This window comes from Gymnoscopelus microlampas (genome assembly GCF_963454915.1).
Source record: "Gymnoscopelus microlampas genome assembly, chromosome: 22".
Classification (NCBI taxonomy): domain Eukaryota; kingdom Metazoa; phylum Chordata; class Actinopteri; order Myctophiformes; family Myctophidae; genus Gymnoscopelus; species Gymnoscopelus microlampas.
In genome coordinates, this window is record NC_139959.1 from 14,808,848 (window position 1) to 14,880,936 (window position 72,089).

The 72,089-nt window shown below is 41.2% G+C and overlaps 2 protein-coding genes across 3 annotated transcripts; both read right to left on the bottom strand.

Moving 5' to 3' along the window:
- Positions 1–17,642: 17,642 nt before the first annotated feature.
- On the bottom strand, positions 17,643–19,891 carry msc (musculin (activated B-cell factor-1)). The gene is made up of 2 exons (XM_084049313.1): positions 19,253–19,891; positions 17,643–19,000 (listed from the first exon to the last, which is right to left on the bottom strand). The coding sequence occupies exons 1-2, from the start codon at positions 19,673–19,675 to the stop codon at positions 18,917–18,919; spliced, it is 507 nt and encodes a 168-aa protein (XP_083905439.1). The 5' UTR covers positions 19,676–19,891; the 3' UTR covers positions 17,643–18,916.
- A 4,788-nt stretch (positions 19,892–24,679) lies between these two features.
- Positions 24,680–57,755, bottom strand: trpa1b (transient receptor potential cation channel, subfamily A, member 1b). Of its 2 annotated transcripts, none has more exons than XM_084049185.1 (29): positions 57,683–57,755; positions 54,661–54,898; positions 54,257–54,354; positions 53,362–53,524; positions 52,711–52,886; positions 51,448–51,555; positions 50,893–51,001; positions 50,180–50,325; positions 47,575–47,711; positions 44,935–44,983; positions 42,128–42,227; positions 41,506–41,606; positions 39,549–39,724; positions 37,893–38,057; positions 37,314–37,428; positions 35,685–35,851; positions 35,144–35,234; positions 34,996–35,055; positions 34,776–34,874; positions 34,389–34,459; positions 34,065–34,206; positions 31,980–32,069; positions 29,914–30,083; positions 29,565–29,694; positions 28,346–28,528; positions 28,129–28,197; positions 26,255–26,356; positions 25,968–26,083; positions 24,680–25,414 (listed from the first exon to the last, which is right to left on the bottom strand). In XM_084049185.1, the coding sequence occupies exons 3-29, from the start codon at positions 54,299–54,301 to the stop codon at positions 25,180–25,182; spliced, it is 3,315 nt and encodes a 1,104-aa protein (XP_083905311.1). In that variant the 5' UTR covers positions 54,302–54,354; positions 54,661–54,898; positions 57,683–57,755; the 3' UTR covers positions 24,680–25,179. The 2 variants fall into 2 exon arrangements, with proteins under 2 accessions (XP_083905311.1, XP_083905312.1); XM_084049186.1 differs by having other exon boundaries at positions 25,237–25,451.
- Between the last annotated feature and the right edge of the window lie 14,334 nt (positions 57,756–72,089).

Sequence of the window (72,089 nt, forward strand, 5' to 3'; positions counted from 1 at the left end):
ATACTTTATTTACAGCAAAACCTGAGGGCTTGTTTCCATTGTGTGCTCAGCCCTACGAGTGATGTTGAAAAGAGAGACAATGCGAGAGAGACAGCAAGGAAGAGAAAGTGTAGGCTATACCTGTATTATATGTGTGATAGAATGTGACAGATGTGACTGTGTGTCTCTGATAAAGGAGAGAGAGCTCTGTGTCTTTGTGTGTGTGTGTGTGTGTGTGTGTGTGTGTGTGTGTGTGTGTGTGTGTGTGTGTCAGAGTGTGTGTGTGTGTGTGTGTGTGTGTGTGTGTGTGTGTGTGTGTGTGTGTGTGCTTGCGTGCGTGACTGCGTGTGTGCATGTGCATGCGCGTGTGTGCGTGAGTGTCTATGTTGACAGAACAAACGACCTACTCTGTCATGCATGGCCTTGAGAAACCTCCATGGATTTAGGACCCGTCGGCCCAGGGGCTCTCGGGGCGTCCTTGGAGCTGCCCGTTTGTCTCTTTCCACACCGCCGACTGGCCAAACAGCGGGGTCCTTCGCCTCTCCCACGGGTCACGTCCCCCTCAACCCCCGGCAAGCTTTGATCTGATGGACGGGAGAAAGAAGGACTTTGGGAACTTTGAGCTGCGTGTGTGTGTGTGTGTGTGTGTGTGTGTGTGTGTGTGTGTGTGTGTGTGTGTGTGTTCAGTTGAAGGATGGATGCAGTAGGCTGAAAGGGGGGGATGGTCAGGGTCAGGTGGGGTCAAAGGCCTGCGTCCATCCCTCCTGTTCACTGTTTACGCGAGAGCTGCTACCGCACGCACGCACACACGCACAAATATACTATGATATACACAAAGACACATTCCACCATTTAAATTGATTAAGATATGATATTAATTATACTATTATAATTATTATACCTCAACATGCCTCTACAAATAATCAAAACAGATTTAACCGCATGCATTAACCCTGGTGTCCCCATTTTGGACATGTCATCATTAATAGGCTAACATTTTCAGAAAATTGAAAAAAATAATAATATAATGACAGCCATTGTTCTCGCATTAATACAAATCATTAATCAAAATTAGAAAATCAAAATATTGAAGAAAAAAATGAACCTTCCTAACGATGATGTCACTGGTAGATGGGTTTCTGAAGTGTCCACAGCCCTCCTATGAGACACAGACTAAGTAGAAAATAATTACACAATTTTATCAGGACCATTAGTGAGGATCTATTATATGAAGATAGGTTGAAAATGGGTGAAGTCGTACTTTAAGATCTTATTTTTGAAAAACATCAAAACATTTGGTAATTTCTTGAAAAGAACTGAACATTTTAGAAAAATGTTGCCACCCCAGTGTGAAAAGTGGTTAATCACTCCAGCAATATGTCGCAATCAACCACATAATACTATACTCAACAACACAGATCAAGATCATGTGTTGCATCTCTTATTCTTGAATCCCCTCCACCCCCGCATCAGAAAATGAAATGTATTACTATTATTATCATTTTGTTTGTTCAAATGATTGAAGAGCATCACCCAGGGGCAAATTAATATTTGTGTGTGTGTGTAATAATTAGTATACTCTTGATGTTGTGTGTGTGTGACTGTGTTGACGTGTGTGTGTGTGTGTGTGTGTGTGCACGTGCACGCCGTGCGTGTGTGTGTGCATGTACTAGACCTCCACGTGGGTCTCTGCTCTCCACGCCTCTTCCCCACAGACGGCCTCTCTCTGACCACCATAGAGCCATCAGCTCTCTCTCAGTCTTACCCAGGACAGCCCATCTTTTGAAGGCTGAGTAATTAACGTGCCATCTGATACGCCATCCGGCCAAAGAGGCTCTCCACAGGGACATATACGCACATACATGCACACTCACACAAATGCACGCACGCACACATGTCCATGTACCCACCCACGCACACACCCACGGTCTAACACGCGCACAGACACACAGGTGATCCATCAAGCGGCGTTAACTGGCCCAGCATCGCTGTCAGCTGTCTCTCTGTGTATGGTGGTGACCCCAAGGCTTGCCCAAAGAGACCATAATGTGCCATAATGACAATCCCCACTTCAGCTAAGCTAAAGTAGAGGGATCTACTGTGGAATTTGGATACTGTATATGTCAAGGTTTTCTCTATAAACGTGATGTCTGATCATACACGCAAAGTCTCACACATACCTTAATTACCCTGAAGCACCTTTGGTCCTGAGGTACAAATAAAAGAATAGAAAAACATTAGTAGCATATGGGAATCTAATTTTAAATTATCATCCTTACTTAATACGTAATTTACAACACACTGAGATACCGTATTTAATACAAGATTAAAACTGATGAACATATTTTTTTACTGTCATCTGATTTAATATGGTTAGGCGTGGTTTCTCATATTCTACTATGCCTGACTCAGACTGCCGGTGTTTAGTTATTCATGACAGAGTGTAAATTAGACATGAGGGTTCACCTGAGTAACAAAAGCCCGCCGTGACTCAGAGACCAACGTTCGTCAGTAAAAAAGAAATGAGTAACTGGGGTGACTGTGTTTTTTTTGTTCTCGAAGCTGTTTGATATGGGCTTACAGGAAGCATTCAACTGAAGTTACCATAAAGAATAAATTATTAAAGATTAAAGAAGAAATCATTATTGATACATGAAGACATTGTTGTTGTGTTAAATGTATATTGTACAATATTTTGACTCTCTTTTCCAAAGGCCAAGACTTTCTTGTTGCACCTGTACAGACCCGGCAGTCTTCAGAAGCAATAAACAAGAAAAGAGACCACATCTCAATAAATTTCTCCTTTCCACCAACATTTTTAAGACATCACGTTCTGCGTGATAGGCATGAAATCGCTCAGCTTTCTGATGTGGTCATGAGGAGTTCAAGCCTCTTAGAAAAACACCAGAGCTGGATTTCGGTTTTAGTTCTTTGTACGTGGCCATCAGAACCCCCTGGCAGACCATTTTTTTCCACAAGGTTAAAGGTGATGCGGGCCTGTCAAAATAAGACCGATGTTTTGCAAAGAAACACTTTCTGACATTTAGTTAGGCTTACTGTGGTTCCAACATCCACAACATGAAATTGGATTGATTGAAATGAAGGATCTCTGTAAAATAGAATTAGCAGTTTAAATACTGGTATAAAACAATTTGTTATTCCTCATGAATTTGTTCCTTAACCACACAAACTTTATTCTGGGTTGAATATTTGGCGAAAATAGACGATCTACAGCTCACAACATTTTGCAACGCGACACATTGGCACTTTGTAGATTGGCTATTTTCAGCAAAAACATTTCGTGTAGAGTGGGTAAAAACTGCAGACCAAGTATAGAGCCCTGGAGGACCATGGTCAACAAGGTATATACTGTTGGGTTTAAGTGGTTAAAAGGAATATATTTTTGTCTTTATCGCTTCAGATTTTGGGTAGAACAGTAGCCTACTACACTATCACAGGTAAACCTCTCTCCACACACACACACACACACACACACACACACACACACACACACACACACACACACACACACACACACACACACACACATACACACACACACACACACACACACACACACACACATCTTAAGGTAAAACCACAACAGTGGTCTAAATGTATTCCTCACATTTCTCATTATACCATGGCTCTGGGTGTTGGCCAGGAGAATCTAGCTTTTTTTCTTTTTTTTAAAGAACACTCCTTTTGATGTGGTGGACACTGCCATGGGCCATGTGTCAGAAAGAAACAAAGACGTAGACAGAAAGGGAAAAAAAATAAAGAAAAAAACAGGTAAAAAAGAAAAAAAGGTTCTAATCCATAGTTGCAGGTGTGTTACACCTTTCTTACCCCAGAAGAAGTTCACAACAGAGTTGATGACAAAGGGCCGGGCCCCATGCAAGCCCATTGTGGCCTGGAGAACAATACGCAAGCCATGAATGGCTAATCCCTCTGGACTGCTGACAGGTTGGGCCTTTAAGCAACGTGGGGACTCATTTCTCCACTGGGCCGGGCCCACTGGCTGACAGGGCTGGGAAAACCCAGGCGACTTACAGCGACTGAGCCCTTCGCCCAGAGCGGGGGACTGGGAGCCATTGTGAAAGGGGAAAATATTATCTCCATTGTCAGGCTGTGGCCATCTTTGTAACGTCAGATGATGATGAATTAGGGAAGAATATGCCACTGTGGAGGGGGGGGGGGGGGGAATGAAAGTGACTCAGACTGTGTGAAAGCTCAACTGACAGGGTCAGAAGTATTCACTTTGAACACTTTTTAGCTAAACAAATTCTTCTGACCCCACTGGTAGAGGGACGGTGTCCGACATCACCCTACTTTAGCCTAATTTATGCATCAGCAAAAAGGTGTGTGCCACATCACTCTACATCACTCTCTTTTTCGTTGAAAATAACATTTGTTTTTTCCTCCACTTTTTCTCTGAAGCATGCATTCAAATTAATGCTTTAATGCTAGGTAAAAAATAAGGACTTTGTCACAGCATGTGCTGCAACGACAATAATATATATATATATAACAATTAACAATGTAAATCATTTTAGACATTTAAGCTCATTTCAATCTCACAAAATTGCTATGATGTATTTCCTCCAACACCAATCATCATGATTGTCAGAGAAATGACAACAATATATTACACAAACAAAAACGGCACTTATTAACTGTCACCTGGCTTTTGCAGGTGTCCATAAATGAATAAGATGTTTGGCGTGCGTTGTGTGTTTGCAGGTACGTGTGTTTGTGTGTGTGTGTGTGTGTGTGTGTGTGTGTGTGTGTGTGTGTGTGTGTGTGTGTCCATGAACACACCTTTCCCCAGAAACTAGGGAGACAATAGAGAAATATGCAGTCAGCGTGGAGGAAAGACAAGCCTATTGAGAGAGGCTGTTGGTGTAAATCCCTTTGTTGCGGGAGACGGAATGGTTAGGGGAGGATAATGGGCCAGAGGCCGACGCCCATTCCTTGTAAACAGGGCGAGGATACCTCCGCAATGCCCCGAGAGCAAAAACAAATATCTGTTTCTCCCAGGTTCTCTCGTTGGCAGCGTCTGAACCGGGACACCACCCAGGCAGCGGCAGAGTGGCTGCTCAAGCAGCCAGCCAGCAGTGAAGCACCGATATTCACCTCCTGTTCTGTTCCAACGCCTGGCTGGGGAAACAATGGGGGGGGGGGGGGGGGGGGGAAGAGAGAGAGAGAGAGAGAGAGAGAGAGAGAGAGAGAGAGAGAGAGAGAGAGAGAGAGAGAGAGAGAGAGAGAGAGAGAGAGAGAGAGAGAGAGAGAGAGAGAGAGAGAGAGAGAGAGAGAGAGAGAGAGAGAGAGAGAGAGAGAGAGAGAGAGAGAGAGAGAGAGAGAGGAGAGAGAGAGAGAGGACTGCAGGGCTTGGGATGGATGTTGTTTTGTCAACCTCTGACCCCCACCCTCCATATCTTCTACCACCCATCGCATCCTCACCCAACACAGAGCCCTCCTCAACAATTTGTGCACACCACCCTCTTCTGCCTTTCTCTCTTCCTCTCTCTCCCACCCCACTCTCTCTCTCTCTCTCCTCTCTCTCTCTCTCCCCCCGTTTGGCTCGACCTTCCCCTTCAGAGCTTCCAGCTCATCCCGCCACAAAGAGGCTCCATTCTCTCCTGAGAGGAGGCTGCCACTCCCGCGCTGTAACCCAATCACCTGCCTAACAGAGGAGTGTGTCATCTCCACAGAGTAACAGGAAGTCTCACATACAAGTCAGATCTCTCTCTCTCTCTCTCTCTCTCTCCCCCTCTCTCTCACACACTCTTTATTCATTTACAGTACACAACAGTGCGAAAGTCACCCAACTTATCGATTAGTCACCCCATGGAGACTTGAATTCATATATATTTTTTAGTTTTTGTTGCATTCCTACGCCAATAATTTGATGACCGGCAGCGGTTCCGGTAGCCACCACTTAAACCCAACAGGACTGCCTACCAGTCCGCTGGTCATCAAATTATTGGCTTATTGGCTACAAAAACAAAAAAATATGGCTTGTTAAGTTGCACACAAACCCACCTCACACACTCATGTGTGAGGTGTAAGTGACTTCAGGTAGACACAAACACTCTCCTAAACTTTCCTCCGGCCAAAGCCCGGCTATGGGTCTGTCACAATTGGCTAAATTCTGCGGTTCCTTACTTCATAGGGCACATTCTTGGAGATGTTACATATGGACGTACGCATCAGCAAGTTGACCAAGTGTGTGTGACTAGAGCCAGTTTCCAAGAGAACACCACAAACATCCATACTATACTCCAACACCACAGCAATAATGATAATAATAATAACTGCAATTCTTGATAAGGGGAAAGGCACAACTTTTAGACATGATTTCTATTTTAGGATGACAGCCTCAGGTTCAAAGGTCAGAATTTTCATACCTGGAAAGAATGTACTTGATAAACAAAGCCTGAGTACAGGAGGGGAACTAATCTCCCCAGGGGGACGTGTATACATTAGCCAAACGTGATTGAAATAGTTTGGGATTTACATATCCCTTTTCTCATTAGTGCTATTGAGTGACTGGATATTGAATAACAAACATGCTGAAAGTGGGTTTGGAAAGCTCAAAGAATCCAGGCTGGACTCCTGCCGGCAGTAATGCCTAAAGTTAGTGCTTTTGGGGAAGCAACAAAGACAGCCTCAGTGAACCCCAATGTTGGCTTTGGACCTGTAGTTCCTTCCTGTTCATGGAAATTCTTCTACAAACGAAATATGTTTCAGTTGTAACAAAAATGTTGGATTGTGCTGAGCCTTGATGGCTGAGAGAATGCTCTTTCATAAAAGGAAATTTATTCCACCTGAATAAAGTTACACTTGGGAGTATCTCAAACTGTAATTAAAAAGTATTAAAAACAATAAAAAACTATAAAAATAAAATCCCCAACATTTCTGAAAGCCAAACAAAGGGCACAAAAGGTCCAGTTCATGGTTTATTTAGATACAATTTAAATGTGAGATGGAACATAATCAGATCTATTAATAGCTGGTCACCAAATTAGGTAAGAAGACTGAGGATTACAAAATGTAAGACTCAGACCTCCAAAATGACCTGGGCAGAGAGTAGTTTGCCCTGGATACGCTTCACCATTTTTTAAATACAAACCTATGCTGACCTCTGCTGGACAGACTCATTCATAGCTACTGAAAAACCCAGCGGTCGAGTCAGAGTCAGATCAGTCTCAGAATTAAAGATTCAGAATAGACTGAAGACAGAAACAGAATAGACTGAATTTGAGAGAAAAAAAGCCCATGCAATTAACAAATGACCGCGGAGCACAAAGTGATTGTGGATATTGAATTGAATGGATTGCCGGAACTGGAACAATAATTCAGGCAGGGAGTCATTATTCTATTCCACGTGGGCGGCCAAGTAATCACCAATGACCAATATTATGTATGGCAGTCACACAGCAATCTATTATACCAAAGATGGTTAATTTAGGAAGATACACCATCCCAATTGGAGCCACTAGAGGCGACATGGTACACAAATCCATATTAAAAATACATATTAAATGGTGCTTAACCGGTTGCCCCAAATGTTAGCTCAGCCTTCGGAGTCTTTGTGCAATGTATTAGTTCGTATTTTTCAATAAAGAAGTGTTTTAATCCCGTCTGTGTCGGATTCTGTCGGAATTCGTTCCCTGTATTCCTCAACGGATGGTAGTGACGGGCGCATCCGGTGAAAGCCGGAATTACACTCAACGTACACAGGAAGTAAACGAGGGGGAGAAAAATGGCGTTCAGGCACAGACGGGATTAAAACACATATCTATTGAAAAATACGGACTAATACATTGCACAAAGACTCCGAAGGGCGAGTTAACATCCGGGGCTACCGGGTAAGTCCCTTATATTTTGCATTTGTACATGTTCGGAGAAACACGGGATTTACTGGTGAAAGTCCAGGACGCACTCTGTGGGGTGCAGCCCAAGACTATCATAGATATACAAAATCGATAAAATACATAATGATAGTCTTTATCCAAGGCTAATAAGAACCAGTGTTTTGTAACTTACTTGCACAGACGGCAGCATCATGAGTTATTTTACTGGTGGAACTTCTGGATATATCAGTGTGAAACAAGCACTGCGGTCACGCTGGCCGCTCTTCAGAGAGAGTCCTCCATGCCCATTTCTTTTCCTTTCAGCTCCACCTCTCTTTTTCTTACTGAAAATGAGGTTTTGGTTTAGATTTGATAAAGACAACATGCCATTATTACTAATAATTAATCTCTGCTTTACATGACAGTTTAGCTCTGGTCGAAGTTCTCCTTCCATTGACCAGATCTGTAGGGGGCGCAGTGGAGTAACTAAAACATTTTTTCCATCCGGTGAAATATTTAATTTTCTGGCCAAAAACTTTAAGTGTATTTTAGATGTGAGGTGGGGGGCTCCGAGTGTTCCCACTAAGGAAAGTAGGCTTTCAACATGAACATCTTAAAACCGTCTTTGTTTTGGTGAGTAGCGAAAGTGTATTTTGTATTTGTTTTACTACAGACGAGAGGCTGTGCAGCCTGCGCTACGTCCTCGTTAGAAAGTAACATAGACTTCTAACGCTATGGATAGCTAGTGACAGCTTAGCTTCGACGGAACCTCTCCATCCGCTGCTCCGAGGTGAGGTTCTCGTTTCCCTCTGCCGTTTGAGCAGGACATTGTCGCACATTTTCCACTTTACATGTTTCTTACCCCTTTCTGCACATCGTATCCAAAAAGTAAAGCTTTTCCGCCATTCTCTCAGATGTTTTAAGTTCCACCGCACCATAAAAGCTATCCAACGAGTTGAAGAAAGTATTATTTGCCTCGGTTCTCATGTCAGGTTGCTTCTGTTTACAAGTGTGCTGCTGGTCTTGGGGGCGGGGTGCGAGCTGTGTTCCGTCAGCAACTATAACGGAGCAACTATAAGACTTCCGGTGGACGATCTCTTCAGAATAAGAGTATCCTCTAAAAATAAAAATAAAATAGAAAAACGGTTAACTTGCACATTAAAACTACAAATTAAGCATTTAAACGAAGCTATACAACACATATTATGTTTCTGTGTAACAAAAACGTTTTTTTAAACATTAATAATTTATCTAAATGGATAAATGGTCAGAAAAGGTCAGAAAAGTGCCGTTCTCAGACAAAAGTGGACACTGGACAGGCGCCGGCGGACACTGCCGACACTTCTGACATACGCACGCGTGCGGGGACACCTCCCCTACAACGCCACACTCTCGGATAAGCCCGAGAGGTGTAAAAAAAAAGTGTGGCGGACCGTCCAGTGAGGTCAGAGGTCAGAAAAGTGCCGTTCTCAGACAAAAGTGGACACTGGACAGGCGCCGGCGGACACTGTCGACACTTCTGACACACGCACGCGTGTGGGGACACCTCCCCTACAACGCCACACTCTCGGATAAGCCCGAGAGGTGTAAAAAAAAGGGTGGCGGACTGTCCAGTGAGGTCAGAGGTCAGAAAAAGGCCATTTTCAGTGCATAGCCTTTACAAATTGGACGCTGGACACGAGACAGCTATTTGCCGTGGCACTTGTGACATACGCACAAGGTTTATCATACCTGCCATTCCATCTGTACTTTAATTTTATTTGTGTTATCTTTATTTTTATTTCTACTTCATTACATCAGTATTGTTACTTGTTACTGATGTATTTTGTTTGGTTGTGTTAGCACAGTCTCTGTAGAAACAGGTCTCAACATTTCACTGCTACTTGAGTAAGTGACAAATAAATCCCTCTTGATTCTTGTTCAGATTAGTTCCAGAGTTCTCTTTGAAAATGTCTCACATTTTGAAATGGCTCCACATCCATTGCCTGATATTAAGCTGGTACTGTAGGTACACACAGGGGTGCAATGCTCAGTGGACGGGGTTGCACGCCGAGCAACTTATTTGGCCAGGGGGACGCGCAGGCACACGCATAGATTTAAAACTACTTTAAATTCACACTTCATCAAAGTTTACAAAGGCTCCCGACTCATGCCAGGTACATTAACATAGGAATTAGCCTATATGCATATCAATTGTCCATTGTGTGACCTGTACTGTAGGTGTTAAGCGACGTGCGCGTCACGTCATTAAAATAGAGAGCAACCACTTCTCAAATGAGCATAGCATCACTGGGTACACATGATGTAATAGACATGCCACTAAAAGTATGCACTTAAACGTTTATTTTCATTCATTATTTATATTCTTTATAATTGTGAATGTTAAAAATTGTGGGGTTCTGCTATAGTCACTTACAAAACGTATACTCTTATTTCAACGTGAAATGATAGTGTTGTATACTGGAGTCAAACTGGGTTTGTGTCAAATATACTGCAGTTCTCACATTAGTTTATATATAGTAGGCCTAATACCTATCACCGTCCTTTGACTTTATTTGACTCTTAGTGAGAAAGACTGTTACTTGAGTCAGCGTTTAATAGCCTACAGCCAGCAATTGTTTCTAATTATGACAAGCACAATAACACAAATAATAATAATACTCCTGTGTGCGAGTCTGTTGAGAAGAAAATAACTCCAGAAGAGAGTGGCAGATTTTCATGGAACTTGGTAGAAATGATCTCCAGGCTGCCCTAGATAAATGGCACAATCATGGTCACAGTCAATGTTACATACGTCTTATCTCAGGAACGGAGAGAGACACAGAACGAGATGTTGGTGTGTGCCTTTATTAATGGTCTTGAAATTTTATACTGATGTCAAACTGGGAAACTGAAATAGAAGCAAGGCTTGTCCATAGCCATGTCTGTTGGGTGGGAGTATCAACACATATCCATCAATAACTGGTCAACGCAACAGGACTGTATACACAGAAGATGCTTTAAAACTTCCTGATTCTGTGGCACTTCCTGGGACTTGCGTCCTCTTCCAAAAAGCCAATGGGTAGGTTTGATGTCAGAAGTGTTGGCAGCGTCCGCCTGTACAAGTATAAACATCCTCCAACCAGCAAATGCATTGCAAGTGGCAAAAACACATGGGTACATTTATTTCTATGTGAAATGTAATGATGCGTCACTTAATGCTGGCATCACAATAGAGGACAATTTGGAAGATATTGACCATGGTGTGGATGTGTTTTTTTGTTTGCAATTTTTTTTACGCCTCTCGGGCGAGAGTGTGGCGTTGTAGGGGAGGTGTCCCCGCACGTGTGCGTGTATCAGAAGTGTCGGCAGTGTCCGCTGGCGCCTGTCCAGTGTCCATTTTTGTCTGAAAACGGCACTTTTCTGACCTCTGACCTCACTGGACAGTCCGCCACACTTTTTTTTACACCTCTCGGGCTTATCCGAGAGTGTGGCGTTGTAGGGGAGGTGTCCCCGCACGCGTGCGTATGTCAGAAGTGTCGGCAGTGTCCGCCGGCGCCTGTCCAGTGTCCATTTTGTCTGAGAACGGCACTTTTCTGACCTCTGACCTCACTGGACGGTCCGCCACACTTTTTTTTACACCTCTCCCGCTTAGCGGAGAGTGTGGCGTTGTAGGGGAGGTGTCCCCGCACGTGTGCGTGTATCAGAAGTGTCGGCAGTGTCCGCCGGCGCCTGTCCAGTGTCCACTTTTGTCTGAGAACGGCACTTTTCTGACCTCTGACCTCACTGGACGGTCCGCCACACTTTTTTTTACACCTCTCCCGCTTAGCGGAGAGTGTGGCGTTGTAGGGGAGGTGTCCCCGCATGTGTGCGTATGTCAGAAGTGTCGGCAGTGTCCGCCGGCGCCTGTCCAGTGTCCACTTTTGTGTGAAAACGGCACTTTTCTGACCTCTGACCTCACTGGACGGTCCGCCACACTTTTTTTTACACCTCTCGGGCATATCCGAGAGTGTGGCGTTGTAGGGCAGGTGTCCCCGCACGCGTGCGTATGTCAGAAGTGTTGGCAGCGTCCGCCGGCGCCTTTCCAGTGTCCACTGTTGTCTGAAAACGGCACTTTCTTTTCTTACATCTGGCCGCACTGGACGGCCTGCCAGTTTTTTTTTTTTTTTACAAATTATCTCTCAATTTTCACCAACATTCTGTCCTACTGGTCTGTATCAATTTTCTATCAAGTTCAGGGGCGCTCAGTTATGGAACAGTTCTCACGAACACACACACACACACACACACACACACACACACACACACACACACACACACACACACACACACACTTTTATTTTTCTGATTACATTCTTATTTGTATTGTATTTTAGTTTTTAAATAGGTGAGATCAACTTTATAAACCCCCGTTGCTTTATTTTTTTAAATCGCACCTGCACTGATTATTATTTGTAGCATATTTTGTTGTTACTTTTATCACTGTTTATTTGCTTCTGCAATAAACAATATTATATCATGATCATTTTCCAAGAGTGACCTGGCCTAGAGGCAGCATTATTACAATAATGGACAAACAGTTCAAAAACAATACATATGTAACAAACACAAATGAATATCCAGTTAAAGTAAATGTATTTTTAAAATACATTTGTGTCTATAAAAATAAAATTGGCAATTAGAAGTGTTCTAGTATGCACCATTTAAAAGACGTACATCATAAATGTATTTTTAAAATACATTTGTGTCTTTTAAAAAACATTACACATTCGTGATCTTATTTTGAAGGCAACCGGAAAGCTTATAGCTGCTAGCTCCAAAACCGGATGTCGTATAGTTGCTGACGGGACGGAGCTCGGGGTGCGAATCAAAACAAACAGTGGTGGAAGAAAGCCTACTCAGATATTTTTCTTAAGTAAAAGTAGCAATACCACAATATAAAAATACTCTGTTACAAGTAAAAGGTCTACACGTGTTCAAGATGTTATTTGAGTAAAAGTACAAACATTTGTAAATGTAAAATGTTTGAAAATAGCCGATACAAGCTCACAACACATCACTGCAAACACACAAGCTACACAGGTGCTTCCTATTAATTGAGGACCATCAAGCCGGTTAGGAGGTGACTGCAATGATTTTAAACATGTTTATGTGTATTTATTGAAACTGTGTAATGTTAAATTCATTCTCTGCAGTGCTGGCCTGGTAAGGTGCCCCTGTTAAATGGGAAGGTGCCAAGTACTGTGGAGGAGGCAGGAGGGGTGTTTGGTTTGATGGGTTAAGATAAATATGTTTTTTTATTGTCTTGTGAATGTATGGGTGCACATAAAGAGATTTGAATTTTATTGTAAAAGATTAGGTAATTGTGTAGAATAACTCATGGGCCTTGGCTAGCAGCAAGGCCCCAAATATTCTTCTCTAGAGTAGCATATTTAAGTTAATTGAGTGGTTTGTCCCACCCATTATAAATTGGAGGTTCCAGGTGAAAAGTGGCACACAGTTCGGCTTCAGCTAGTAGGCTAAAAAGCAGTGCTGCCAGGGCCTTCATGGAAGGCATAGCCTGTTCATAGTCAGTTTCTTGAGTTCTTGCTTTGTTGTGTTTCCTTGGCTTATAAGTGTTAATTTCTTATTTCCTATATTTTTGTAAACTTATTTTTGGCCAGCTTAAGTTTTTGTCAAGGTGTTTTGTCTCGTCTCTGCCTGGGCGCACTGTGAAATATAGCACTGACTTTTTTTTGGGTGTTTGTGAAGGTAAATAAACAAAAAACCTGCGTTCCTGGACTGGATATTTGGAGCCTAGGCCAATCGGTCAACTTTACAGTCTCGATAGGGCCCCTAGGCTTTTTGTGTTACAGTGTAGGTATGACACAAGCTCCATTGTATTTGTAAGTAAAAGAGTGAAATAAACAACTAGTAATGTAACATTCTACCACATGGAAATTGAGCGAAAACAAAAGACATTAATTATCGTCATGATAAACTGCCTTATTTATTGTTTTTTAGTTTTTCCCAAGCTGATTGGATGATTTTAATTGTGTGTAATAATTTCACTTTTAACATTTGCTAAAACAAACTACTCAGTAGGCGTATTTCTGTATGAGGTGAAGAGAAGAGGTGTTTGTATTATGTAGAATTGAGCTGTGTTTGATTACGATGCTGGCACGATGCAGGCCTGTGTGTGTGTGTGTGTGTGTGTGTGTGTGTGTTTTTAGTTGTGTTTTGTATATATTTTTGGTTTAGAAGCAATTGAAAATATGAAATACTAATTTCAATAAACATAATGTTGAGCACATTGTTGACGGCCCCTAAGTAGATCTGCAGTTGAATTTTCTTTCTTTTCTTCCAGATACTCAAGATTTATGGTGTCCCTCCCACCCTATTCTGGGCTATAGGAGCCATGTACATGGGTACAAGAGATAAGGGGACGACCGCAGACAACAACATGGCATAGTTTGACATCCTGGCAAGGATGTTGCTGAAGGGCGCCCTCGCCCCCTTCGTCTTCATAATAGTCCTGGACTATGCACTTACAGTATGCAGGCTATCAGTAGAGGGGAGCAAGAACTTGGCTTCACTACTTTTATTAGACCTCTAGACTATGCATATGACATCTGCCTGCTATCTGAACATGTAGAGAAGGCACAGGTGCTTCTGACCAGAGTTGTGTCAGAGTCTGCCAAGGTTGGTCTTGCAATAAATGACAAGAAAACCAAATCACCTATAACTCCCTCACAGACCATCCACCTCTAATGACATCAGGAGGAAAGAAGTAATTGACTTTAAATACCTGGGCTCATGGGTCAACTCAATACAACCTTAAAGTTAGGAAATCTCTTGCATGGAGGGCTCTGAAGGGCATGTCTAGTGTGTGGAAGTCCAACCTCCCCCACCATATCAAGCTAATACTAACCATCAACCAGGATGAACATGTTACCAACAAGCATCTGCATGGGGGGCTACCAGGCGTGAGTGAGAAGATGACAGCCAGGAGAATGAGGCTGGCCGGTCACTGCCATTTACACCGGGAGCTCACAGCAGGGGAAAGTACTGGTGAAGCTAGCCAGATATGGAGGATGGAGATGACTAGAGATGCCGCTGGAGGGCTCATCCAAGGATGAACTACTAGAGAGAGGGGGGTTCTATCTCGGAGACGGCTCAAGGTAGGAACCTTGTTTTTTTTTGGGCTGCTGCTGCTTGTGTCGTATGCTGTTGCTGTTGTTTGTATACATGTTTAGTGGCTGTTTCTAGCTCTGGAATTGAATGCTGATGCGAATCTACAGTTTGTATGTTGTGTCTTGCTGTTGAAAGTAGTGAGTTGTAACAGGGAACAGAAGTGTATTTGAATGTGGCTCTTGGTCACTTCAATTATCCTATGTGTGAGTTTGCTATATCCTTTTAAGTTCAAGCTAGAGGATTTGGGCTGTGACATTACTGACATACCAGCCATCATTCCAAATGTTCATTTGGAATTGAGGACTGATGTGGAACTACAGTTGCGTGGCTGCTGTTGGAAGTTGTCACTTGTGACAGTGTGGCTGTATTGGTTCATGACTGGCTTTGTTGCAAAACCTATGTCTATGTAGGCAGGCCTGGCGCTAGCCGACAAAGGTGGGTGGGGCGCTGCGTAAGTACGGGGTTATTATTTTCACCGACAGCAGCTGTCCAAGTCCTTGTCATGTCTGTCTGTCATGTCTATCAGTCCCTCCTGGTACACACAACACCACTGACCACTTTCTTAACACACTGAGGAAGGCTTGACGAAGGAGGGGGCGAGAGGGTCTGGTTGAGGGGGCGTCGCCCCCTCACGCCCCCCCCCCCCCCCCCCCGTGATGCTGGGCCTGGCCTGTTATAGCGCCACCAGGTACACACATTATCTCTATAGTCATGTGATCAAGACACATCTGTCATATCTTTCATATTCCACCCTGATTGGCTAAGATTGGCTTCTATACCTGGCCTGGCGGAGACCTGTGCTCCAAGGAGCAAACGTTTCTAGTGTATTTCTTTGCTCAGCTGCTGCTTGTGTTGTATGATGTGTACACTATAAATACCTATCTATATCTATCTATCTATCTATCTATCTATTTATCGATCTAAACCAATGAACCCCCCAAAATAAATATAAATATATGTATGTATGTATGTATGTATGTATGTATGTATGTATGTATGTATGTATGTATGTATGTATGTATGTATGTATGTATGTATGTGTATATATATATATATATACATACATACATACATACATACATACATATATATATATATGTGTGATCTACAACAATTCCTTATTTAGAAGCACACAATCATAAATATTGTGTTTTTTCTGACCATCTCTTTCTTTGCCACTAGATGTCAGTGATGGCACAAAAAAACAACAAAAAAAAACATGCTGATACCACCAAATAAAACCTGCCACCAAATGCAGTTACGTACTTTGATTCTTCAGTCATCATTGCTGTGGTTTGGCATTGGTTACATGATGGTTCATCTCTCTAGCTAAGCGTAATCAATAAACAAATACCTTGTTAGGCTACCTTTTGAAGTCGGTGGTGCAAGAATCAGAGTTGAACTAGTGTGAGAAGTTGGCTCATTAGCTGGTCAGGACCAATACAGTGGCTTGTTTCTCCCAAGAGAGCTTTTGAGAGTCCTGGGAAACTCACCAACAACCCAACAGCTGCAACTCTCCAGGAACCTGATGAAAAGTCTTCCTTAAATTCCTTCCCTCTGTTCTCCTCTTCCTCCGGCTACTCTATCAGTCTGTCCCACTCAACTTCCCAGACCAGGGGCTCTATCCATCTGTACTCACATCATTTTGGGGATTACTATGAATAAAAGTATTCACACATGAAGAGATCACTGCCATTGATTCTAGCTTTCTTGGTTCATGTACTGCACTTTCATTAATTCCTGAACTTTTGACCCATGCTTTGTGAAAAGCCAATGTATTGTCTCAAATGTACTGTAGGACAAGCAGCATTCTGTGTGGTAATGCCTGCAGGAATCCTTACAGTTCTTGCCAGCAGATTAGATCTGTCACAATTCTGATGTTTTGTGAAGAGGTTTCACTAGCTCCTTCACATTTTGAACTTTTGCCTAGTTTATGACACAAAACACTATGTTTATACTTCACTTAAACCAAAATGATCTACAGTATTTCCAACAAGTGGAAACACTTTTCTTTTTGTATCATACATTCAACTTTGTGGGTACTATGAAGAGGTTTGAGGACCCTGTAAATCAGATATAGAGAGCCTTACCATATAAAAATACTCAACATAGAGAACATGATGTATTTGCATTTGTCACCCATTCCTTAGTTGGCCAGTCATTTTTAAATGCAAAGATAACGTTTTCAAAACAGCTGATTACAAATTCTACCAAGGGAAATGATCAGATGCCATGTGACCCATAAAAACCTGGGCACAAGTTCTCTTAATTAAAACTTAATTACAAAAGTTACACACTCAGCAAATCAATATTGGAAATATGAAAGGCTTATTCTTTTGCTTAAGTCAATGACTATTAGTTCTATACTTTAACTCTGAATCTCTGCATTTGATTTCAGCATTTAAGGGACTGCTAGTGATATTTTCCTTTGTTAAAACATGTTTAGGTCAACATGACAATTATAGAGAGATGACTCATAAAGAATACAAGATAAACGCTTGAAATGGTTGGAAGTGATGAAACAAAGAAATGAGCAGACACAATTATTTGGAATTGGAATATTTCTATAACAGTCAAACACAATTGAAGCTGATAAATGGGCTCTCTTTCCTGATTGGATGAAATTGGTGACCCACTTGAAAATGAAACTGCTGGAGAGACAGAGAGACCCCTGTTACTAAACAAACACACTATAGCAATAATTACTCTCAGAATATAGAGCTTTAACATTTTAACGAAAAAAAATGTTTTTAACAAAGAAAATATCACTTACAGCATCGTTGATATTTTAAGAAGACCGTTACAGGCCCAAATGCCTCACTTTACTTGTAAAACACCTTGCTATGGAGAGCTGATACCAGTTTCAGTTCTAGCCCCCAAATACATAATCATGTTGCAAACAATAAAATTAAATGTGTCTTGCAATTGCATATCCATATACAAAACTGTATGTATTGGAATATTAAATAAATGAAAGTCAAAACATATATAGCAACTAGCTGTTTGATAATTGTATACTATTGACACAAATGTATCCAGTCCATAAAAAGTCATCTATACTAACAGACTTGCAGGAATTACAAAACACAAAGATAGTTATCACACAGAAAATAAATAATTGTACAAAATGTAGGCTAGTTACACATAAGGGCTGGGTGATATGGTATAGCCTATGTCCGGGTTACATTAGATAACATTACTGCTGTGAGGTGATTTGGTACACTCTAACATCACAGCATTACAAGGGCATTCAAGGGAAACAGTATTTTTTTCTTTAAGATAATAAAACAAACCTATTGATGGTCATAATTCTGTCATTGCATAAGAATCTACTACAGACAACAAAATTGCCTAATTCTTCTCTCCCCACATCTCACCTGATTTGTGTCAGGATGGGACACAATGTTAGTTTTCATCATACATTGTCAAATAATGGCACACAAAACTGGTAGTACACAATGCTCAAGACAAAAAGGGTTAAACCGAAGAACCACAAATAGCCAAAGACAAGGCATTGCTTCCAGTGTAAAAATTGTAATAGCATAAAAGTTGCACAAATACAAAAGGAGAGTGGTTCAATAGCTACAACTCAAACTTTAAAAACGTCTCTTATTTAACGTTTAATGTCTCTCTGCTCCTTATAACTTGGAGTAGCCTAGTCAATTTATTGCTCAGCTCTTTGCAGAAGACAAGAAAGATGCCTATCAATTGATAATTTTAAAACTGGCAATGAATAGCTTACACAGCAGGAGGATAAGAGATCATGTTAGACATTTAGAGGGAGAGATGGGGCCAGAGCAAGTCGGGGCGGGGGTAATGTTCTGGACAGGGATTTCAAGGTCAACATCGACAGACCTTTTGTCTGCACCAAACTTCAGAGAACAAATGCTGGTAATTGTCTACAATGTGGATCCATGATTGCAGTCCTATGCTGTTGCTCCACAAAGTCTGGCCGTTGAGGAGATGTCTTGGTTGTCCTCTGATCGCCCTGACATCACAAATGGCCACGTCTGGAATGAAAGAGCGACATGGTTTATGATTAACAGATTTCAAATTCGACATAACATGGAAGTAGCCTAATAATGTGAATTGTTCGTTGAACATTTTGAAAACGCACAATCACTTAAGATGAGTAATTGTGCATTTTCCATTTTAATGCATTAAACACCCTTTCCATGCATCACTGACCCATTTGAAACACAATTTTACTTACCGTGGCACAACATAGTTATTACATGACAAGCTAAAATTGAGATTCCTACCAGATTGACAGGGTGAACGAAGCTGTTCTCGAGTCTGTCATCCTGTAGGAGTTGCCTGAGGTGAGAGATGTAGCTTGAGGCGAGTCTCAGCGTGTCCAGTTTAGATAGTTTGGTGTCCGCTGGTACCCACGGCAGGGTGGTTTTGAGTCTGGAGAAAGCTTTGCTCAGCACTCTCATCCGCGCCCTCTCCCGTGCGTTGGCCGCGTTCCTTTGCGTCTGACGCGCGTCCTTCTGATGCGACCTGCTGGACATTTTGCGCTCTTGTTTGCTCTTCCCTTCGACCCCATCGCAGAACTCCTCATCTGAATACTCGTTTGAACGGTAAGAGGCAATACTCCGCCTGGTCTTCTCCAAAGGGGCAGATGTCCTCCTGTGATAGATCTCAAAGTCTTCCGCGTCGCTTGCTACTGAACCAGTGGACATAACTGCTGCTGAGCAGCACTCGGATGGCGTATCCTTTCTGGAAGCCTGTTACCACAAAAACTCTTATCTTTTAATCACAAATTACACCCAAGGCCTACTACATAAATTACTTAAATTGATCCCCCAAGTACCACTAAAACTATACAAGAACTGCAAGAATATATTCCAGTCCACTGCCTTAAGATTTCAGCCCTTGAATAATGGAATTAAGACAAATACTTGAGGCTGACATTAGGCTGCTGCTCCTTCTGAAACCTGCCCTCATGCTTACCCGCCTAATTTAAGTGTTCTGGGCTTGCCACGACTACTGCTCCCCACCCCCCCCAGAACTTTCCCCACCCCCTTTTCTGTAGCCCACCATGACCTCAGAACACGACCTCAACACACTGCCTCTGTTTGGACTTTGTTAATAACTCTGACAGGCAGATAATCTGCCGCTTGATCATGGCCACATTCAACATATGAGAGATTGTTTAGAAGGGCTAAGCCATGGGATGTTAGTTCAAAACTAATAGGTGGACACTGACTCTAGTCCTTCCATGAAATTGAAATATTGGGATAATTATCAGCATGCACTGCTCCAGTAACTTGACCACAGTTGGCCTATATGGCATACACTTCTGAAGTGTGTCTCTCTCACAGATGTGTCTTGGTAATAGAAATGTCTTGAGGACCTTATCAAAAGTGGCTAATCCTCTGCCAGTTTCACAGAGGGATAGGGTTTCTGCAGATGTAGCCGCCTTTCACACGCAGCCTGTGTGCATCAGCCCCAGCTGTTATCGTTTCCCACGACATCTGGAGGGCTGGCATGGGCGTGGTGGGGCAGGGGGTGGGGGGGGGGGCGCATCATCTTTATTCCCAGGGTGCCACAGTACTACCCTTTCCTTCCTCTATCCTTTCCTTGTTTAATTTCCTCCCTCCTCGCTTACTGATTTGAGAGCATCCCTTCCATGGCTGGTTTTGCTCTTATACCATGATAAGTTGTAGGTGTCAATACAGTGTCAAACTTAACAGATGACATGACATGACATGACATGACATGACATGACATGACATGACATGACATGACATGACATGACAGTAGCTCTCATTCTGTAGAGCTCTTTCTTCATGTTTCATTTACACAATAAAGCCGACCAATAATGGGGAAAAATGTATTTAATGACTTGCCTGTTCACATCATAGACTGTAAAAAAGAAATGGACGAAGCGACGCCATTGGTTTCTATAGACCGTAAATGAAGCCGATTGTTCAGGAATTTCAAATCCGCCAGCTTTCAATATCGCGTCATATCGTAGTATGAAAATAAGTAAGAAAATCAAGTTCTTTCTGACACCAGCAGGGGTAAAACAGCGAAACTACAGGCCATTCATATGAACTGTCACTTGAACTCTCTTCCTTATTCGAGTCAATTTCAAAACGGGAAGCTGGGCCCTTGGTTCACATACAGTATCATATATGTTTGTGAGCACACACACACACACACACACGCGCGCACGCACGCACACACACACGTGTCATGTTTATATTTCATACTATATAGTTTTGACCTAGACTCATTATTCATGTAACTGCAAATTAAGGTAGCTTGTGCAAAACATAGTTTCAAACTCTTCTTCATAGCTGTAAACTTGTGAAGTGACAAATAAAGGGAAGCTGAAGTTGACAGGCTCCTCCCAGGGTCAGAGGGCAGGATATTTCTCTTCGGGGCGAGGATCTAAAGAGCCAGGAAAATTAAGTTGGCCAGGGACGGAAACGGCTTCAGGTTGTTTGAAAGCTTCTTACTGTCTCTGCCACTGGGTGAAGTGTGTTTGCTGAGATACAAGCATTCCTGGCACCTTTCACAGAGGAGGTTGACGCTTCTCATCCAGACAGAGTCTGCTGCTGCTTGTGAAGCCTGAATTATACTTAGTTGCACGCCAGTGTTGCACACCAAATATAGCTGATCTACAAGCTCACAATGCGTTGCAGCATGGTGTGCTATGAACTTGTAGATCAGCTTTTTTCGGTGTGTGACACTGGCATGCAACAAAGTATAAATTGGGTCTGAAATTTTTCAGCATTACAAAGGAATTGCAAATGCAGGTGTAGTTTAGGGGAAACTGGAATGAGCTTAGTGGAGTGGGAGTCTTCAGAGAAAAGAAGATGCCTAGCACTACAGTACATTCTTTGAATAAATATAAACTGCCCCTGTTTGTGGAACCCTCACTTATTTCCCGTACCCTATATTTTCCCGAAAATCTGATAACCACATAACCACAGTGAAATTTAAATATACTGTATCTTATTTTATTTTATTACAATAGTAATACTCAGCCAAGGATTGTCTAACTGCACAGCTGAGGGGCATGGTTGATTTTGTTCTTAGACCACGCTAGGCAGGTTGTAGGCTAACAGGCTTCCACACCGTTCAAGCAGCTGTCATGTCACCTATACAGTAGCCCTCATTTTAGATCTCTTTCCTCATGCTTCATATGCTGCCAATAATGGGGCAAAATTGATTTGATAACACGTCACTGTTCACATACAGTATCTGAATCTAAACTCGTCAAGATCGTTCGCTTAGTTAGTGTCTGTTGGAGCCAGTTGCCAGCTTTCTTTTTCCTCATCCCTCTCTTTGCAGCTTGCTGTGAGGGGTACGCACCCTGCAGTCTTCCTCAGCTCCGTATTTCTCAGATTTCCCTCTGTCATGGACCAGGAATGCTCCCTAATCCAAGGGCACATTCCCATGTGTCCCATAATCCTGTTCTTCCAAGTCCATTTTCACAAGAAAATCTGGCATCAGCTGGGCTGTGGAGGGACCTCTCTGTTCCCAACTCATCCTCGGAAGTGTCATCAGGCTGAGGTATTGAGCCTTCAGGCACAATGCTGTCTCATCCGTTGTCAGTGCATCTGTCAGCTCAGTCTATGGGGATGACTGACAGTCTGAAAGGTGCGAGCTCTGGTGTTCTATTGTTGGCTTTACAGTATGCTTTATTTGAAAAGCTGTCATATTTTTCTTGTAACATTTAACAGCATTGGCTTTTGACACAATTCACCCTGGTGCAACATTTGCTGTCAGAAAGAAGTGGTCTGAGAAAAACAAGTATGTGTACATAATTCATTTTGTACATGTAGAAGTTGATTGATCAAGTATAAACTGAGAGTGCTGTCCAAAACATCAGTCTAATGGATGGTTACATGCTTATTGTATTTGCCACGGCAGTAATTACATTTGGGGCCGACGGTAATAAATATCAATTAAACCTTGACTTGAAGGAAGAACTTAGCATTTGTCTATCAGCATAGACTCTCAGGGGTCATGACCCCTATCAGTGCCCTTGCCTGTTCACTTGTGTGCTGGAGAAACATTGGGACAGGTGCAAGCCCATGATGTCAGGGGACGTTTCTTGTTTTCCTCCCATCCGCCCTTTGGTTCCCATGGTCACCACTGTGCCAGCTGCAGCACAACAACCAAAACATGTATCACTTTATCACGTTATTGAGAGGAAATCCATGCGGTTGGCCTCATCTCAGTATAGATACAAAAATAACTAAAATCTTAAACTTTACCTTAATCCAACTCGACACATTACCTTTCATTTTTAAATAATGAACCGTAGCAGTTTCATTGGACATGCATGCTCTCGGCACTGTTATGCATGCCTTCAGCACTGCTGCCCATATAGGCCCATACCTGGACGGTGGCTAGACAAGTCATGTCAATTTTATTTATCTAGCTCATTTCAATAATCATTGTGCTTCACAAAAATAAAACTGCATTCTACAAAGAGGGCGCCAAGCAGGGAGGCATTGGGTCCCATTTTTATAGTCTTTGATTGGTATGACCTAACCGGGGATTGAACTCCAACCTCCCAATCTCAGGGCGGACACGCTAACCATCAAGGCCACTGAGCTGGTATGGGATGGATTGAGTTTAATGTCTTGGTCACAGGCAAATCCTCAAAAATAGTTAAAGAGGGTCTTCCTATCTCCATATTTACTCCTCAACTTTACAGCATTAGATTTTTGTCTGATAGGATTGCATATTCTCACATTCAAATATATGCATTACATTGTAGAACACCCAACACCACTTGGATTGGCACTTATCAATTCAAAAGGGTACTGTACCACCATATAATCCAGGCCAAACCCATTACCAACACATAATGGCCATGGAGCACTATACTGTGCGTTAAATAGCCAGTCTGACTGTGAGATTGATGTGTGAGAAACCATAGTGTGACTACAGAGCCTGGGAACAGTTGTTATGAGTTTGTGAAAGACCTCAGGGTGAGACTTTCCTGTTAGCCTGTTGTTTACCTCTGGGACATAATGGCATGGTTCTCTGTACAGATCTCTGACAGATGTGGACCCTCTCTTTTTATATAATTTGATTCAAAAGCCAGTATTGTGAGCAGTTTCTTTTGTATTTCATACAGTGTTAAGAGACGTCAGTGTGTCTATCTCTCTCTGCACATATAGGCTATCTGTTCAAATACAGAATTTCTGCATCATGTTTTGCTGACATAGTAATGCATGTGCTACAGAATAATAACCTTTATCGATATTAAGGAGATGACTTCCAGGGGCCAGTATGAATTTACATGCTCATTCTTCCACACAGAGAGAAAGAGAAAGATGTAGTTCTATCTGAGGTCTTGAGGAGTTGTAAATTATTGTCAGCACCATTACTTCGCGTTGGAAAGTTGAAGGCCTTGCCATTAGAAATTTCTTGGAGATGAGTCATCTGTGTATTAAATCACTCCTTATTCATGTCCGCCCTCTCTTTAGAAACGGATACAAGTTTGCATGCTTGACCACAGACATAATGCTCAAAGGTACTGTACAAACATACAAACACAGAGGTCATTGTACAGCACGGTAGGTAGTTTTATATTGTAATCATTTCAGATAGTTATGCCTTCATTTTGGCAGAAGTTAAAAGACAAATGGCACAATTCACCACACAACTGCACAAAGTACATTATCCATTTATCCATTATGAAGAAGATAGTGACTTGGAACAGCACAATTCACCACACAACTGCACAAAGTACATTATCCATTTATCCATTATGAAGAAGATAGTGACTTGGAACAACAGAAGAGGCAAGATGGGGTTATATGTGTGGTACTGCAGTATTCAGACATTGGACATGGAGGCACAAATTGATTCAGGTATCACAAGACAATGAAAGAAGCAATGAATTATACTGTCGTTACCCAACACAATGAGTCTCTTTTAGTATGTCAATATGCCACTGACAAGCGTACAGTACACAGTGCCACAGGATATACTGTGAGTATCATCTTCTTACTCAGCGCCCTAATAAATGTAATGGTAAATACATCAACCAAACCTCTGACATGTTTCAAAAGCTGGACTGACTGAATGTCCTCATGCAGCTACATTCATAGTAGTGGAACACACAGTAAACATAGTAAATGTGTTCCACTGGCGCTATATTTTTCATTGCATTGGTTAGTAAGTACAGTAATATGCTTGTGCCACTATGTAATTAAATGTTGCATTGTTTTTGGCCTTCTTTCTTGGCCTCAATAGCCTTCATCACAGGGATCCACTTAGATGAACTCTGTCCCTTGAATTGACTTTTCCTAAGTTTTGTCCACTTGCTTCCTTTGACATCGGCGGGGCCATCACACTCGTCTACCTCTGACGATATCTCCATCTTCTGGATGATCAGCTTAAGGAGATTGTGCTGTTTCTCTATCACGCTGGACATCTCTTTCAGTCTGAAAAATTGAATGCAAGACGACAGAATGTATGCCGCTGAACATATTATTAAGCCATTTTCCTCCCAAGTCTTACCCAGGGGGAGGGTGGACTCCCTGTGTAAGAGCAAAACGGCATGTGAATATGGTGAATTTGGCTCAGAGGATCCTGACTTATTCATATCCTGGGTAGTATTTTTCCCCCTTCTTTTTTTGTATAGTCCTGGTGTGTTGTAATCAAATATGGATTACAATAATATGCTTATTTCATTTAATGTGAGCCTGGTAAGAAAACAGGCTTTTGGTGTGCTTTGTATCCACTAGAGGCTGCTCACACATAAGAAAAACCTGCCATGCTGTGTCTCTCCATCTGTCCTACCAGTACTTCTTAACTAAGACAATTAATTATACAGTATGCTGTTTGTCTGAAAGAGAGACTACTTTGTATTGAATTTACATTACGTTAACACACATTTCTGATTTAAGGGAACATTAAAATGGTTATTAGTATTTCAAATGCATATTTCAAATTTACCAGTGTTCTATCTTGTCATTTAACCTCAAGTTTGTTTACCTGTATTTTTGCTTTTGGAGTTCCTTTTCCATTGGAGTGGTTTCCTGTGAATTGGTCTGTAGACGGGGTGCTTCATTCATGTCATCAAACCAGTACATGAATAGCTTTGTGAAGAACTGTGTTCATAAGATTAGAAGGGAAACACGATTAACTGGTTACTTCTAAATGGGACTTATGGCATCAGAGTCAAATGCTGAACCCAAATGAGTAATAAAGATACATCATCAGTCTTTATTTTTCAGCATCAGTACAGTTTTCTGTTGCAAAAACATTGAGTCTGTGCACACCTTGGAACACTTGCGGTTGGGGTAGACGATGATGAAGGGTTTGTCTACTCGTTTCATGAACCAATAAGGCAGTTTTTCTTCCAGACCAGTGTGGAGCTCAATCTGAAGGGAGCATGTGAAGTTCTTATTCAAAGTTATAGGAACATTTGGAGAGCAAATTAGGACTATGTTGTAACAAGGACTGAGGATCAATATGTGGTGTCTATATCTATCAAACATGCATTTAAATAAATGTATCACCATCTTCTTTGTTTGGAGGCCCCTCAATGTGTGATTAAAAGTTGGGGTTGAGCGGACGATGCAAAAGCGTTCATGATTTTTTCCATTCTTTGTAAAATAGGCACCTCCTGCAGAATTTCAAAGGCAACTAGAAAAAGTGCTCCTCGGAGCATAAGTCAGGGCAAAGGTTTTTCCTTTGCCTCTAGGGAGTGTGGGTGCAAAGTTTCACACAGATTGGTGCAGTTATACTGTAGGTAAAAACGTGAATCGGCCTGTTATAGCGCCACCATGGGGATGATGTGAACGTTTTCAAGTGGCATTTCTTCCTGGGCCAAGTGGGAATCTCTGGAAAATTTCACGGAAATCGCATGCTGCGTTCATGATTTGAGGCATTTTGTTCATAATGTACCAATCCTGTAAACTTTGGAAGCCAATTTTAGCCAATCATGATGGAATATGGACAATCAGACAGATCCGTGTTGATCACATGGATATAGAGATACTGTGTACCGATTTGCGTGGTTTTTGGACAAAATCTGTAGGAGTAATAGCAAAAAATGTGTTTTGCAAAAGTCTGCCTCATGGTGGCGCTATGACAGGCTGATCTGAAAAATGTGGGGCAGAGGTTCTGCTGTGGCATCCAAGGAGTGTGTGTGCGCAGTTTCACAGCGACCGGGCCAACGGTGGCGGAGATTAGCTGCTCGCAGACAGAAGGACGGACACACGGACACACGGACGGACCGATGGACGGACGGGGGGCAAAACATACTCTCTCGCCATGCCTATCGGCCTGGCGGAGACAATTATAGCCAATCGGAATGGAATATGAAAAATCTGAATGAGACATGACTCCAGAGATATTGAGTTTTGGATCAAATGTGGAGGATTAGTAGCAAAAAGTATGTTTTAAATTAGAAATGCAAATTGGTGTAAAATCGAATTAGGCTGAAATGGGCGTGGTGTGACTTTTATTGTCATTCCAGACATGTAAGTAAATGAAAGGGTCAAAATTATGTACTCAGGTCCCTGTGCATGGTACATAAAATCAGACCTATATAGAAAACACACAATAGATATGGAGAGTTGCGTCCTGATCCAAGGAATCCAGGGGAACATTATTTTGATTGAACCACCTATATGGTTCAAGAATTATAGGCTAAAACGTAAAGCTGCCTGGTATAACACCACCATGAGGTCAATTTTGAAACATTTGGGATGGAGTTTTCTACGGCCTACTAGCAGTGTGCATTTAAGTGGTTTCTGAAATTAGCTGCGAACATGCAGACACACACACACGCACGCACGCGCACACACACACACACACACACACACACACACACACACACACACACACACACACACACACACACACACACACACACACACACACACACACACACACACACACACAGTGGGGGAAACATAAATTCCAGCTCCTGGCCTGGCGGAGATAATTGATATTTCAAGACTATAATAACTCTGCTCTGCATGCCATTGGTTCAAACCACTTTGGTATGGGTGGGTGCAAGGAACAACATGGCCCCTAGAGCCTGCTAGCAGAGCTTTCAGACTCTTGTTTAATGAGAAATGGGGCATTCTACGGACACAACATTGGGCTAGTGGTATTTCAGACAGTTAATTTGCCTCATACCGACCTGCATGGCAATTCTCTTCAGGGCTGCATTTCTTTGTACTTCAGCAATGTCTCCAACCGCTAAACCAATCTGCAACATAGCCAAAGTGAGACAGTAAAACCATACATTTTCACTGTGTTCAGCAATTACCATAAAGTACCATTGACCCCCTCATTTTGTAAAAGTCGATGCATTTGGAAAACCATGGGGTAGAACTATAGAATGAATTCATGCTTACCATTAGGTTCATCAGCAATATTGGCATGACAAAAATAAAGATCACAAGAAGCAGATATGTCGCCGGAGCAAATGGAAGCTCATCCTTGAAACATACATCTAGGAAGTTGTTTTGGTAGTTCAGTTCCCCGACCGTCATCACAAAGGTTTGCATCAGTGAGAGAGGCAAAGTCGAAAATTCTTTCTGCCATGATAAAATAATAATAGTTAATTAATAGATAATTTCTTAACAAAGCAATTAAACAAAGACGTTAACAATGATAACATAAACACACTGAGCTTACAGAATACTTGGAATACTTGCAAAATAGTGTAATTGATTTATCAATTACCTAAAAAAGTATACATTCTTAAGATGTGTTGTTGTCTGATATTATTCAAGTATTTGTGTCCGGCCACATAGCCTCTTGGTATTACCCCAAGGTCATTTCTCATGCAACAGCAATAACCCCTACACTAAAATGTATGTGCCTCTGAGTGAGAGGGAAATGAGACAAGATTTGTCAAAATAAAAAAATAAGTAATGTCAAGGTAATTGAGAATCAGGCTAATTTAAAATTCTCAACAGTTTCTAATAAACCTGATAGAACTGCAGACGCCAAGGCCACTCATGCCCTGTGGGAGTGTCCATGGATCTGGTGACAGATCCATGAGATTAATTGTGATTTTGAGTTCACCTACAGTACGTGTCCGTTGCCTGTCTGTCTCTGTCTGCTCGCCTAACTTTTCTGCCCCTGTTTCATGTCCACCATTCCCAGAGCCTGTTCTGATTTCCCCAGTCCTGTTTCTGTCCTGCCCTGTCTTGCCCAGCCCCAAACAGTCCATTACTTTTGTTCTGTCCATTTCTGTCTTACTACACCCTTCCCTTCCTTACCCTGTCCCACCGTCCCCCCCCCCTGTCTTGCTCTGCCCCCAGCCTGTCCAGTACTTTTGTTTTGTCAGTTCCTGTCCTGCACTGCCCTGTCAGTCCAGTGTTCTGTCCTGTGCCCCGGTTTACCCCTTGCCCCAGCCTTCCTTCTCCAGCCCCTGGACACCCTTGCACCAGCTGTGGCGAGACAACTAAACAGAAGCTCACTGTGGACTGAATTAGGCGTGAACTAGGCATACATACACACAAATTCATGTGGATGTCTCAGACGTTTCGTACCCAGCCAGAATAATATATATATGTATGAACTGGTCTTAAAGCTGCAGTGTCTGCTTGTATTTTCATCTCTTACCTCTTTGAGCACCAGTGCATAGAAAACCAAACCATAGGCTAAGGTCAGAAGCCCAAACAGTAGTATAATGCGGGTCAATGTCTTCATGATCTCAAAGATCATCACTACGTAAATCCCAGAATGTTCAAACCTGTGGAAACAGTAGTGAATACCAGTTAGTAGCCTAGCAATCCTGATAAAGGAATTATGTAGGTTCATTGACCTTTTTCATCCATGGAAGTAAGTAACATTAATTCTGATTGTGTGCATTTAGGTGTTGCTGTACAGAAACACCTAAATGAAACATACTCAGAAATTATACAAAAGAGTACTGTTTACTGATAAGTTACTGTAATTTGATGGACTTTACCTCCGGAAATAATAGAGAAAGCCAATCCAGGACTGGAAAACTGCCAGTGCCCCAACTTGCCAGTGAATGGAACCTTCAACATTCAGGAAGAGTGGAATGACAAAGCAAAGTGATGCGATAGCTGCCACCCAGTCAGTCGGGTTGGTAGCATCCTTGAAGTAATTCCAACGCTTTTACATGAAAAAGAGGGTTTTTACAGAAAAAGAAAATAGACACAATTAGGGTCCTGACTTCAGCACTATTAGACTATTGCTGCCTTACTACTCAACATGCCACGTCTCTAACACAATTTCTTTGCCTTTTCTTTTAGTACCAGGTAATAGGATGTACATTTTCTTTCAAAGTTCCAGCAGGGCCAAGCAGGGCGATACCAAATGGTGATTTCTGATGCTGTTGACTACTCTTGGTCAGATAATTTTACACACCGACAGACGCATCCATGGTGACTCCATCCATGGAAGCTCGCAAGTTGAGTTGTTGTTGTTATGGACACCGTCACCCGTTATTGTTTTATATTTGTATTTGTGTGTGTATAGCCTAATTGCTGGTGTTAAAAATCTGAGATTAGACTGCATTGTGCTTGCTCTGAGAATGCACATTAATGAATGTACCCTTTATTAGCATTAGGTTCCAGTACCCACAATGTGAATGCTCAAAACTCAGATTGTTGCGAGACGCATAGTGTGACGTGCCGTCGCTCAAAGCATAAATTGACATTTAGTGTATAGTGTATTGTTCCCTAACAATAATTCTCTTAACAATGTAAGAGAAATGTTGTTGTTCCAGTTTGTTTAGCTACAGTACACAACTTTTTGGGGGACTGGACTGGACTAGGCTGGGCTGGACTGAACTTGACTGGACTGGATTGGACTGGTTTGTTTTGGTTAAACAAAAATGGCCAATGGTCAGTCCCCGCCAGGAAGTGATGCCGAGACACAATCTGAATCAGGACCAGGCGGGACAATGTCAGAAATCTGATGCATTTCTGCAAATGTGATGTTATTTACATAATGAAATGTGGACAGTGTGGACTCAAATATATCAATAACAGTAACACTATTGAACCCTAACCCTTACCCTTACATTAACCCTCACTTTTATCTGTGCTTAACCGTAATCACTAGAAAACGGTGCCTAAACTTAACCACTTGAAAATAGTACTTAACTCTAACCACTATTAAACAGTGTCTGTAAGCTGTACTGCGAATGCCTGCAAGCACACTCAGTTCATAAACACAGCCTTAATAATAATAATATCTCAAATGTATGTAGCGCTTTTCTAAGTACCCAAAGACGCTTTACATTATATAGGACTTAAATAGGAATAGTATATGAGCACAATGTACACGCAAAAAAAAACTTAACATTTTAAGATCAGATGCTGTTAAAAGCCAAAGAGAAAAGGTGAGTTTTAAGTAAAGACTTAAAAATGTCGATGGACTGAGCAGATCTGATATGGGTGTGTTGTCTAACCTCAATGTGTTGTCATGGCATCAGTAGAGATGCACCGATACAGGTTTTTTCAATTCCGATCCGATCCGATATATCAATTAGGATATTTTTCGATATCCGATATATATGCCGATATCCGAGTAAAACTTTAAATACAAAAAAAAATGCATTACCTTTCAATTAAAGACATTTATTACTGAATATTTTAAAGTACAATAACAGTAGAAAAAAAAAATGAAAAAAAAAGTTTGCTGGATCGTTTTATCTAATAGTAATTTGCTAAAATGTTTGGTTATGGTCTTACAATTGCGTGATTGTATTATATATATTTATAAACCAGAGCCTTTTTTTAAAAACTTTTTTATTTTATTTTTTTTAAACTTTTTTTTATCGGAACGTGTATCGGTTATGTCATGTCCGATATCCGATACGTGAAATAAGTCATATCGGTAGCCGATACCGATACGGTATCGGTATCGGTGCAAATCAGGTGCAAACAAATCAGTCAGCTCAAAAAAGTCATGCTTTCCTGGGGCATACTGTACAGGGCCATAATTTATGAGATGCAGCTTTATGGGAAATGTTGACATTTACAACAACAACAACACACTAACCTGTTGTGATATCTGGACCACTTCCTTCCCTATGGCAAAGATGTTCATGACCAGCACCAGCACCATAGAGACGGACAACAATGGGTCTTGCTGTGGAGTGAAGAAAGAAATGCCTCACATTTAACACACCCGCACACGGTGCAAAATGATCAAAGAAAGCAACTATTAGACAACCATTAACTTTGGTGACCCTCTCTTAAATGTAACCATTTTTAGCGGCGCTAGCCGCTCTATACCTTTAGGTATAGAGCGGATATTAGCCCTCTATGCCTGGCTTTTGCGTCAACGTTCTGATTGGTCAGGTGCGCCAACGTTCTGATTGGTCAGGTGCGTCAACGTTCTGATTGGTCAGGTGCGCCAACGTTCTGATTGGTCAGGTGCGTCAACGTTCTGATTGGTCACTATTCATGACATCACTATGATGTCATGAATAGGCATAGAGGGCTAATAGGCATAGAGGGCTAATATCCGCTCTATACCTAAAGGTATAGAGCGGATATTAGCCCTCTATGCCTGGCTTTTGCGTCAACGTTCTGATTGGTCAGGTGCGCCAACGTTCTGATTGGTCAGGTGCGTCAACGTTCTGATTGGTCAGGTGCGCCAACGTTCTGATTGGTCAGGTGCGTCAACGTTCTGATTGGTCACTATTCATGACATCACTATGATGTCATGAATATAGAATTCGATGTCTATATAAACGATGACAATGACTTCATCTTATTATTCATTTGGCTAAAGTCTCCGTCTAGGTAAGTTATTTAAAGTTAATATGACGAATAGAAAGAGAAAGATACAAGAACAGATGAAGGGTGAATGTATAGAAAGTCTGAGTTCGGGACCCAGTCATTCGTTATGACAGAATGGTTTGATAGAGACGATCGAGAATCCAAGAGTCCGTTAAGGTTCTGATTGATCAGGCCCGTCAAGGTTCTGATTGGTCAGGCCCGTCAAGGTTGTGATTTGTCAGGCAAGGGGACTATTCATGACATCACTATGATGTCAAGGTTTATTTTTTATTTCCTCATGTTTTTTTTTGTATATATTTTTATTTGGCTAAAGTCTCCTTCTAGGTAAGTTATTTAAAGTTAGATCCTCAATTTAACTTTATCTGTCGTCAACGCTCTGATTGGTCAGACCCGTCAACAAAGTGATTGGTCAAGCTTCACATGACACATGGCTATAAACACATTATAAACACATATCGATGACATAATGTATTCAAAGGCGCCGCTACCTTCACACAGGGTGTGATTTTTTCTTGTGTGAATGTGTTTATTCAAATGTGATGTGGCATATTGTTGATGTAAAGCACATGGCAAATGCCACAGAAAGGGCAATAATAATGTAAACATGAGGATTGGCATTCTAACCTTGATGCCAGTGAGCATGATGAATGGCTTACAGTTCACAACCAGAGAGTAAATTAAGTAACAGAACAATGACAATGTTATTACGGTACCGTTGCCATATTATGTGAGGCTGATGCGGTAAGTCATTAAAGATAATAGGACATAAAATGGTCTACTCTAGACAAAGGCAAGCAGATCTGACCAACAACCAACAAGGCTACATGAATCACTGGTTATTTCTAGTATAGAGACAGCAAATGAAAGACGTTTAAATACAATGTTGCATCGTTACAAGAATGGATACAGTACATTAGTTACTACAGTATGTATTGTGTACTCAGTAGGATGATATCCCCTCTGGTTTCTGTTTTATTCCAGTTGTCTGGCGTATAGTCCTGTTTTGCTTTGTTGAAAGTAGCCAAGCTTTTAGTCTAGTTTATACATCTATTAAATCTATTAATATTCATGTAGTCATTAAAGTTGCCCCAATAAGCAATTACAGCCTTTTGAACTCAGAGAAACATCTTAGCCTTTGCCAACATAGATTTTCTTTAATTTTTTCTTTTATGTATTGAAATAACGTTATGCCCTAAACTAATATAAGCATTTTAAGCACACACTTGGCTCAGTGTGAGTGGGAGTGTGTGCCCGTAGTAAGCTCAAGAGCTTCTCCTCTTTTCTATACATTTTCAGCTATTGTACATCAATGATAGATTAACACCATCTCCACCCCTACCTCAGTGAAACGTATGGGCACCATTATGACTGTTTGGTTGTTCAATGTGGGCCTCAGGTTCACTATAAGATGTGTAAGGGGCAGCAGCCCTAACAGGTAAACCAACATGTTGAGCATATGAGCCATGCTCCCATAGGCCAACCTGTAGATGTAAAAAGAATAGAAAAGGCACATATAGTAGCAGTATAGCAACTACAGAGACATGGAATGCCTTTCAGAGTAAATAACAAGGGATCAGTGGTAGATTTTTCTACCCTGATCTGTTGCAACATGTTAGAATAAGACATACTACATTTCAGGTGTTAAAGTGCATTGAATACCAACCACTTCATGTTCAGGTATTTGTGGCAAACAGGGTGGGTGAGAAGCTCTATGCGTTTATACTGCACCATTTGCTGTGGAGAGAAGGATTTTATTTTTTAAGTGAGTATTATCTCATTGAGGTCCCCAGGGGAATATTGGGGAGCAACATGCAGACAGCCATTCAGAAACATGGGAAACAGTTACACGTTATGGTGGGGGATTGAGAGTGTTTGTGTCATCATATTGTGCTTAACAATCTAATACCACTTTGTACAAAAAGTGGATGCAAGTTTGACAGCTGGAGGGCTGTTTGCTGACTATCAGTCAGCCATAGAACACTGAACTGTGTGTGGTTCATTGTTCATTCTACCACAGTAAAATTGAGTTAAAATAGAGAGGGCCGCTTACATTCATTGCCTTTAGTGGCTGGAAGTGCAGGGTTTTGTCAGTTTTTGAATGCTTCTTCAGTGCAACAGGCGCCTGGAGCCATTGGAAGTTGTATTCGATCTACACCACAGAAAGAAACATATTTTTGCTTTGCAGTTTCTGCATGCGTTACAGCTCTGATGTCAAGAAAATGTGATATGGGAAGGCTTTGTTTTGATTTTACAACTTTTCAGTGAGATACATTGTACTCAGGACTGCTGGAATCGTCATCAGACTCTATCATACAGCGGTCCAAGAGGTACTATGTGGAAAAAGGAAGATAGCATTTAGTTAAGACAATGGACCCAAGTGCCTGGCCTGCTGCTCGTGTCTATTTCTAGTCTTTGTACCTTGCACGTCTCAGGCAGAAATTCAATCATGTCCTCTACTGGACATCGCCGGGCACTGCCAAACTTGAAAGACTTCATGGCATCAATACATCTGAAAAAACGCATACTGTATATGTAGTAAACACACATATTGAGCATGTAGACATAAAATGAGCTGATTACTATTAGAATGTCTTCAGTCCTGTCTGTTTGTTTACTTCCTTATTTGTTTGGATGGGTGTTATTTTCATGAAACTTGGTAGGAATACTCAGTGGACTAGCCCAATTCCCCAGTCTTTTCTCATCTCAGAGGAGAAAATCCTGGTAACGACCTAATTCAGAGAATTTCTATAAGGCGGGACTTCCGTTGTATGCACTTCCCCCGGAAGCTTTTTCTTCTTCTTTTTTTCCAACCAATCACAACATGGGTTTCATGCACGGGGTAATGTAAACAGCTCATAACAGACATAGAACAAAACATGTTGGTGTGGGCAACATAAGGATACTGTACATTAGTTCAATTTATTATTTAACAGCTCAGAGACAGTTGCATACAACATACCTGTCGCTGTCGATCACAGCATTGACCACATCCTTTTTCCCATCTCTCACTGCCTCATGTAGAAAAGAAGCATCGTTCTTATTTAACAGGAACTCTGCCCCCCGGGTCAGCATGAGGTTCACCGCAGCCACGTGTCCTTCTTTGGCTGCGATGTGGAGTGCTGTGTTCTGGTGTGACAACAACACACAAGACCATACATGTATGTGCATTTTGCTGTATGTAGTACATGTATATGTCTTTAAATCTGACTCAGAAACTACTACTGAATGTGCTGCCAAACATAATTCTAACCACTTGAACCCTAGCCTAGCGTCCCTTCTGGGGGTGAACATTCGGTTAGATAGTAGAAAGAACTAGAAAAAGTGCTCCTCGGAGCACAGGTCTCCGCCAGGTCAGGTAGGCTATTGTGGCCTCCTGGTGGCGCTATTATAGGCCAACGTGAAAAGGGTGCCAATTCTTGTTAGGCCTTGCACGACAATCGGACACTGACTGCATTCATGATTTGAGGCATTTTGTTAAAAACATTTGTTTCGCTAAATTAGACCTGCTGGTGGCGCTATAACAGGCCAATGTTAAAAGGGTGGCATTTGTTCCTCAACATAGTGTGAATGTGCGTGCAAAGTTTGACCGCAATCGGACGGTTGGTGATTTGCGGAATTTTGTTGAAAACAAGGCAATAATGCAAACTTTAGATGTCAATCTTAGCCAATCAGTATGGAATATGAAAAATCAAACACATCCGTCGTGATCACATGACTATAGAGATCATGTGTACCGATTTGCGTGAAATTTGGATAAAATTGGAAGGAGTAGTATAAAATAATGTGTTTTACATAAGTCGGCCTCCTGGTGGCGCTATAAAAGGCAGATGTGAAAAATGCAGGACAAAGGTTTTTCCTTGACCTCTAGGGAGTGTGCATACAAAGTTTTACACAGATCGGTGCAGTTATAGGTAAAAACACAAATCGGCCTGTTATAGTGCCACCATGAGGCTGATATGACAAAATTAAAATGGTAGTTCTTCCTCTGCCTAATGGGAATGTGCGTGCAAAATTTCACGGAAATTGCATGCTGTGTTCATGATTTGAGGCATTTTGTTGAAAACGGAGCACTCCTGCAAACTTTGGAAGCCATTTTTAGCCAATCAGGATGGAATATGAGAAATGTGAAAGACCCGTTTCGTTTAATGACTATAGAGATACTGTGTACCGATTTGCGTGACTTTTGGACAAAATCTGTAGGAGTACTGTCAAAAAGTGTATTTTGCACAAATCGGCCTCCTGGTGGCGCTATAAAAGGCCCATGAGAAGAATTTTGGGCAAAGGTTCTGAATTGGCATCCAGGGAGTGTGCGTGCACAGTTTCGCTGCGATCAAGACAACGGTGCCAGAGATTAGCTGGTCACAGACGGACGGACGGACGGACACACGGACACACGGACACACGGACACAAGGACACACGGACGGACGGGGTGGAAAACATACTCTCTCGCCATGCCTTTCGGCCTGGCGGAGACAATAATAAAGCAGCGGATCTAGCATAGAGCCCTGGGGGACATTGGTCAACTACGTATATAGGGTTTAAGTGGTTAATGTATTCGACTTGAACAGTGTTCAATGATTTGCAGACCCCATCCTCGTCCGGTTTGTCCAGTAACTTCATGTTGGCTGACAGGAGAATGTCCATTGTCTGTGTGTATCCCTCTGAGGCAGCATGGTGCAGACATGTCCAGCCCTTGTAATCACTGCGTATACAAGAGACATAATATATCCTCCTTCTGTTACATGTGCCATGAAAACCTTATACCATTAAAAAAAAAGGCTAGGCGTATAGTTTGTAAGTCCTTCAGCACTGCATGTAGGCTGTGCCAAGGAGTAGGGGTGAAACGGTTAATTAACTGAACTAATCGATTTAATCAATTATTGAAAATATACTTGATTTTGCATGATTTGTTTTTTTTTGCATGATGCTGTAGCACTTTGCAAGTATGAAATGGGGCATACTGTTTGTGATTAATCAGACTAATTGATTTATAATCAATTCACATTTTAATAAGAAACCTATTAACATTCTTTCATGTTGAATTGTTACTATAAAATATACAAAAAACATGCTTCTCGATTATTCGATTAATCACAAAATGAATTGATAGAATAATCAGTGAGTGAAGGTGTGCGAGTGTGTTTATACATGTCTGCGTGTGGTTACCAAAGAAACAGGGCCCCTTTTTGTAGAAGTAGTGCCACCACCTTTGTGTGTCCTCCTCCTGAGGCCAGGTGGAGTGGAGTAAGGCCACGCTTGTCCCCTTCGTTCAACAGACGAGAGTCTGTGATGGTCTCCAATAACCGGTGGCAGGTGCTGATGCGCCCATATCTGAACAGTCCATACAGCCAAAATGACAGAATAAGAATAAGAAGCTTTCTTGTCACATCACACATTTACAGGACCTCCATCAGTTGTCGTTTTTCAAGAAAGGGGAAGAAAAAGAAGAGGGAAAATGGGATAGAAGAAAAATAAATATACATACAGTTACAAAGTAGCAGCAGATGCAGACATGTACACAAGGTGCATTACTAAAGAAAGTAACAGATAGGACATAGGCCATAGGCCTTTGTGTAAATAGTCTTAAATAGTGGAACATAAGGAAATTGTCCACATAAAGAAAGTAATCCACGTAAGAAAATCAATCTACATGAAAGGAAGGTAGTCCAACATAAGCAAAAGTAGTCCAGTATAAAGACATTCAGTGCACCAAACCGTTTAAAAATGATCATAATAATGAGATCAGAATGTTATCAAAACTCGTATGGTCAAACTTTTTCTTTTTTTTTAACTTCTTCCCCCTGCATATTTTGGATACAAAAATGGAATGAAAATATGATGAGTGGGTGTGTCGGGCAGAGAGCTGGAAGGGCAGAGCTGAATTGATATGCTCTATTAAGTGTACTATGGTCCTTTGATGTTCCTTTGTGTTCGTTCTTGCAAGAGGACTGAACCATGATGTAAGAATATCAATTATATTACAGCAGCCAGAGCCGTCTCGTTGCCCTCTCGCTCCAATTCAGCCATCCAGTCATCCACACCATCCATGGTTAATGTGCACTTATTTCACTCTTAGTAACTATTCCATTACACAGGATCCGTGCCTGATGATTCATTCTATTGTAGAGGGGAAATGCACTATACTGCAGTTGATTAATTGATTGGATAAATGGTTATTGTGCAATTGATTGGGTCTTGTCATAGCAATTCGTCCTGAAATGGCTTTTGAGTATAAAAATGTCAAGACAACATTTTTGAAGCTATAGTTTCATGGCTCATTCTTCATTCGTCTACAGAAATGTAATTTATGGCCATAACTAGATAGTAGCTCAAAGAGTTTTGGAAAGGAAATTCTATTAATTATTTGTTATACCCTAGCGCTGAGATCAATCAGTGTTAAAAAATTGGTGTATGTTATCTAGACAAGAAATGTAAAAGTTTATGGGCTGAATCCATCCTAGAAGAGATTAACTTAATGTAGTGGCATAGTGCAGTATTCTCCTCAAGAATAGGCCCTGAATTTACAGTAGCTTTGAACCTTGATCTAGGTATGTCCTACATTTATTTACTGTAGAAGGGCTCCTTCTGCAGCAACTGCAGCATGGGATTTGTAAAAGGAGAATACTGCATGGAGAAATGCTGATATGACGGTACTCCATTATATAGTATGGTATGTGCACATGGCATGTAAAAGAGATTAAATTAGCAAAACATAGCTGAGGATGCAGGTAGTACTGCAGTGCACGGATAATCCGACACATTTCAGTTTGATTTGGCTTGGAGGCATGAAAAATTGGTGCTGGGGGTGGATATCCAACTCACTGTGCTGCAAAGTGGAGGGCAGACTTCTTGTCCTTGGACTTGTGTGCGAGGCAAACCTGTCCTGAGAGGCCCAGCATGTTCTTCACTGACTCATGGACCCCCAGTCTGCAGGCGTAGTGCAGGGGAGTGCAGCCTTCGTTGTCCTCGCTGCACAGTAGCTCCTTCACAGAGTTACGCTAAAGGGAGATACATTGCAAACACACTGATTTACGTACAGTATAGACAGGGTTTGATTTGTAAAAGATTCTAAACCACTTAATCAAATAGTGATGCTGATCTACAAGCTCACAACGCATCACATCGTGACGTGTTGTGAGCTTGTAGATAGGCTAAAACATTTCGACATTATTAAACTAGAGGTTCGGGGCTCTCACACCTACGCCGCTCCGCCGATCCGACCTACAGTATATGCCCATATATGGAGATCTCTGTATCTGTCAGTCCATGTCCCTTCTATGCCCATATATGGAGATCCCTGTCATCAGTATATGCCCGTATATGGGCATGCCCCTTTTGTGCCCATATATGGAGCTGACTGATGTGTTTGCGCTTGATGCCATGATGACACATTGAGGTTTGGACAACACACTCCATATTTGGGCTTGACTGCATTCCTTATGGTTATGGCTGAGTCATAGTGACATGAGCGTGACGAAGTGGTCCGCCGGCCGCCCACCGGCTGTTCCTTCCTTAAGAAGAAGACTACGCGGCTACGTGGCCCTCACATCTAGAGTTCGGGCCACTACGCGGCCCGCACAACTACGTCGCACCACCGACCACCAATATGTCTGAGTCAGTGTCAGGGCTTTGTCAGAGTACCCATTGTACCCGTCTGTCTGTGTCCCTTTTGTGCCAATATATGGAGATCCCTGATGTCGTTAGTATATGCCCATACCCTGTATATTGGCATACAAATTTGTAAAAAAAATGGCATATTGGTTGGATCGGCGGTTCTGGACATTATATTACATTACATTACATTACAGTCATTTAGCAGATGCTTTTATCCAAAGTGTCCGAAGTCTTAAGTGCATTCTCTTCTAAAACAAGCAACTAAGAGTATACCTAGCGCTAAGGTAAAAGTGCAATATATCAGCTACCTACTTTCTTAAACAAATGAGACAAATAGGAAAATCAAATGAGCAAGAGCTAAAACAAAAGTGTATCGAATAAACAAGATCCAATAAAACAATAAAACAATAAAACAAGAGTTCGTACAACTAGTTAACAACAAGTACGCAAGGACAACCGCATATCCGTGCACCGAGTTTGAATTTGGTCCCATACAGTATATGCACATGACCATATATGGGCATAGCAGTCGGATCTGTGGCTCTGGACAACCAGATCTCCATATATGCCTATACTGTATATGGGCATATTGAGTTTGTTTATCCTGTCCTGAACAACAGAGTTTTGTGCCTGTCGAAACCAAACAATAATACTTTTCACTCTCATGTGTACAGTATCACACCATTGACTCAGCTGTGAATTGATTAGCCTCATCTCATTCTTGTCTCATACTCGCACTGGAGAATTTTACATGGTTGTAGCTTTCAGCTAAATGTCTGAATGTTTTTAATAACTATGATTTGGCTCAGTGAGTGCGTAATGAACTTCCCCAGCTGGCCTTGAGCCAATGTAGAAAAGTCTCAGGGAAATTGTTGAATAAATAAATAAAGAATACACTCAGTTTCTTTTAACCGCATTCAACCTGGTGTCCCTATTTTGGCATAGTCAAAATTCATCAAAATTTTCAAAATGTTCAAAACTAGTGAAAATAGCAGCTCTAAGAGCTCATAACATGTCATGACGTGATGCGTTGTGAGCTTGTGGATCTGCTACCTCGCAATGTGTCGTATGATGAAGTATATAGGGCTTAAGTGGTTAAAGGGCATCCTTCGCCAAGCTAAATACGTCCAGTGACATTGAAATGGTTCTAACTAACTCAGGATACCTGTAGGACCTCCTCTGTTAGATGTTTCAGACCCTTGGGTTGCAGGATGGCAAGGTGAAGAAAGTTACACCCAGATCTGTCTTTCATATTCACGTTCGCCCCTAAAAGACAAACAGACATGATGCGTGCACAGGCATGCAAACAGAAAGCAGTCAACTGGAAGTATCAAGTGCTCTTTACAGTGCACTTGATAATTCCGGTCAGTGTTTCCTAAACAGCGGGTGGAACCCATTTTCAGGTCACAGACCCATTTTTATGAGTCGCAAGTAAATATCCCTCTTTCGTTTCCTGTTTTTCTTTTTGAAGTCATTTTTTCTTTTTTTTAAGTCATTTTAAGTCATTTTACACAAGAACTTGATACATTCGAAGTAGTGAAAATAGCTGATCTACATTGGTCGGCTATCGGCTATAGTATTTTCATCTATAGTTTCAATAGTTTGGGTCGCAGGGAGACATCATATTTCTCTTTTGGGTCTTGAGCTAAAAAGTTTGGGAACCACTGCTGTAACTGATTGGAGCATGGACCATATTTAACCCCCATTTCCCCAGCCCCAACTATAACACAGGAGCGATTCAATTGCCGGTGGTGGTGGTGTACTGTAATACTGTACTGTAAGCTTACCTTTTGATAGTAACAGTGCAACAGTTTTCCATGCACCGCAGTTAGTAGCCAGCAGAAGGGGACAGTGGCCCTTACAATCAATGCTGTGAATGTCTCCACCCTAAACAAGGGATATGTACATAAACATGGAGATTCAGTCGAGCTCTTCCAGTTACTCAAGACGTCTCGCTCTCTGAAGATGAACTGGGCTGACATGGGTTTTAGATATTAGTACAGGACACATGGGCACAACCAAGTGTGCAACTGTGAGATAGGGGTGAAAATAAATGGGAAATGACAAAAGACAGAGTTCATAAAATACATATTTACATATTTTCCATGTATATTTGGGGGATTGGTATTTTCTCAGTATGGTGGAGGGGGGTCAAGACCCCCAAAAGAATGTATGTATGGTAACGCTCATGACACTGCATGGCGATGGCATTGAAACTCAGCATTTTTTCAAATCACAAACATGTGTAAATAATAAAAGCTGATAGATTTATCAAAAAGATGAGCAGAATGATGTTTTATTGTAATCAGTCAATCATTTTGTCATGGATGAATTTATGTTAGGCTTTTTTATTGTACCTATTTTTTGTCCTTCTAATTTGTATTTTAATTGTGCAGCTGCTTAGCAGAATGGAACATCTGTATCTCAAAATTAGAGATTATTAAGTCTCAACTGAGCCATCAGAATTTTAGTACTGTGGCACTATACTGTTAAACCCTGAGTTGTAGCACCTCCGGTTGAATGCAGCTCTTAGAGGGACTGCTGCTGTCCTATACTGTAGTTCGCTTCCTGAATTTTAATCATGTGAATATCATATGACATTCTTTGGCTCTATTGGTGCTGTAGGCTAGTGCACGCCACGTCCTTTGTGTATGAGACAGTAGTCAGCCGAATAACAATGAGATTGTTTACTGTATGTTCAAGTCTCACATGGAGCATGATGGCTTAGCATGAAATGCGATATATTGCCCAAAGGCACAAATGGTGGTCTGAGAAATGCAAAAAAGGCTCCATCTCCCCAAGTTCTTCCTTTGGTCTTGTGTGACTTTACTGACACATCATTATTCTGAGGATGTCAGATAATTGTAGTTTATACAAACTGCATATATCTATTAATATAGATTTTTTTGTCTGATAATATTTGCCTTGAGATATTGTTACCGATATGTGATTTTTGCATTCTATCGATTGTGATCTTATAAATAAATGTAATTCGCCTACTGCTAGACCTAATGAATCTCCTTGCTGCATCAAAAAATCGTCTGTGTGGCCCGGCCCGCTGGCGTAGCGGTCCGGGCATCTACACTAGCCTACAATGTAGCCTGATAACGCATCGCGGGTTCGAGTCCCGATCCCGACGGCCTTTGCTGCGTGTCACTCCCCATCTCTCTCTGAGATATATTTCAGAAAGAATGGTGCATTTATGTAGCGCTTTTATACAAAGCGCTTTACATGCATTACATTCACCCATTGACACACACATTCATACACCGATGGCGGAGCGCGGAGGAAACCATGCAAGGCACCAACCTGCTCATCGGGAGCAATTAGTGGTTCAGCGTCTTGCTCAAGGACACTTCGACACTAACTTTGGGGGAGCCCCCCAGCCCGGGATCGAACTGGGAAACTTACGGTTTCCAGTTCACTCTACCCGGCCACTCTTTCCCTGAGCCACTGCCGCCCCCTCTTCCTGTCAGCCTACTGTCCTTTCTATGATAAAGCCCCCAAAAAACTATAAAAAAAACATTGCCTGTGTGTGTAGCCTATAATGAAGTTGTGGCTGTAAGCTTGATGCTGTCTCTGTTGACTGAGAAATAATGCAATACTTATCAGAGAGACTACTGAAAAAAATCGCTTTTATTTTCCTTCAATATACCTTCAACAAGCCACTCTCCAGAATGAAAGGCATGCCAGCAGGACAGTCGTATAGGAGCAGGGTCTTTTGAGACAGTAGCAATGCATTGCTGTCGGGTGGAAACCTCATGTCCAAAACTGTTACTTTTCAGGATGAAAACAAGAAGCATGAAATAGCAGATCTACAGTACAAGCTCAAAAACGTGTCCCATTGCGACTTTTTGTGTGACACTGTAGTATGACAAAGTAGGGCATTCATTTACGGAGAAAATAAATATATATATGGAGATAAGAGGTTTCTGTCCGACAACAATGAATGTCATGTGTGGTGGAAAGTTTTATTTACAGTACAGGAGGCAATTTGACATCCTCTTCATGTGTACAATGACATGCCCACAAGTAATGTGCATTAGTCAGTGCACTGAATTGGACTTTGTCTCACGGTTGATCCATTCAATCCTGGAACGCATCTGTGTCATTTTAGTCATATTTTATACTTTGGCTGATCAGATCTACAACCCCAGAAGCAAATATTTGAGTAAAAAATGTTCCCTTTAAATTAAAAAAAATATATATATTCAAATATTTGCACAAATGTTCAAGATTTTTTTTAAATAGCGCAGCACCATAGCGCAGCACCGAGTGCTGCGCTATGAGCTTGTAGATCTGCTATTTTTGAATAGCCAAAGTATAAAATATGGTTAAAGTGGTTACACAGATGCATTCCCGGTTTGAATGGGTTAACATCTGAGTTCTAATACAAATGTAGGATGACAACACTATAAAATGTGACATCAGTCCCATGCCCCTGTGTGTGTGTGTGTGCGTGCGTACGTTTGTTTGTTTGTGTGTGTGTGTGTGTGTGTGTATGCGTGTGCGTGTGCGTGTGCGTGTGCGTGTGTGTGCGTGTGCGTGTGCGTGTGTGGGGGTTTGTGTGTGTGAGTGAGTGTGTTATATTTACCATAGAAATTAGGTACTCTGCCAATTCAGCGTGGTCAAATATAGCAGCCCTGGAAAAGTAAACACAATCTGTTGTAAAGCAGCTTGTTTTACATTATTCCTCTGTAGTCTACAGCCAGCGTTCGAAAGTAACACATAATGTAATAATATTATACTTTCATGAGTAGCAAAGTATTGTCAAGTATCAATTGGTACATTACTTTCAAGAAACTGTTATTTATGGCGATGCGATGTGTCATGAGCTTAGATTGTCGCTATTCGTCGTAGGACCTCTGTTATAGATCTTAAGTGATAATAGTCCTTTGTGCTTCATTTGATGGAGTTCTGTGAGCACCATCTTGCATGGAAGGTAATACAGCAATGTAATCTATTATTACTTTTAATTTAAAGTAATATTTTGAAAGTAACTTCCCCGACACTGCCTACAACAAGCAGCAACAACATAACATGTGACTCCAGGTTTTACATAATATCGTTAGAACGAGGGATTATTGTATAGATTATATAGATTATTGTAATTCTGAATGACATACTGTAATACACATACTGGACACAAACAAAGGGATTTGATTCTATGCTTTGACTTTCATTAATGAATTCTTGGTATTGCAATGACATTTCTCATTCGGAGAGAGACTTAAGGGGTGGAAAGGGTGATTTCCATGGTTGAGGGGTACGTCTTCCGAGAGCTGATTATCCAGAAATAGCTTAACCACAGTCAACTGACCCTGCCATGCAAATTCCTAACTCTATGAGATTAAACTGGACCAGTAAGGGTGTATGACTACGGGAAGGAGGGAGCATGGGTTTTAAAGGAGTAGTTCACCCAAAAAATATTTTCTATCAATTACACACCCCATGAAGCATTGACTTATTGGTGATTTTTTAGTTTTTGTCACATTCCTAAGCCAATAATTTGATGATGATAATAATAAAGATGCTAATGTGTCCGGTAGGAGACACAAAGGAGACTCTTTGTGTCTCCTACCGAAGAGACCGCCGGTCATCAAATTATTGGCTTAGGAATGCGATAAAAACAAAAAAATCTCCATGAATTCAATGCTTCATGGGGTGTGCAATGGATAGACAATAAGTCATTTTTTGGGTTAACTACTCCTTTAACCACATGAACCCTAGTTCATGCAGAGAGAAAGAGTAAGATTCTGGACAAATTGAATTTAATTATTTCAGTAATTGCAATGTTTAAAGTGCAAGAAAATGTCCAATATAAAAACCATACATTGTTTTAGACAACCATAACAGAAGAGCAGTGCAAACCATGGAACACCATTTTAGGGTAAGGGTTAATTTTATTTCCAATTTCTTTCCTTAAAGAGGTTGAATGTAGATTCATAGCTGCTTGTGAAAAAAATGTAATCAAGATCCATTTCCCAATTCCTTGTATGATCACTTATTTCCATTCCTCTCTCTGCCAATACAAACAGCTTTTAGGATTATGCTGGGGGGTGAGGATATTTATTATATATTTGTACCTTATCATTGCAAATTAAAAGCAATCACATAGTCCAGCCCCAGGGGTTTACAGCATATCTTAGTCATTCTCTTTTATGAGGGTGTTATGATGTTGATATTAGGTGGGTGTATTGACTATAAGGTCCGCACAGCAAGAGCTACAGTGGAGCTAATGACCGTGAATATGTCAGCAAACCCCCAAAGTAAACCCATTGTGTAAAGCCAAATTAATTAATGACAGCGGGAGACTGCATGCGAATAAGTGTACCGTAATATCTGTTATTGAATGAGTGCTAACAACTGATGCTCTTGGGACTCTCCATAAGCACAGAAATAATGTCCAAAGGCTAACATACATTTACAGTCATTATTACGGTTCTGTATAGGGTTGTCCGATATTGGCTTTTTTACCGATAACCGATATACCGATATTGTCCAACTCTTAATTACCGATACCGATATCAACCGATACCGATATATGCGGGGATTATTGTGATTAGGGTAAGCTCAAATTTCATATCACACACACCATATACAGTAAAAACTCCTGTAACTTACTTATAAAGCAAAAAAAAAAAAAAAAAAAAAATTTTTTTTTTCAAAAACCGATACCGATATTTTCCCGATATCAATTTTTATGCTAATATCGGCCGATAATATCGGGAGGCCGATAAAATCGGACATCCCTAGTTCTGTACTGTACCGTCAGCGGCAGTTATTGAAGGAATGAATACATTATGGGAGATAGGGCGATGTATATATGCATGAATTAATGCATTCATTCCTGACTCAAGGAATTTAAAGGGATAGTTCACCCCCAAAATGACTTTTTTTCTATCGACTACACACCTCGGAGACTTGAATTCATGGAGATTTTTTGTCGCATTCCTAAGCCAATAATTTGATGACCGACGGCGGCTCCGGTCAGAGACTCAAAGTGTCAACTTTGAGTCTCCTACCGGAGACATTAGCATCTTTCCGCCAGTCATCAAATTATTGGCTTAGGAATGCCACAAAAATAAAAAAATCTCCATGAATTCAAGGCTTCATGGGGTGTGTAATTTATGAAAATAAGTACTTTTTTGGGTGAACTATCCCTTTAAGAAAGAAATCACTTATATACAAGGACGGATGTATGATGGGAGGAATGAATGGATGAATAGTCAACCTATGCAGAGGTGTCTGACAAGCCCCATCGCGTATGTTGATGATGTCTTCTAACGGGCTGTAGGAGGACAACATCAGTTGAACTGCCTCTGTAGCACCCTGGGTACAGGCGAAATGAAGGGCTGTGGACCTGTCAACCTGGATATCAAATAAGAACAAACATGCAGATACGTCATTTACGTCGAAAATAGCTGATCTACAAGCACACAACGCTGAGGCAACGCGTTGTGAGCTTCTAGGTCTGCTATTTTCAGCATGTGACACTCATGCAACTTTTCTTTTCTGCTGGGTACGAAGATAATGCATGTGCTGTGCCTGGACACACATTATACATACACTGATGTGCACATACAAAATTCATGCACTGGTGGAAAGTGACTAGGTACATTTACTCAAATACTGTACTTAAAGGACAACTTCACTTTATATTATAATTTGGTAAAATCTTGGTCTATTTGGTCTGTGTCTCACAGGAGGGCTGTGGACAGTTCAGAAACCCACCTGCCAGTGACATCATCGATGGGTAATCCAAGCTAATAGAAACTGCAGGCTTTCTATTCCTGGAAAGTTAGCATGCTATAATGGAATCCATTGTTCTTTCGTTAATACAAATCTAAATAAAACATTTGAAATATTGTAAACAAAAATACAAAAATAAAAAACTGCCTAACAATGATGTCACTGGTAGGCGGGTTTCTGAAGTGTCCATACTCCTATAAGACAGAGTAGAAATGATAGTACCATTTCATCATGAGCATTAGTGAGGACCAATGGATGGATATAATTTAGGTTGAAAATTGGTTAAGTCGTCCTTTAAGTAATAGTTTTTGTTACTTTTACTTTACTTGAAATTTCCATGTCTTGATACTTCTACTCCACTACATCTGATCTCTCAGAGGCAAACAATATACTTTTTACCCCACTACAATTATCTGAAATCTTTTGTTACTATTTACGATGCAGATTCACATTATTAATGGGCTACAAAACATAAATTAAAGGTAAATTTATCATGTATTGTTATTATACTACCCAGCAGTACCATCATCATCCGGTTTTACGTCTGGAGACTCCCAGGACAGGCTTCAGACGCGCCTCAGTACATAAAGTAATAAAAAAAAATCCCCACCATTACCAGGAGTAACATTTACGTGATGAACTATTAATTACAATCCAATATCCTAACAAGTGGAGGATTGTTAAATGGCCTATTATGCATAATGGGTACTGTAAGTATTGGTGCTTTGAACACAGGACTTTTCCGTACTTCTTCCACCACTGAATGCATGCATGCAGTTGTATGTGCTCACATGAGTATGCACAAAATGAATATGCATATACAGACAGACAGACAGAGAGACAGACAGGACAGACAGACACACACACAGACATCCTGTCCACGTGACGTCCCCAGTGTAACATGAGAGAACTGTCTCCCAAGTCAGCTCTGCAGTGGAGATGGCTCAGAAGAACCGTAACATGAGCCTTAAATGAGATTGATTGATTGATTGATGTACTTTATTTAGAAAGACATGAGAACAACAGTACATGGAAGTACAAATTCACAATACAAGGTCTACTAAACTGGGAGACTCATTAAGCACTGAGCTTGTTTAAGATGAGATCCCCATGCACACAAATCATGATGAAAGACAACTAGCACTGGCAGGAATAGCTCAGTGATTGCTACACTCAGCTCCACAACGTAATTTGTATCCATTTAACCATCTCAATGTATTACTGTAGTCACTAACTACTGTAGTAATCACATCTAGCCCAGAGTTAGACATGAGCTCTCAGATGGGCGTGATGACATATTCAGCCACACAATGAGTGAGATTGTATTCACCCAGCAAATGATGCTTTACAGGTGCAGCCGGATGATTCTACCAAGCACCTGATGATGGAATAGTCATCAGGTGCCAATAGGTCATGTGAACAACACAGATCTATCCGACTTTTTCATATTCCATCCTGATTAGCTAAGATTGGTATCTAAAGGTTGCAGGCGTGGTTTGCTTTGAACAAAATGCCTGAAATCATGAATGCAGCGTCCGATTCCCGTGAAACGTTGCACGCACATTCGCACTAGGACGAGGAAGAAATGCCACCCTCTTCACATTGGCCTATTATAGCGCCACCAGCAGGCCGATTTTTGCAAAACACTTTTTTTATATTACTCCTACAGATTGTGTCCAAACATCACGCTAATCGGTACACATTATCTCTATAGTCATGTCATCAAGACGAGCCTGTCAGCTTTTTCATATTCCATCCTGATTGACTAAGAATGATTCCAAACATTGCTGGCCCACCGAGGAGCACTTTGTCTAGTTATTACTATTATTGCTGCTGCAATGTCTGAGGAAACCAGAACAAAATAATTATACTCTTTCGTTTCCGTACCCAAGATGTAACAATAAAGAAACCTTGAACCTTGAAGGTTTTTTAACTGAATGTAAAGCAGGAAAATGTTAACAGCTGGCAATTCAGTGTTCATACATTTTCCCTATCTTTGTTTATAAAATATTATAGGAGTGTAAGATAGCACATAATACTGTCATAGAGATTCAACTTGACTGTTTATGCTTTTGTGAGGAAGGTACCTGTAGCTGGTCAATTTTGGCCCCCATAGCAATACAGAAGCGGATGGTATCTATGTTCCCTCCCCGCACAGCCAGATGAAGGGGACTGCTGCTGGACTTGTCCAGGTAGTTGATGTGGACTTCACTTGATGTGCCAAGTACCTCTCCTGCCAGGAGAAAATGGATAAATGGCTTCTTTGTTATGAACAATGTAAATTGTCCTTATGAAGGTTTTATTGATTTGTCGGTAGTAGGCCGATGTCTGGTGCATGCAAAGTTCCTAGGATACTATTTTGGTTCCAGGCAAGATGATCATGCCTATAGCCATAGCTATCTCTGCAGGTGTCACATAGCTATTCATTCAATAACGTAGAACTGTCTGAAATCTAACAAATATTTGGTGCCTTGACTAAACATTTCCCCAACTATGTATAATTTACCAGCAGACCTCCCACTGTGGGTAAACAACACGTCAGTACTGTGAGGTCTGTTTAGCGTAAATTCTCTCCTGCAAAAACAATCTGCACTCTTCTGTTCATAACAATGAATTGATCTCCCTTGACGTGAACCTTTAAAGGGCGTGCAATGTTCTTTCAGGTCATTGATTGAAAATCTGTTATTTTTAGCAAGATTATTGCGTTCACACTGTGTTTATGTTCAATTTATGTGTTCACACAGCATATGACAAAGCATGAGTTAGGCTTTAGGGTTAAAAAGTCAAAGTCATACAGTACCAGCCTTTAGGATCACTTCCATGGCTTGCTTTGCACCGGCAAAGGCAGCTGCATGAATAGCAAAATGGCCCAGCTTGTTCTGTCGGCACAGCCGTGCTCCATGCTTCAACTGAAGAGACAGATGGAGAGACAGAGAGAGAGAGACAGAAACAAGTCAAAACTTTTAATAGCGCTTAAGCTGCAACAGGGCAACCCATCAGTTTACAGCACAGTCTGGTGGGCCATTAATTGATGGGACACAGTCCTGCCCATAGACAAATTCAATTAAAATAAAAGTTTCATTTCCACTATAGCTTTTTTTGTAGCTAAGGGCTGGGGGCGGAACAGATGGACAGTATACCCTATGTAGACCAGCGCAGATGGACTGTAAAAACTGAATGGATCTACATGTGAGGGCCCTGATACATAGCAACATGTTGAGAGCCTCACAGTTATTGATGGAGCAGGTAAATGGATCTACATTTGAGGGCCCTGATGCATACCAACATGTTGAGAGCCTCATAGTTATTGATGGAGCAGGTAAATGGATCTACACGTGAGGGCCCTGATACATACCAACATGTTGAGAGCCTCGCGGTTATTGATGGAGCAGGCGAGCATCACGGGAGTGTTCCCAAGGTCTCCCTCCAAGTCGGAGTTCATAGCACTGCAGGAAACCAGCAGCTGTAGGGGACAAGTGATAAATACTTTTACAGAGAGCTACGTACATTCAGTCCTTTCCACCCTCGTCTCTCCTTGGTGCCTGCAGCCTGCCACCTGCACCAGGCTGGAGCTGGGTGTGTGAGTGGCTAACAGCCAGGTGCCATGGGGGCTACAGACCAAGGACTCTCCTTGCAGAAGGTTGAGTCTAAGTAAACAACTCAGTTGGCTGACATGGAGCCAACGCTCTAGAATGCGGCAGTTGCTCCAGGTGACAAGTTGGTGGCTGCTGTACCTACTTTCTTTTCATTTGAATTTGAAAAATTATAAGAATGACAAAAAGGATTATGATCTGATATGACTGTCCATTATAAATCTTCTGTATCTGTTTTTGTTCATACCCTCAACTTCATCATTATAACAGATTCATTAGCAGTTCAGTGAACATAAATAGGCCCCACGTAACTAGCCAGGCATGTGCTCCTATCTAGTCATTAGCTAATCTAAACGGTAGTGAAATCAAAGTGTGAAGTTAAAGGGAGTTTGGTTTAAGAAAACCTTAAACAAGACAATTCTGATGCTGCTTGATTCGTCAGGGCAGCTCAGGACATTTTGCCCTTCGCTGTGGGTGCTCAGGTGTAAGTGAGTGTAATCATGAAGGCGGCACCTCTCCTCTGCCAAGCTGTTGTTTGGCTAACAGTCAAGCAAATTAAAAAACCTGGACTGGAGACTGCTGGAGGAGCATGGTAGGGAAGGACTAATCTACCCCCACTGTGAGCACTCTGGGACTGGTCAATGTCATGTGCAGATAGATATAGCAGAGATATATCTGTGATATATCACATACTGTACTACTCCATATTGGTAGAGGACTTATTAAATACACACCACAGAAATATGAATACATTATTTATTCATTCATATATATCATAAAGTAACATTTCAGGGAATGCTATATTGGCTAGATGGATTTTTTTATGCCGCTGCATAATTCTGCAGTCAATTGTCTTTTAATTATAAGTATGTTTTTTATATTTAGTTTTCAGTTTGCTTAACTATTCATTCCTTACTTTGAATTTTTTGGGGGTGGCTGTTTCGAGTTAAAAAAGAAAGAAAAAACATAAAACTTGGACTGTAGATGCACAGCCACTGAGGTTAATTTCCTTGCTAGTTCCTGACCTCCACCAAGTTGTTGTGTCCGCGGCTGACAGCCAGGTGCAAAGGGGACATGAGGGCCATGTTGAGGATGTTGGGGTTGGCCCCGAGGTCCAGAAGAGCTCTGCAGCTCTCGGCTTGGTTCCTCTCCACAGCCCAGTGCAGGGGCACACTGCCCTGCTCATCACAGCTATTCAGCTCTGGGGAAGGGGATGCATCGTTGATAACCCATGTGCACAATGCATGCTTGACCAAACACACACACACACACACACACACACACACACACACACACACACACACACACACACACACACACACACACACACACACACACACATGACAACGTCTTTGTCATTCATCTGTGTTTACGTCCGGAGACTCCTGTCCAGGACAGGCTTCAGACACACCTCCTGCAGGAGACTTGGCCCAGATCTGAACCCATTGCGGTTAAACATTGAGGAACGCCTTTAGCCAAAAAATGTCTGTATGTACTACAGCTTTTCATCCGCTGCTATAAATTTAAATTTGAATCCAGTGTCTTGTTCAAACCTCTTTATTTCTTTCTGTGATGTACTGTACACAACAGCTCACTCCACAGACAGCGGTAGCAGAAAAACAAACACTTCTTTACCTGAGCTACACTCCTATGATTGATGACTGAGGTACGCTCACCCGCCGAGTCGATGACAGTGGTGATGAATTGAATGACGGTGACATGACCTCCTGCAGCCGCATGATGAAGCAGACTGCCTCCAGCTTCATCCTTCTCACTCAGGACCTCTGGGCTCTTCCTCACCAAGCTCTCCAGCAGCGGCAAGTCCCCGCTCTCAGCCAACTTGAATATACATATTATTGATGCAAAGATAATGTACCGTAAACTTCACAAAGAAAATACGAGTTAACAGATCTTGCCATTAGGGATTGCTATCTGTATCAGCAGATCGGTATTGGATAATAATTGTTTTTTGTGTTAATGTTAAGCATAAGTTGATGATTTCACACTGTCACAAGCTGTTGTGAAACTATGGTCAATGACAGTTACCATTGACCATAGTGTTTTCAACACTGTACAGCAATGGAGCATACATTTTACAAACTATAGAAGCTGACCATAGGCAGTAACAGTAAAAGATATTGGCAGATATTTCAGATATTTCTGCACCCCTCATGCCCACTCCCTTTAAAATTATAAAAACACAGGATTCTGTATCTATTCTGTAAGAGATTGAAACATATTTGACATACGTGTTATGGTTCTAAATCTGGTCCTATTAACAATTATGTTTCTTTCTATATTGTTTGCAATTTTTTTTTGCAACGCTGATGTCATAACTTGAAAAAGAGAAAGGCGAGCACTCCTCAGTTGAATAGTTCACAGTTCACCGGGTCGGGTGCACGGTTCTGGCAGAAACAGTGTCTTGGAAAATAACACCAGCACGCTGTGGAAGGCCGTAGGCCGAAAAGTCCGTGAGTGATCTGCTGCTGGGGGCTACTCAATAAATAAGAGATCCTAAAAGGACCATGTGAGTGCTGGTGATCTTTTCTAAAACACTGATGTCAGCCTCACCTGAAAAACATAATGGATGGCCTGGGCAGAGTCGTCATCTCCCATGAGGCACGTGTAGGAGCTGAAGTGATCCACGTTGAAGTTGATCAGTTCACTCACTGGAGACAATGGAAGCACAGGGCAATGATACACACATACATACCATAGATTATATATATAATCTGTGTGGATATATATACATATATATATGTGTGTGTGTGTGTGTGTGTATATATATATATATATATATATATATATATATATATATATATATATATATATATATATATATATATATATATATATATATATATATATGATATATATGTATATATATCATTAATTTGTACTTTACAGCAAAATACTGATTTACCAGCACAACACTAGCAAAAAACTGTAGTTCAAGTACATGAGTCTTGCTTTACCTGCAAAAAGGATTGCTGATTGTGAGAGCGGGTTAGCGGCTTATAGCCAGAGGCCCATCTCACCAGCAGAAGCAAGGGGCACAGATGACTTTGTTGTCGCCAAGAGAGGGCGTTCAATTCCTCTGAGCATTTGGAGGGTGAAGTCCTTCTGTTGAGGAAAGCAATTAACTTCTCCACAGCTGGGGGCAGCTTGCTGGACTCTCTACTGTAATGTTGTCCTTGGCAAAGGCCTGGGCGGCTGGGATTGAAAAGAGACCTTGTAACTTTATTGTATGAAGTCACCCCTGACCTCACGCAATAACGCTATAGGATGCAGCTCATATATTCTTGTTTACCATGTCCCTGTTGATAGATGCCCCCGCAGATTTATTTCGCAAGTCAAAGCCACAGATGAGTATATGTACAGATGGATGACCTGTGTACGGATGGCGGTCATTTTGTGGAAATTACTAATTTGTTTTCTGGCTTGTTCACACATTCTTGATTTACTGTGTACCTTTGCATACAAGGAAAGCCCGGCGGCAGCCCCTTGTGCACACACACACACTCCCAAGCTATCATGCATACATCAAATGCAGTTGAATGCGGGTCCTACCAATGCCTTTTCCCTCTGCGGAGCCATTATTGTGAGCAGAATGTCTCTTCGACTAGAAAAGGGATCAATAATCAACTATAATCTTGGTGGCTGTGGTCAGCGCTGCAGTCAATTTAACCCACTCCTCTTCTGGCAGCTCTCTGCACATTAACAGTGGTTTGGTTTGACTTGTGAATCAAGATAGTGCATAATAATAAAGGAGCAATGTAGTGTAGAATCCAATAGTCCCATATTTAAATCGCCTAGTGCAGTGGTTCTCAAACTTTTTCACGCCAAGGACCCCCAAAATGATATGTATTTGGCCGCGGACCCCCATCTCAAATATTTTGTTCCAGGGACCCCCAGAAGCAAATATTTGAGCAACAAATGTTCGCTTAAAAAATGTATATATATTCAAAGGTTTGCACAAATGTTCACGATTTTTCAAAAATAGCAGATCTACAAGCTTGTATATCTGTTATTTTTGAATAGCCAAAGTATAAAAGGTCATAATTATTGTGATGCTATATTAACACATTTTGCTGGGTACCCCCTGGAACCCCCTCAAGTACCCCTGGGGGTCCCCGAACCCCAGTTTGAGAACCAGTGGCCTAGTGGGTCGACTTCTTGTTTATCCGCATGCTATGTTCTAGCAGACCACGTGTCCAATTTTCTACACATATAACCTAAAAATCAATCATGGCTGTAGCCTTTGGATCGTGTACTTTTAATTGTATGTGTGTGTGTGTGTGTGTGTGTGTGTGTGTGTGTGTGTGTGTGTGTGTGTGTGTGTGTGTGTGTGTGTGTGTGTGTTGTGCGTTGTGCGTCCGCTGTGGGAAAGGGAATTAGTTGAAAGATTCTATAAAAGTCTATAAAACATTTCCATCCATTGGAACTTTTTTTTACGTAAGTATAGTATTTGCGTATTTTTTAAATGAAGCCAAACATCCTGTCTCATTTGAAATTAATGTATCAATTAATTAATTAGATAATTAATTAATCAATTAATAATTCCATTAACAGTGAGGCTGTGCTGTGTACAAACTGGTCTCTACTGTACCAGTCAACTGAACTCAAATCTTTCAATCTCAGCTGTGAATCACATCCAGTAAAGCATAACTGAATGAAACCAATTACCATTGTACCATTGGCACTGTTTTTCCGGTCATTTCCAAGCAGCTGCAGTAGCCTACTATCAGTTTCACTAATGAGTGCCATTTGTAGAAGTGTACAAGATGTTGTGATATACAGTAACAACGAAGAATTAGACAAGACGTTTTTCCAAGCAATTACAACAAGAATATCTGGCAGATACATTTGTATCCTATAGTGACGTTACTAAACAAACTGATTACCATGATATTGACTCAGTAAATTAGCATCATACTGGCTCCCTTGGGAGAGATGTTTATTTCCATAAGGTAATGCCTAAACTAATTACATTTTAATATCATGTAATCAAGTTTATATTAATATATTGGTTATTTAATATAAACACTGCAATTACATGAGTATATTTGAATTTAATGTTGCATCAAAGATTATAAGATTATGTTAATGCACATTGTAATATAAAAGTGAATGCAAACTTTCTTAAACTAAAACTAAAGTTATTATTTATTTTAAAGTTATTATCCAACTCTTAACTGGTAAATAGTTAGGAAGGAAACTTTCTCAGAACATTCTCTGGGAGTTTGTTGCAACTCAATTTTACTTGCTACCGACTATAATACACACCAGTTGTTTTCTACCATGTCTTTGATTTAGAATTAAATCATATGACTTCATTACAGACAGCTGAGAAATGTTCTGATCCATCGTTACAGTTTCGACATTGAATCACAGAGATGAAGCTAAAAATAGAAAGTTAACCAAACTTCAATCTTGTACTGTACCAGTGTTGATTTCGTCGACTAAAACTATGACGAAAAATGTTCGTCGACTACCTTTTTTCACTGACAAAAACGATATAAAAACTAAGCTACGATGACTAAAACTAAGACTAAATATGCTGACAATTTCGTCAACAAACAAAAAATAGACTAAAATGTTAGGGAGTGACTAGTGGAGAAGAGATCCAGTACAACTAAAAGACAGTTTATGCTTGGTTGCACTCAGGTGTTGCACTCTGAAAATAGCAGATCTACAAGCTCACAACGCGTTGCGCTGCGACGTGTTGTGAGCTTGTAGATCGGCTATTTTCAGCATGCAACGTGAAAGTGCAAATTCAACCATTAAGACGCCATCAAGGCACCGCCAAAATACATTTAGTCGACTAAATCAACTGTAGTTTTAGTCGACTATAATCTTATGATATTTAGTCGACTAACAGTAAAACATGTCAGATGAATAATATATGACTAAAACTAAATGGAATTTGATTCAAAAGACTATGACTGAAACTGAATAAAAATTTTGGTGTCAAAATCAACACTATACTATACCTACTGTAGTAGATCTGTTGATGTCTTTGTGGCCCGGCCCTGTGTGCAGCAGTGTGGAAGTGCTCCTCCTCAGTGCAAGAAAGGATTTAAATGGGGAAAATGCATTACCTCTCCTACATGGTGACTGCTAAGCAAAACCCTGCCCCTTTTGAACACTGGGCTCTCCCATGATACTGTCACAGACAAGCCCATACGGTAATGTGATATGATAGGCAAATATTTCAAAGGGAACATGTCCAACAAACAGTCATAATAATATTTTGCTAATGCGTCTGGATGCACATTACTTCTGAAAGCAATGGTTTTAAAATCTACAAAACGACATTGTGGGGCAGAAAGCAGACTAGAATGTCCTGTAACTAGACTAGACAAAACTACTCAAGTAAATATAGCGCTTTTGAAGAGTACTCTGAGTAACGGTTACTTAGTTACATATGATCACAGTAAAAGGGCAATTGTGGCATCCTCACCAACCATAACCATTTCCATATGAATATGTCCTGCAACCAATTCATCTCCAATTCAGTGATGGCACGTGAATTCACGTGTTATAATAATAATAATAATAATAATCTTTATTTATAGAGCACCTTTCAGACATAAATGCAGTTCAAAGTGCTTTACATTCAGGTTAAAAAACACAAGTTAAACAAAACAATAAGTTAAAATCTAGACAAGAGAAAAAAAAATACAAAACAGTGAAAAAGTGTGTGTGGGGTGGGGGGACAGATTAAAAAGGAGATCAGTTAAAAGCAAGATCATAGAAATGGGTTTTTAGCTGCCTCTTAAAACCGTCAACCGAGGTTGCCTGTCTGATATGCAGGGGGGGTAGGTTCCAAATCTTTGGTGCATAGCTACCAAAGAAAGCCTCCCCATGTCTCTTGCCATTTGTTGACATCTCCGTCAACAGTCCAGTACCGAGTGACCTGAGGGGGCGCCCTGGGACATACTTCTCTAGGCAATCAATGGTACAATGGTAATTGCTTTATCTCTGTTATTCACGTAACTCGAGAACCGTCCAACCGACCGACTTCAAACTTGGCGCGTGCGTCGCTGCCGACCCGAGGGGGTTGAGTGCACAGCGTTGAGTTGGTCCCATAGGTGGTTGCCCAGAACCGCCGATCTGACCGTTGCGCCCATATGTAGGCATATGGTAGACCCTCCAGAAAAATGTGATTATGCGATCGCATAATATGCACATCGCATTGCATAATATGTATATGTATGTATATATGCGGCATATTTCTCAACCTTTTGCATATTTCGCAACTTTCCGCATATTTTGCAACTTCACGCAATTTCACCGCATAAAATCACTTAAAAACCCTGCATATTTCATCGCAAAATCTAGGATTTTAGCCCGCATAATCAATGATTATTTTTTCTGGAGGGTCTAATATGGAGATCCAGTTGTCCAGAGTCGCCGATCCGATCACTATGCCCATATATAGCTATGGGCATCCAGTTGTCCAGAACCGCCGATCCAAACGATATGGGCATATATGGGCATACCCATATATATGGGCATCTCCATATGGTAATACGGGTACTCTGACAACGGGTACAAGCGGTATTGCATAACTGGGTGGGGCATACATTAGAAATTTGCATCGTTCCCGGCTTGCGTCGCTCCCGAGTAGAGTAGTTTCCAATGGGCACTTGTCCACTTGTTTTAACAAAAGAAAATCACATACTCTACCTTTAATCTTTTTTTCGCTCACTTTATAAGACGCTGAAAGTAGAGAGACAGGAAAGAGGGAGAGGATGACGTACAGCAAAGGGCCTCGTCAGACGTTGAACCCGGGCCAGCTGCAGGAAATACTTAACCTCCAAATGATATGCGCTCTACCAGGTGAGCTAACTGCTGCTGTGCATTCTTCAGCAGGCTGAGTTTGCCTTCAGTGGAAAGCTAATGGAAATCATCATGGTGCCACCACTTCTAAACATCCTAATTACTTCCTGTCACATGATCAACAGAGCAAGGGGGAGAAACCTGACCACCTGCCATCTATCATTTATCCAGCCAACAGAAAGCTGTCCCGTCCACTCTTCGTTTAGGATGAGGCTCCTTCTGCTGCGTGTTCTCAGAAAGTGAATGGTTCTCGTGACGAGTCAGAATGACAGTGACCTCCCAGACCTCCTATTGATGGAAGGGATTAATGAGTATTCCTCAGAGGGGGAAAAATGGGGCTGGAATTAAGAGAAGGCGTACTCTATCAGGCAGGATTATCAGATAAGGCATATCATTAACTAAGGATTATGCAGGCATTACACAGGCATAGTCAAGGGAATAAGAATTGTCAGGTTGCTCGCTCATTGTTGTCGATAGAACATAGTCTAAAATACATATTCTAACTGTCATGCTAGCTTTATAGACATTTTGACTGCAAGGTTATTGATGGAAGAAAGTTGAAGCCATGGAGATTTTTGTTGTACATTGGAACAAGAACAACCTTTTTTTGTTATTTTTTCTTTTTACATGTTTGGCCCTGTTAGTGGGGTCTCAGAGACATTAACCTGTCACAATTCCAGCTAATTAAGTATTTGATAGTGATATTATTTATGTAATAACCATAAATGTCAGTCTACTACTATGATGTGGGCATTAATAAACCTACATGTACTGTAATACAGATAGTTTTCATCCTATTGTACCAGCCACTAACAGAAATGTTCTGATACAATACCTATGCTATTAATTATCAACTTCAGGTTTATTGTCACATTTCAACTGTACAGGTGTAAAAGAGTGGGTGAAATTCTTTTCCATACAAGCTTCCACAAATTGCTGTTCACAAAATATAGTACCACGTTGCCAGGCACTCGGATATCGGCACTTACCGATTCGTCTGGGGTTCTGGGAACGTCTAAATCCAGCAGTAATTGCTAGAATAGCAGCCGCTAACAAACTTACGCCCACTGCTTTGGAAACCAATCATCAAAATCTGTTTGCACTTTTACTTTTGATACTACACTAGATACCTTTAGATTAGATATAAGTACATTTAATGTGAACGTTTTTAAGACTTTGAAGGGATTTTTGTTTGGGTGACTTTAACTTTGACTGGAGTTATTTTTTATTAATATATCTGTACTTTTACTCAATTATGTCTTTCAAGTACTTTATATACCACTGTTTATTTAATTTGTATGGTATAATTGGGCAGCAAATTATGAAGCAGTTACAGCTTTGTAACATGGCGGCTTGACGGCTACCTCCAGATGTCACTTTAGGGGGGAAAATACCTTTGCAGCCAAAAATGTATAAAATAATAAATAACATAGTAAATTAACCATTTAACCAAAGAGTTCCAAGTTTCCGGTTAAATGGTTAACCATGAACATTTTGTACATTTTTTATGTCAGTCATTTGGCGTTATTGTGTCCCCCTGCCTAATAGTCGAACACCCCTGCTGTAGGCCGTCACATCATCATCAATAATCAAGGCCATCACCGACCTGTGCGCAGCCAAGCTGCCAAGTTTGTGCTGGGTGTAGTGGAGAGAGATCAGAATTTGATGTGATGCGGCCTAGTCTCATCACCCGACGACAGTCCGGTATCTAGCTGTGAATGGTTGAATTGCAGGCCCAGATCTCTGAACTTTGTGTCGAGCTTGGCAGGAATATTGTGTCGAATCCTGAGCTGTAGTCCGCCATTCAGTTACTCCCCTCCAGGTGAGTAATGGTGGAATGAAGAGCAATGGCAATAGCACCGTTAGTGGATCTGTTTTGAACATTTGCAAACCGGCATGGGTCCAGCGTTGCAGGATGCACAGAACAAATGTAGCCCCTCACCAACGTTGCAAAGAATTTAATGACTGCCCTTCAATCAATCATGATGCATGTATGTTTGTTTAACCAATGTGTTCTGTACTCAAACACATTGAAAGCCATAGCTTTAAGCTCTGTTGTACAGACACACATTTGAAACTTAATCCATCATTATAAATGCCATTTTCTCCAGTGTTTTCCAGAGACCCAGACCACCTGGTGAGAGCAATACCATAAAACTAATATTTGCCAGCTTATTGTTCCCAGTGGGTTATCTTTTACGTGTGTGTGTGTGTGTGTGTGTGTGTGTGTGTGTGTGTGTGTGTGTGTGTGTGTGTGTGTGTGTGTGTGTGCATGTATTACTTATACCAAATGTCCCCATAATACAATTTCAAAAATGTATATTGAGTAGAGTAGAGTTATCGCTCCCGTACACACTGGGAGCGATTAACTCGTATTCATTTAAACTGCTGTTTGTGTTATGAGTACATGCACACTGAGTGCCATTATAACCAGGCGATGAAGCGACACAATTCTTTTTCGAAAGGAGGTCGATTTTTCAACGAGAATAAAATCATGAACCTGTATCAATGAGGCATTCTCCAAAATAAAAATTTGATGTGAAATAATCGCATTGCATTTTTAATAATTTATTTACCATAAAATAATGTATTTACACCAAGTGCTGTATCCTGGTGTGTAATGAAATGGAGCAACAAAACATTCCATTCCCATTGAAAACCATTGCAAAAAGACGGCCACAAAAACTAATCTTTCTGGAGGCCATAAGAGGAGGTAGTACCAGTTTTCCGGTAGACAGACGACCCCCCTCCCCTTTTTATATATTTTTATACATATCGTCGGTGTCCAGCCAGGACCAGCTAACTCCATTTTTTTTTTCATAAATCAAGGCTATTGAACACCCTTTAGGTCTGTGTAAAATATCAAAACATTTGAACCAATGAAAAGTATTAAAAAGCGCCTCTGACGAAAACTCCCAACTCCATTGGATCCTCAAACTGTCCGTCAAAAACAAACAACTCCCCCCTCTCCTCTATAGCGCTGCTTTTCAACAGCATGAGTAGAGCGCGTTGCGCAGTGAACGAGGAGGAGGACCACGTAAACAAGCTCCCCGTAGTCTGTTAAAACTATGCAGTGTACCTGTTTATCAAACTTAGCACTGACGCTAATGTTATGAAAACAAGTAATTATATTTCTAAAATCTATTAAGTGTTTAATGAGGAGAGCAATGTGACAAGAAGAAAGGCGTTCATAGCATTTCTGTCGCGCTATTCTACTACCTCTTTGCAGAAGTTATTGTAATATTTAAAGTCCTGTTTATTATTGTAGGCCTATATAATAAGTGGCATGAAGCATCAGGGCATTAATTCACACGTTGTTGTGATGCATTGTGAGCTTGGAGATCCATTGTTAGCTTTTGAGAATTTGTACCCTTTTGAAACCTCTCCCTCAGCAGCGAGTGGAGCTACTGTTGTTTGGACACCTAACTCCACTACAGCTTGATTTCTGCTCGTCTGAAACTGCTAACTCCACTTGCGCTGGGTAAAGTGTTGATTTACCCGCGATTTGGTTAAAGTGTTGATAATATAATGACACATGCAAGTATCTGACAATATATAAAGTCACTATACCAACTTTGATGAGGCAGTATTGCTTTGTTTTAAAAATATAAGGTTTTCTTCATTTCCTGAAAAATGTATATTTTGTTTTTGCGTTTCCTGAACAATGAGCGTTTTGGAGTTAGCAGTTTCTGGCTGGACAGCAGAGATATATTTATACATATATTAATATATGTATATATATTTCTTATTTTTCATGCTTTTTTTTGTACATAGTGGTATTTTTTCTCTTTATTTTCATGTTGATTTGAACTGTTTGCTTGCTACTATATGTCTAGGAAATTAATTCAAGGACCCCAACGGAAACAAGTCCGCAAGGACTTTTTTGGTCGGACCTTTTAGACAAAAGTATTATAAATGTAACTGTGTTGTTTTACATTCTTTTGCCTAATACAAATTTCAATCAATCAATCAATCAATCAATCAATCAATCAATTCTGGGAGGTCTGAAGCTTAGTCTTTAGCGACATTGGGATGTTGGAGAACCAACAGGTAGAAGCTTTGTCAAAGTGGCATTGAATGAGGGCTCCGGCAAGAGTCCTGAGAGCACTTTTGTTGACAAAAGAGGAAATTCTGCCCAAAAATCTTTTATTTACTTTTTTGATCACCTTTGATGCCATACTTTCACCTGTCACTTTGTTGTCAATGATACAGATAGGTACTCTCTTCTTTGCATGAGATTACTAGATCATCAACTCTTACCTTGAAATCATTTTCATACATGGAATGTTTGGACCCAAAAAGAATGGATTCTGTTTTACCAAGGTGTAATGACAGTTTGTTATCGGAAAGCCAAGTACGGATTTGACTGAGTTCAGAACTGAGAGCTTCCTCAACTTGCATATTGTCCTCCCCGAGACCAGGAGTGCTGAGTCATCAGTGAATATTTCCCTATTTTGTACCTAGTTGTGCGCCGATGTCACACACAGAAAAATAACCGATCTCGAAGCTTGTAGAGCTTGTAGATCTGCTATCTTTTGGCAATTCTTTTTTTGGCTATTTTTTTCAATACAACCCTAAAATGCTTATGTCCTCACAAGTATAGTAACTCAAAACGTGTGTATGTGTGCTTGCGCGTGCGCGCGCGTGTGTGTGTGTGACTCATCCAGGCAAGCTGGATTAATTACCTGGATGGGAATGTATTATTAGAGACATGTCTAATAATTAGACAAATAAACAACTGAATATAATTAGCTGTGTTTGTTCAGCTAACGACGGCAGTATCTTGTGTCATGCACACAGACAGACAGAGAATAGGGAAATGGATGGGTGTGTGTATACTGTGAGCATTTGACTATGAATAAAAAAACACCTGTGTGTCTGATGGAAATGAAATGAAAACAGGATTTAAATCTTTTCCTCTGGAGGACACGCACAGTATATTCAGTAGCAGTGTGGTAACGACGATGTCATATGACAGCACCTGTCAGATATGGCTCTTTTTGACTATGAAGGGTAACCCAGAACCTTGCATAAACCTGGAACCTTTCCAGAACCTGTGAGGTTCTGTGATGGTGTTTTCTGTTTAAAATAGCCGAACTACAAGCTCACAACGCTTGTAGATCGGCTAGTTTTGCTTTTTCTCTGAGAACTAAGGTATTTATGAAACCGAGTCGTAGTGTATGGAAACAAAGCCCAGAACCTGTGAAATACGTTACGCGGCGCGGCGCGGTACAGTACGGTTGAGTTACTGTAGGTCTTGCAGTCAAAAAGAGCTATAAGCGAGATCACGACTGCTGACTATAGCTGGTTACCTTGCAATGGCAGGGGAAGGAGCCTTCTGGTGTCTGAATTATGCATTCATGTCATTATGCACAGCACACACTGCAGAAGCCACCACTCCATGAAAAAAATATATATATTTTATTTTTTTACATGCTTTCTCGCTCCTTGCTCAGCCATGCACATCATACCACTAATACCGATAAACATGAAAAAAAAATTAGAGAAAAAAAACTTTATTGCCAGTTTTACACACTCACACTGATTTGCCAGTTTTACCCACTCACACTGATTTGCATATTGAGTGCTTTGCTGGTAACCCCTACCATCTGCAGGCTACACGGGCAAACGTTGTTTAAAATCCCTCACACACAGCGTCAGGGCCGGAGGAGGAGGGGTTAACAAGTTGCTACGCTATAGGGGCTGAGAGCAGCGATATGTAGAGTCCATTAACCCTTGAGCTGTCAATCAAAACCCTACGATGGCCCTGGTCCAAAGTGGTACTGTGTGTGTGTGTGTGTGTGTGTGTGTGTGTGTGTGTGTGTGTGTGTGTGTGTGTGTGTGTGTGTGTGTGTGTGGGTGTGACACATGTGCTTGTTGGTGTTCCATCACTTATAGATGAGCTTACCTCTTAAAAGGGGGTAGTGCCCTTCAGCAACTCTAGCCCTGGCAGATTGCTTCTTGACACTGCATTTATCCCCTGGTCAGAAGTCGTCTCTCTATACTGTGACTTGTGTGACTTGTCAACAGTGTTAATGGCAGCTCTGTAAAAACTGGGCTATCACTGAATTATGCTCAGCCTACAGTTAAAATACTATTTTTTTGTTGTGAGCTTGTAGATCGTCAATTTCTGGTGAAGAGATTTGGTGTAGAGCAGACAATTGGAGCGGACCAAGTATAGAGCCCTGGGGGAACCCATGTCAACTAAGTATATGGGGTTTAATTGGTTACATTAGTATATTCTACCAGCACACCCTGCCTGTGTACATATTAGCATGTCTGTCAGCTATTGTACATCCCTGATTTCACTGTCATTATTTTCTACGGAAATCTCTTTAGTCATACCAAGGATTAGATACTTCCAGTGCACAAGCTCTCAAAGGCAAGCTTTTCTGGCTGTCACTATGGTGAACAGAACAAGAAACATGTTTTAATACTTAATGGTAATTTGCTAATTAGTAAAGTAATAATGATGTTTTCTTTTTGCTGAACAGTCTTAACAAAATGTTATTTTTTAAAGCCAACATGCGAATGTAAAATGGCTGTCTTCATTACAATATATGAACACTGTTATTGTACTCCAATATTGTACCAATCTGGGTTGTTATGCTGTTGATGTGCAAAAAAAAATGTAGTGTGAATGGACAACACAGTAGTGGATAACTGAATCTATAATTAACCATCATAATATTTCAGTGTGGTACCACCTGGATCTCTCACATGGGAAACTAAACAGCTAACTCAGCCAAAGGGAATCCCCCCTTGACCAAGGGAGATATCTTCTGGTCTTCATGCCAGCACATTAACAAACAGGTGATGAGGTTGGGAAATGATTTGGACATGCGGCACCCGTTAGACGGGACTGCCCTGCGTCAGACGTTGATGTGACCTGCGTCTTGTTTTAAGTGTGACTTCCACATTCCAGTGTGGGCGGGACAACTGGGAGAATTGGTAAATGGTGATTTGCATCGCGTCAAACGGGTGAAGACATATTTTTTTAAATCACATTTTATGGTACTGTTAATGAGGATCGAAATAAACAATCTAAACACATGGCCATATGTTGCCCTATCTTGTCACTATAGTACGACTTGAGAGTGATAATATGTTGTTAATTAAGGGCTACTCTGCTATACCTGGCTATGTTGTTTTCATAAGATTAAATGATTAGACAACTGCATACTGTATGTTGAGTGGCCACCAATGATTGAAAACGCTGTAGTGTGCGCAGCTGATCTGTGGGTTGCCATGTCCGCTTATTATAAGTGACTTTGGGCTTTTTTTCCTGTAAAGTTGCTTGTAAATATTGGTTGTTGCGTGTTGTGTTTTTTTGGGCTTGTTTTTAAAGTGTAGTTCATTTTTCTTCATTGTTTAAACAGTCCTCAAACATGTGCATGTCAAATTATTGTATTTTTTCGCAGACCCCCATCTGAATTAATAAATATATATGGTGAAAATAGCCGATCTACAAGATCACTGTGAGCTGCTATTTTCAAAAAGATCTTGAAAAGAAATAGTGAAATATATATATTCTGGAAGGTGGTTTTACACCATTCCTGTGTAAACGGACGGCACATCTGAAACTTTATTTTGCCGTTTTCTGTAGAGACCGTTGTCGTCTAAACAGAGCTTCAGAGAGAGTCCAGGGTACCACCCATGTGCTGGCCCAGGTCCAGTGGAGAAAATTCTACAGTCTCCTCTCCTCCTTCAGTGGCTGAGACACTGGCCTAGTGGGCACTGATCTGCTTTTTGGCCTCCATTTTTAAGACCCACTACTTTTTTATTTCTTCCATGAAGTCTAGTGAACCTTGAGTCTGTCTTTAATACAATGCTCTGAACCAACCCTATAACCAAAATGATGGTATAAGTCCATCTCACGAGACCATTTCTCACCCTCACTTTTTATTTCTATTGCTAAGCCACTACTATGCGGCAAAATAATGCTTATTTATTGTTTTCCTCCTCCTCAACAAATATTTCGATTTCCCAGTCTTTTAAGTTACTCTTAATTTTACTGAAATTAACATGAATTACACTGGGAAATGTGAAGGCTGTGAATGGGTTACAGTTTTTCAAAACATTTAGGGGTATAACTGGAGTTGGATCGAAATGTGCATTCACGTGTGCACAATTCTACTGATTTCTCTGATGGAAAAACATCTGTACGGAGAAATGCAGAACAATGAGCCTCATTCACTATGCAGAATTACTCTGTTCCATGGCACGTGCAATATTCTGACCATGCCTGTGTTAGTGAATCACAATCATTATACATTGCAGGCTTACATATACTTGCCTTCTCTTTACAGTTGCATATTGCCACGCCGCCATTTCTCTATAAAGAAATACGTTTGACTAGAGGTGTCTAGTGAAGTTGCTGACAGAAGAGAGGCATGGCCCCTAAAGACATTTCACCAGTGAAGAAATGGAAACCAGGTAGAAGGGAGAAAGGACCCCTTTCGATAGTTTCCTCCAGGGTGACAATGGTGAAGAAAAAAAAAAGGATTGGGCTTCAGACAGTTACCGAGGCAGTATGTTGTGTTCCTTGGGAACAAGACTGTGGCTCAGGTAAAAAAAAGAATGCTAAGGATGCTAAAAGAATAGACCAGAAGAAAAAGGAAACAGGTGGAGAACAAGGACCATCTGTCAGCAAGATGAAAGGCGAACTCGCCCCAAATATTGGACAAACATCCATAAATGGGGCCCTCCAAGAAAGGATGATGTGCTGGCAACCTCTCACTCCCCTGTTGTCAACCACCAAACCAGCCCGCCTCAGGAATCTAGTCGGCATGCCTGTGTGTTGACAAGGTTGTCCAGAGCCAGCTGGCTCTCCTGAATGTCATGTTTTTTATTTCATTTAATAGCCACCAGCTCAGGCCATCTGCGTGGCTCCCATATTTTGTGACAGTGCGTGCACGCGGACAAGTACACTGACTTATGTGCTAGAAAAGTACAATGACTGCACATGTACTGCAAAAAAAGGATGATCTCTTGGAGGAAAGGTTGACTGAGTAGATCCATAGCTACCCGTTGGATTATTATGCATATAACAAAAGGACTTGAATTAAAAAAAAGAACTCAATTAAAATGACTTATTAGCATCTGAGGTGGGTGGGCTTCAGTGGATAACAGGAATGCACAGAAATAGTGCAGCCCATTAATGTGTTTAACTTAAACTTGTTTTCAGTGTTTTTAATGGCAACATTGCCTTGTTTTAAATGTCAAGTCTACATAGTCCGCATTCTGTCATCTTCCCTTACTCGTCATATTTGGCCGAACAAATTCAGGTAACAAAAATTTTGGTACCTGAATTTGTTCGGCCAAATATGACGAGTATGTTGAGGAATCGCAGGTTTGTGTTTAAAACTTTTGAAAGAATGGCTTAAGCACATAATGTGTGCATAATATGCACTTATTGTGAAGGAGGCCCATTGTGTGCGCATCTACTGTACTTAGTGTGGATGCTGTGCAAACTTTGATACATATGGCCCCTGGTTGCTCCACTTTTGCCACAAGAGAGATCAATGAATGGTGCAGGTGGCGGCTTCTGAGTTCATCACTCTTTTTCTCTCCCACATGTCTTTCTTTAGGTCTGTCTGCCTCTGTCTGACTGCATATGTCCCTCTCTCTCCCTCTATTCTCATCCCTATCTATTTGAGCCTCAAGTTGAGCAGAGCTGAGTTGCGTTGAGCCAGACTGCAGGCTCCTTATACGTCTGCCTGAAACCTTTGAGGCATAAATCCTTTATGATTATCTGGGGATCTGTGTGGATTCTCATGGGATGGATTGGAAAAACAATTGCAAGCTACTGGAGCTGCTGCCAGCAGGGTTGGATGAGTAAGAAGCGGTGGTGTCGTTTCTGTATGCTACTGTAATGCCATCTGCTCAGCCTGCGAGGCCTTGCCCTCACACCCCTGGCACCTGGCAGAGTGCAGTATTTGCTATTATTCCCAATCCACTTGTTTTTCAAGTCATAGAAATATATATAATGTATCAAATCGAATCGTACAGTATAAATCCTTTTATTTATTACAGCCAAATTCAAACTATGCACACATGTGTGCATTTGTTTTGTGTTATACAAACCTTCATACCTGTTGGCAATCCTTTCATGAGCTCCTCTCTTCTCCTCTGATGAAGGTGCAGTGGTGGAAAAAGTACTAAATAAGCACTTAAGTAAAAGTATCAACACTGCAATATAGAAATACTCTGTTACAAGTAAAAGTCCGGAATTCAAAATGTACTTGTGTAAAAGTACAAAAGTATTGGCTTCAAAATGTACTTAAAGTATCAAAAGTAAAAGTACTCATTATACAGAATGTCCTATTTCAAGTTTTCAAAAGTATAAAAATCATTTGAAAATAGCAGATCTGCAAGCTCACAATGTGTCGCATCGCGACGCATTGTGAGCTTGTACATCGGCTATTTTCAAATGGCCGAAATGTACAGTATATAGGGCTGAAGTGGTATATGTTTTGTAATAATTAATCAAAATCTACAAAGTAACTAGTAACTAAAGTTTTCAAATAGTTGTAGTGGAGTAAAAGTACAATATTTGAAAGGGACTAATGTTCAAATAAGATGTACTGTAGGTTCAGCTGTGTGTTTACTTAATGAGAAGAGCTAGGGAAATATATTTCAGAATATTAAATATTGCTTCATCTCTCGTTCTCCTGCACCACCAAAGTGAAGTGCTGCAGGTAGATTAAAGTGAATGCTGGGTAGCTAGCTGCTGCTGGTTAGGGCTTACATTGTAGAAGGCTTCCTTCAACTCTTTCTAACCTCCCCCTGGAAGTTGGTTCCTTGATCTGAGTATAACTTTGTCAGTGACACAATCTTGCACCCGAAGGGAAAGTAGTTGAGATTAGAATTAAGCCTATAGCTTAATCAAACGCTACGCTTGGTAATCAGGCGAACCAGCTACCAGGATTACTGCTCAGGTGAACTTCAAAAACTGAACTACAGTACTTACAGATATGTGCGAGGCACGCACACATATCTGTGCATGCGTGCAGGTCAATCTACTAATTGTCCTTGACCTTTCTAACATATTCAACTCTTTAATTCAAGAAGGAGAGCTATGGGGATGCACCTGATGAGGGTGGTATGTTGCATCGTTTCCTCCACTGTCAGTGTGAGAATGTGTCAGTCAGGGCATGAGTTTGATGGAGGCCATGGCTGCTATGGCTCCTTAGTTTGGCCTTCTGCCCCTCATAAAATGATATGCCCTGAAGCCACAGTGGCCTTGATGCCCCGGCCCATGGCGCTGAATCAGACAGAATTATAGTAACAATTGAATTTAAAACGGTTAACAGTTGTGTGCATAGATGCGATTCTGTGGCCTTAAACAAGCCCCCACCGGGCGCCATCCTCCATCAAGCTCAGAACCGTTCTCTGCTACTGTGGAAAGGGGCCTTGAGTTTGTCGGAGAAACTGTAAAGTGGGGCTTCAACTTAAAAACTTTGTAAGAGGCGCTATCTCTAAATTAGCAGAATGGCAGTAAACCGATCAGGAGTAGTTAGTTCCACTTCGATGGCACAGACAAGGCCTATTCACTCTGACACCACTCGGTGTTGGGAGGTGTGGGGGGGTATTGACGGGCAGCAACGAGAGTGCCCACCAAGGCAGTGTGTCATTGGGGTTGGTGCTTTAATAATTGGATTTCAAGTCAATATGGTACAATTAGTCATCCTGTACCATTGGCTTGCTGCTATTGATTGAGTATTGACTTAAGTACTAAATAAATATCATTAAATTGTTTTCCTATCAAGAAGAGTAGTATGTTTCTACTTTTGATTAGAAGCCAATGTTTGCACATGCAGTATTGCGGACTGCTTGTACAGGATGAGTATAGTGACAAATAAACCCTCTTGTGATTCTTGATTCAATGCCTTATAAGAGTGAGGGTTTTGGGAGACAATAAAATGATGGAGACTTGCAGACAGTTGGATGAAGGGATTACGCTGAAAGGCACAGCTGAAAGTGACAAGGACAGATAAGAGATGGGAATGGTAGATGAGCCCTTGCCACTCTGGGCTGCCATGCTTCCTTGGCCTTATATGGCACCTGAGGATGGGTGGATGACTGAACATTAATTGACTGCCTTCAACGAATCCATCAGACTCTCATTTCGAAGGTCAATGCAAAGGTTGTTAACAGCCGCCTCGGCCGCCTGATTCATCCAAAACTTCTATAATGAACGCCCTGGCCTCTCCGTTTCATTTAATTGGGATCCTCTCCACAGCGATTGGTTTTCCACAGTCACATTTAGCTCTTAAAACCAGAAGACGAACAGCTAACAGTGGTCCACAGGCAGGTTTAATAGGCTTCAATATTATATTAGCCTATTACATTAGCAATATTACATCTAGACTCATATAAAAATGCTACAGACTGGATTTCCCTTGATTAATTTTCAGAATATGTGTGCCCTTTAGATGTTGTTGGGGTATTGGCCAAGCTTTTGCACATACCTTGAAATTGTCCTCTGCATTTAAAGGACTTAGCTATAGGAGCAGTGGGTAGAGTTGTGGGTAAAGTTGAAAAGTGCCTGGTGAGC

Bases quoted from the DNA above. Each gene is read 5' to 3' on its own strand.
- msc (XM_084049313.1), bottom strand. From the start codon at position 19,675: ATGTCCACTGGTTCAGTAGCAAGCGACGCGGAAGACTTTGAGATCTAT. The intron at 19,001-19,252 runs GTAGGAATCTCA...CTTTCATTCCAG, and splicing joins TCGTTCACCCTGTCAATCTG to ACGTGGCCATTTGTGATGTC.
- trpa1b (XM_084049185.1), bottom strand. From the start codon at position 54,301: ATGGGAGATGACGACTCTGCCCAGGCCATCCATTATGTTTTTCAG. The intron at 42,228-44,934 runs GTAAATATAACA...TCCCTTGTTTAG, and splicing joins CAGAGTACCTAATTTCTATG to GGTGGAGACATTCACAGCAT. The intron at 32,070-34,064 runs GTAGGGGTGGAG...TTCACTCCACAG, and splicing joins TGCCCATACGTTTCACTGAG to CAAGACCCATTGTTGTCCGT.